The 52,860-nt window shown below is 29.4% G+C and overlaps 4 protein-coding genes across 8 annotated transcripts; all 4 read right to left on the bottom strand.

Annotated features, from left to right (window-relative positions):
* Positions 1–963: 963 nt before the first annotated feature.
* Positions 964–7,710, bottom strand: LOC114167387 (nucleolin-like). 4 transcript variants are annotated; one of them, XM_028052473.1, is made up of 12 exons: positions 7,371–7,710; positions 5,711–6,270; positions 5,537–5,626; positions 5,178–5,417; positions 4,368–4,589; positions 4,010–4,289; positions 3,584–3,921; positions 3,364–3,473; positions 3,169–3,272; positions 3,004–3,080; positions 2,813–2,909; positions 964–2,608 (listed from the first exon to the last, which is right to left on the bottom strand). In XM_028052473.1, exons 1-11 carry the CDS (start codon positions 7,708–7,710, stop codon positions 2,814–2,816), a joined length of 2,457 nt encoding a protein of 818 aa, XP_027908274.1. In that variant the 3' UTR covers positions 964–2,608; position 2,813. The 4 variants fall into 4 exon arrangements, with proteins under 4 accessions (XP_027908274.1, XP_027908277.1, XP_027908276.1 ...); XM_028052476.1 differs by having other exon boundaries at positions 964–2,636; XM_028052475.1 differs by having other exon boundaries at positions 964–2,687.
* An 8,718-nt stretch (positions 7,711–16,428) lies between these two features.
* On the bottom strand, positions 16,429–20,206 carry LOC114165736 (uncharacterized protein At1g28695-like). Its single transcript, XM_028050310.1, has 3 exons — positions 20,039–20,206; positions 19,006–19,401; positions 16,429–17,017 (listed from the first exon to the last, which is right to left on the bottom strand). Exons 1-3 carry the CDS (start codon positions 20,186–20,188, stop codon positions 16,493–16,495), a joined length of 1,071 nt encoding a protein of 356 aa, XP_027906111.1. The 5' UTR covers positions 20,189–20,206; the 3' UTR covers positions 16,429–16,492.
* A 2,441-nt stretch (positions 20,207–22,647) lies between these two features.
* On the bottom strand, positions 22,648–27,912 carry LOC114167341 (uncharacterized protein At1g28695-like). 2 transcript variants are annotated; one of them, XM_028052403.1, is made up of 3 exons: positions 27,737–27,912; positions 27,020–27,415; positions 22,648–23,235 (listed from the first exon to the last, which is right to left on the bottom strand). In XM_028052403.1, exons 1-3 carry the CDS (start codon positions 27,884–27,886, stop codon positions 22,729–22,731), a joined length of 1,053 nt encoding a protein of 350 aa, XP_027908204.1. In that variant the 5' UTR covers positions 27,887–27,912; the 3' UTR covers positions 22,648–22,728. The 2 variants fall into 2 exon arrangements, with proteins under 2 accessions (XP_027908204.1, XP_027908205.1); XM_028052404.1 differs by having other exon boundaries at positions 27,020–27,440; positions 27,737–27,877.
* A 3,782-nt stretch (positions 27,913–31,694) lies between these two features.
* On the bottom strand, positions 31,695–48,982 carry LOC114167266 (actin-related protein 4-like). The gene is made up of 20 exons (XM_028052301.1): positions 48,713–48,982; positions 48,530–48,621; positions 48,063–48,242; positions 47,894–47,967; positions 46,573–46,653; positions 46,427–46,487; positions 46,281–46,330; positions 40,438–40,492; positions 39,752–39,829; positions 39,603–39,656; positions 37,162–37,215; positions 37,028–37,088; positions 36,626–36,677; positions 36,378–36,444; positions 34,828–34,890; positions 34,690–34,752; positions 34,176–34,238; positions 33,267–33,331; positions 32,157–32,225; positions 31,695–32,039 (listed from the first exon to the last, which is right to left on the bottom strand). Exons 1-20 carry the CDS (start codon positions 48,723–48,725, stop codon positions 31,994–31,996), a joined length of 1,341 nt encoding a protein of 446 aa, XP_027908102.1. The 5' UTR covers positions 48,726–48,982; the 3' UTR covers positions 31,695–31,993.
* Between the last annotated feature and the right edge of the window lie 3,878 nt (positions 48,983–52,860).

Below are 52,860 nucleotides of genomic sequence, written 5' to 3' on the forward strand. Positions count from 1 at the left end.
TGAATTTAATTACATATATAAAGTTTTAGAATTTTAATTTCTCTAAAGCTTTTTACCAGAATAACATAATTTATCATAAAACATCCCAAATTATACATAAAAATAAAGTATCTTTTTAAATTTCAGAAAAAATAATCGTCCATGATATATTTGTTAAAATGATCAAATTAAAAGGTCATTTGAATTAAGGACTTCGTTTTATGGGAAATGGTGCAAAGTAAAGAACTTAGATTTTGTGTTTGAATCAGAATATATTCATAATATTCACAAATTTTTAATGTTAGTAAAGACACCTTTGATTGTGTAGAAGATGAACCGTAATACAATAGAAGCCAGAAGTTTAAGATTGATGCAATAGAATAGAATATTTAATGCAATCACAAAGTTTTATTTATATGGATATCTTATTTTTTCTAACAAAAATTCACAAAAGTCAATTACAATACATCAACGTGTAATTTCTTATTCATCAACGTGACAAAGGTTTGGTACTAAATAAACATTTTTTTGAAGAAAAAGTAGACACAAAATTTGAGGAAAGTCAATTATAACAATTTTGCCGGTTTTGAATTCATCAAAGAATCGCAATATATTAAAACTAATAATCAAACAATCAATGATGTAATAATATTGTAATTAAAAATTAAAAAAAAAAAGTTATGGCTTCCTATGAAAAGGGGGCCGAAAAATGTGAGAATACCACAAGAAAACAACCATTTCATTCCCTTTTTACTTTCAAATTGTACCTATGTCACGTATATTTTTGCTATTAAAATAAAATTCTACTCAGCAACATGAACTTCTAGAACTAATTATTACTCTAACATTTTCTTTTCCACAAGCAAAAAACATGGCACAGGGTCATCTGGAACCTAGCTCAACCATGTCAAAAACTAACAGCTAGAACTATTTTAAATTCTAAAAACCTTGTTTTCTTTAGTTAAAATTATACAATAAGCGGAATAAGCAGGAATCTGCTTAGCTTGTTAGTTTAACCAGAGTTTACAATGAAACAATGCATGAGCAATCGACAAAACACTGATGATATACAAAAACCTGTGACAGCGTCCAACTAAATATAAGAAGATTTACCAAATCAAAAATCAAAAAGGGTACCATATATGCAGAGTGTGAGCAAACGGGCTTGAAGAGATCTCAGACCCTGCACTGAGAGAAAGAGAACAAACTGGAAACTAAAACTTAGGTTAGCAGATAACCATCCTCACTCATCCAATTGAAGAATAATTAAATTTAAGAAGACACTATGTGAGAGCAATGGAAACTGAAGACACCTAACATGACAAACTAAAGCTTAACGATTCTGAAGTTGACACACTTCAGAATATTCACATGATAATAGTCTGAAATCCATGTTATATGCATGATAAATCATCTGATTTGGCAAATCCTAACAAAATTATACGTAAAATCATCTAAATTACCAAAACGCAAATCCTAACAAACTTTGAAGTCTAAAACGAACAAGCTCACACAGAAAACATACTTAGGCAATACCCCATTCCGTAGGCAATGGCTCCAGTTCCTTCAGAACTTAACAAAAGTAGTTTTTGAAACTCCATACTAACAGGGTATAAAGTTGGAAACACCCACTTAAAGTCTTAAGCATTGAACAATATCAAAACCAAATCATAAACTTTGCCAACTTTTGCCTTTGGGATAGGGTTTAGCTACAATTAAGCAGGAAGGATGGAACAACCAGAGCTGCGTAAAGAACCAGCCTTAATAATTAATTCCATTTCAGAAACTCAGTAACAGGTGATTCTCAACCCTCTTCTGCTACTCTCTATTAATCTCTTGAATGTAGCATTTCCCCAAGATATTGCAAAGGCAATTGATCTTCTGAGGTCCATGTCAGTGTACAAATGATTTATGGAAATCAATTGAAGTTAACTAAGGAAAGATATCAATGCATCTTTAGCATTGTCCCGAAGTCCCCCTCAGCACAAAAACCTCAAAAGTATCAAATCATAGCAGCAATAAATATTACCAGTGCAATATGCTTTTACTATCTTAGGATGACACCAAGTCAAATAAAATCCAATAAACTAATTATTTGACTTCATTAATTGCTGAAGTAGCGCTCTTATTACTACTAGCTCAACAAAGTACTAATTAGTTCATCACTTCTGTTCTGATCAAATCACGGCAAAAACAAGTAACCCATCCAAAGTAACTAAACATCTCTTTAGAGATTCAAAATAAAGAACCAACTTATTGATAAATTCAGCAGGTAAAAATCCATGAAGCCTTAATCTAACAAGTAGAATCTCTATCCTGGTCTCAAGTCCAAATGAAAAGGGAGATGGAGCTGTGGGTAAATCTTTCATAGTATCCATCCAAGTATGATTTCATAAATCAGGGTTTAATTACACATCACTGCTCAATACTTTTTCCATCTCTAATTAACTTGAGTCCATACAGCACAAATTCAATTACTGATAATACATCCATCCAGAGAAGACCCAAGAAGCTTGGATTGACAAGAGCTAGATTTTGCGATAAATTCCAAAAAAAGGCTATAAATAGCAATGTTCCTTTGTCTCCAAATTTGTAGGCATCACAATGCGCATAAGCTTCAACGGTCATCCTACAGCAGCCACTTTATTATATCAGATCTGGTCATAGATAAATTCACTAGTAACCACAGCGTGCAACCTTCACCAGCCCTTGGGAAAAAAATAGAGATGCTATTTCGAGGATAGAGAAATCTCAGAAAAAATATTCACTAATGTTGGATGCATCCTGATTTAGTCTGCAAAATGCAATCCCGATAATTCATCATATGACTTACCTCAATAATAAGATCCCGATCCACCACCACCCATATAACTGCTACCACCACCCACGCCCCTGCTCGAATACACTGATGAATATGAGCTGCCACCAACCTGCAGAATGGGAAAAACAATAAATAAGAATAAAATAAAACCATATATTCATAGCACAATGTCTTACAGACTGAGAAAGGTCAGGATCATTTACATCACTTCCACGGGAAATGTAATCACTGCCATAACTTGATGAGTACAAGCCACCAACATCTCCACCAGTAAAAGAACCTGACAAGCAACACGTGTAAAATGGTAAGAAAAGAAGCAAAATACTGATGCAGACAATAACAAATCAGGCTAATTGCAAATAAATCACCTCCATAACTCATGCCCTGTCGACTGCTATACATCCCATGTGAATCTTGACTAGACATAGAGCTTCTGCTGCTACCACCATATCCCATACTGGATCTTCCAAGTCTGACAATCAAAAGTATTGAATGGGTTACATGACAATAATTAGTTTAGGGAGGAATAAAAGCATAAAACCTTACTATCAAACAAAACTAACCTATCACCATAAGCATCTCCATACTGTGAAGCACTACCACCATAGTCATAGTCCAATCGTGCTCTTGATTGGCGAGCACCAGTATCAGCATACCGAGGAGGAACATCATCCTTATTGAAACACGAAAGTGATAAGTGAATGATTTCATTTAACAATTAGAGAACAAAATCCAATAACAGAAAATGAGCAATTATAATAACTATGCAGAAATAATACTCACTATAGCAGCATAAGAACGTTTTGAGCCGGACAGAGTATCATAATCTCGGGGACGTCCTTCACGGTAGCTTAGATGGGGAGGAGGTGGAGGTGGAGGCCTCTCAAATCTTTGGCTATATCCATCATCCACATAGCCCCTCCTAGGTGCAGCCCGAGATGTGCTTCTAGGGAGCTCAGAGTAGCCAGGACCAGGACCACGGGCAGGATAATCCCTGTAAGATGGTCTTCTTTCAGAAGCCACCCTTGAGCCATAATCTACAGGAACTCTACTTCTTGGAGGTGGTATATCCTCTCGCCGACTATAATCTCTCTTCATGCTACTTTTTGGATATGCAGGTGCTAAGATAAATACAATAATTTACTTTTTAATGAGAAATAAACATCATTAAAACTAAGTCAACTACTAAAAAACAAACGGAATACATACCAACTGGTCTCCTATCATAAGATCTAGATGGAGGAGGTATTGGCCTACTTCTTGCAGGTATGGACATGATAGGGCGTCTATCCCTCACACTAACTGGTCTAGCAGGTGGAGCACGACTTCCAACTCCTCTTGCACCACGAGTAAAAGTACGAGGAGCAGGTCGGCTCCATGAAGGCCTCGTCATCATTCCAGATCCTCGACCAGAACGATAGTCACCACGACTAATGTGTTTTCCACGACCTCTCTGGAGTGGTCTTGACAACCTGGCTCTAACTTTTGCCTGAAAGAAGAAAAACCATTATAAAATGCCCCATTTAACTTAAGAATATAAGCACTTTGTTTAATATCCAAGACAGACCTTCTTGTCTCCTTCACCCAACTCTGTGCCAGTAATACTATCAGCACATTTTACCGCAGCATCATGTGTGCCAAATGTAACAAACCCATAATCCTTCCTACGAGCAGCTGGCATGTTTCTGGCAAGCTCAACCTTTTCAATCTCTCCATATTTCTTGAGAAGATCTCGGACATAATCTTCATCCCATGAAGGAGGCAATGCATCAATAAACACAGTTTTAACCTACAACACAAACGCTTTATCAGTAAATTGGAGGTTTACTAGCATCAAAACACCAGAGACCACAATATGGATAGTTTATCCACTCACAATAAAGTATCACAGTGTCTAGCCTTAAAAAGTAAACAAAATTTGCAGAGCTATTAGCAATTAAATTATCAACCATAAAAGCACTCCAAGTAGCTTCTTCTATAGCTTTTCTCATTTGTAAAAGGGTTGCAGTACCCCTTTGTTCTCCTCTTTTATTAATATTTTTTATTGCTGATGAAAAAAATGTAGCTTCTTTCATATAAAAAACTGTTTAGTTTTAAACTGATGTTGCTAAAGCAAACACATTGTAACCACCAAACCTGCAGAAAACTGTGAAAATGCTCACAGCTAATGTGAATAGAATTTGAAACTAAGTAACAAGAATAATACAATATCCAAAATCCACAATATAGCAGCCAAAAGAGAAACCACTACTGGTGTTGGAACCCAGAAGCGTTTTTTACAGCACCCTAAATATGCTTGAACAAAGCCAGAAAACCACAGTACACAGGATCGGTTGAAAAACCCTTGTTAAACCAAGGAATTGGATTTAGAACATACCTGTGCCATAATTTCATCACCCGGGTCAATAAAAGAATCTGCAAAAGAAACTTTTGCAGGCTTATCAACTCCAAACACAACATCCCTCTTCTGCAGTCGCTTAAAGGCATCCATAGCATCAGCACGAGAGGAAAATTCTAAAAATGCAAACCCACGGTTCTTTCCTTCATCATTAGTATCTTCTACTAAGGTCAAATCCTCAACATTTGTAACTCCATAATGTTTCAGCTTCTCTTTTAACTGGCACCGGAAGTTTCATTTGTGATCAGAAAAAAAAAGCAGACTTGAATTAAGAAAATAACTATCAAACACAACTTGGAATTTGAGTTCGGAAACTCAGAAAATAAAAATTAACTTACAGCTTCCTTTGTCCATGTCTTGCATATATTCCCCAAATAGAGTGTATCACTGTCCTGACTAGGAGTAACACCACATTGTTTGCCATTAATCTGAAATTGGGGAGATAAAAATGTGATTTATCACAGCATCCTTTTTAGTCTACCCAACCACGGAGAAAAAAAAAAAAAAATTACCACAGGATTTCTGAGCTCTGCTACAGCTCGTTTAGCTTGTTCCACAGTTTCAAAACGCAAGAATGCAAATCCCTTGTTCTTTTTAGTTTGAGGATTCATCATCAACCTGACCTCTGTAACAACCCCAACTTCACCAAAAACCTTCCTCAGATCGCTCTCAGTAGCATCCTTGTCCAAGCCACCAACAAAAACTTCAAACTCTTTCCGCTTCCGCCTTTCCTTCACAACTTCTCGATGTTCCTCTTCATCCACGTCAGCAAAGTCAGGGTGCTCATGCTCCTCACCAGTATGCTCATGCTCCTCCTCACCCTCAAGTTCGTCATGAACATCTTCAACCTCTTCCTCACCTGTATCACCCTCTTCTTCACCTAAATTATCCTCAGCCTCTTCTTCCTCTACTTCATTGCCCACCTCATGACCCTCATCTTGTTCAATTTCTTTCTCATCATAATCAACTGCACCATACTCCTCAGCTTCATACTCAGGATCATTATCCTCCAAATCTAAGCGTTCATCTTTCTCATATTCATCAATCGATTCCTTAACCTCCTCTTCATTGTCTGTCAAGAATACATTTCAATCAGAACTGAAAAAACTTTTCCAACACCACAGTACTCATTAAATCAACATAGTCCATAATCCATAATCATGTCATTGTGTTCAGAACTACCCCCACCACAGCAGACTAGCACACAAATGAACTCAAAAATCTTGAACCAAAACAGATTGAAAAATAAACTATCACCATCAAAGCACATGCATCTCATCGAATAGCCCCCCAAGTCAATTTCCAACAACTACTACATTTAAAGACACATTAAACAAATAATTCCTCCAATAGCTCTCTTACTATGAGGTTACATTTCCTCCGTACCTCGTGAACCTCATCTGTCAAATATCACACATTCAGCACCAAAATAAATTCAGATTAACACACACAAACAACAACTAAAACAATACAAAGTTTCAGAAGAATCCCAAAGTTTTAGGAGCAATGTTTCAAAAACCAATTTGTTATAAACAAGATTTTATACAGGGTTTATTGTGAGGTATGTGCAGCCATATCAGCCCCATATATCCCAATTTTACCCGATATCAAGGATTAGAACAGAACTGCAACTGCATGCGGCATTGATTTGTTCCAATTGTTGGTGTATTGTTCCAATTTCAAAGATTGGAGCAAAACTGCAGCAAATTCTTCCCAGCAGTTTTTCAGCGACCAAATCTGTCCCAATTTCACCCAGTACAAGAGATTGGGGTGAAACTGTCACCACATGGGAAGGTGCAATTTGGCAATTTTCCATCAGCCACAATTGCCCCAACTTCCCGTAATATTAAGGGTTTTGGCCAAACAGCAACCACGAATGACCCCATTGATCCCATTTATTCCAATTTCAAACAATATCAAGGGTCACAATGAAACTAAAATCACAATTGCAACTAAAAGTATTGATTATCATCATCACGCGATATCAAGAACCATAATCAAACCAAAATCATAATTATAATTACAAAATTTGATTACCATAGCAATTAAACTCAACTCAGCATCACAACCAAGATCCTAAACTACAACACAACACCATCCTCAGCCAAAAAAAAAACATTAGACATCCAAAGGCTTGATCATTACAGCGTAAAGAAAAGAAAATTTTCTTACTTTTCACAGCGGTCAACCCATTAGCAAGATGGGACGCTTCTTCCACAGCCTCCGGAGCCATCTGGTTCATATCAATAGCCTTATCCTCAACCACCACAACAGATTCTTTCTCTTCAACCACAAGCTGTTTCTCTTCAACCACAGGGTGCTCTTCTTCCATCGCCTTGGGTTGTTCCTCCTCAGCAACAACAATGGGTTGTTTTTCCTCTACCTTCAGTACCTCTTCCGCAGCATCATGCTGCTGCTGGCTCTGCACAACCTTGGAGATTCCCCTGCCCCCTCTGCCACCCCTCTTTGAGGCGCTTGACACGGACCCACGCTTTGCCGATTTCGGAGGCATTCTTCAAACTAAAGCTTGAATAGAAAGAACGCCCTAAATTGAACCGCGCTTTGTGTGAGATTGAGAGATCTGAGAAAAAATCAAAAGGAGGACGCTGAAATCAAAAGTGAAAGAGATGCACTAGAGAGCCCAGGAGATGAGAAACCCTAGAGATCGAGAATTGGGGATTGAAAGAGACGAGAAAACCCTAAATAACAAGAATCGATACAAAACCCTATAAGTGAGAGACAAAGAGATTTTGATAGAAAACATAGAATGAGACAACAAGGTCAATTTATTTATTTATGAAATGGATTATTCCAACCAAATTTTAGAAAACAATATCTTTTCATATTTTACTTATTAAAAAGTTGTAATACCTTAAACAATAATTTAGATATAAGGTGAACTTATTTTTATAATTTATAATTAATAAAAACCAACTAAATTAATAAATTTTTAAAATATAAAAAATAAAAAATAAAACAAGACAAATAAATTTTTAAAATATAAAAAATAAAAAATAAAACAAGACAAATCAATAATTACATAAATTAAATATGTAATTTTTGTATAATTTTATTTTATTTTATTATGGGTTAAATTTTTTTCAGGTAATTATATGTTTTTATCTTATTCTCTTTAAAAACATCATTTTGTCTATACATATCTATAATAATAATATCCGAAGAGATAATTTCTTTTTATCTATATCTTCTTTTTTTATTTTAGCCTTAATTATTATTTTAATAATTAATTATTTTATAAATAATTTATTTTTTAATCGTTATTCTAAAATATTTTTCTATCTTTAACCATTATTTTAAAAATTTATTTTGTTTATATGTTTTATTTTTCTAATTTTATATTCAACAACAAATTTAAAAATTAAGTATACATTAATCTAACTCAATTTTTTATAAAAATTAAGAAAATGCAAACGCACGCATATGTGTTTTCGCTCATATATAAAAGAAGAAATATATATTTTTGTGTTTTTAATATTCTTTTTAATTTTTTTGTCTTCATTACTATTATTTAAATTTAAATGATTATTCATAATAAAAATATTATTTTTCAATTTTATGATTTTAGTAACATCTTTCTTGAATTTAAATAATTACATAATAATTTAAAATGTTTATAAAAGAACTATTTACTCTTTTATTATTTTATTAATTACTTTCTAAAATTTAAATAATTATTCATAGTATTAGTTACATAATATTACTTAGAATATTTTTTATTTCAGTAACTGAAATTTATTTTTATTATAGCTAGATCTATAATTATATACATCTTTTGTTTTTTATTTTATAACTGTATATAAAGAAGATATAATTTGTTTGTATCCTCTTTTTGTTTTTTCAAATTTATCCTCTTAATTATTCATTTTTAAATTTACATATTTATTCATAATAACAAAAATATTTCTCAATTGTATCATTTTAGAAAATAATTTTTTGATTCATGAAATCAAATGATTGCATAATAATTTAAAATATTTATAAAATAATTATTTACTCTTTTATCATTTTAGTAACTACTTTTCCAAAATTTAAATAATTTTATAATAATATAAATAGATAATTTCATTCACATTTTATAATTTCAGTATTATTTTTTACAATATTTTTTATTTCAATAAGTAAAATTTGTTATATCTATAACTATAATTATAATAATATATCTATAACTACGATCATTTCTTGTTTTTAGATATTTAAAAAACGTATACACACATACCCTATAATATTTGTGTTACATTATTAATAATAATATTGAATGACACAAAAAATATATATATATATATATAAAAATTATAAAATTTTTGTTTCATCTCATCCTTAATGGATAACGTTTATACTTATATATATATATATATATATATATATATATATATATATATATATATATATATATATATATATATATATTTTGACGGATTTTGATCAAGAATTTTGGAAGAGGCAAAGTAATATGATTATTTGATTTTGATTGAGTCATTAGTATAATGTTTTCAAAAAATAACTTCTCTAAATGAACAATTGAATCATTAGATTGGATCATTAGTACAGTGTTTCAAAATATGTGAAGAAGTAGAATCTATTTTGTTTTTCATCTTCACGTAATTTTTCTTTTATCACTTAAAAAAACATTTATTATTTTATTCTTCATCAATATATTTTTTTAAATATATTAAAAAATAATTTATTATAATCTAATAAAAAATTGAGACACGTAATTATTAAAAGATAAATATATTGTAGTCAAGTCACAATTAAAAATCGATTATGAAAAAACACATAATACATTATATTTTACTTCTATAATAATAAAAAATGAATATACAAGATACTCATAAGATAAAAAAAATAATTTTAAAACTATTAAACTAATATTTCATTATCAAGTAACACAAGAATATTACATCTTGTTATTCGAGAAAGGAAGAAAACAAATAAGAAATAATAAGAGCAAAAATAATAAGTATATGTCTAACTTTAATTTTTCTTCAAAAACATAAAATAAAATACGAGAGTGAAAAACTAAAAAGGTAATGAGAATAAAAAATATCTTAATAAATATTTTGTTTAATTACTCTTTTGGTTATTATTTTAAAAAATATCAAGGTCCTGCAGTTTTTTTTAGTCTCAATTTGATCTCAATTGTTTAGTCACAATTTGATATTTTTAGATGAATACATAGATAAAAAAAAGTAATTAAACATAAATATTTGTATTATTTGTTATATTTGATTTTATGTTTTATTATTTATTAGCATTAAATATTGTATTTTATAAAAAAAATAAAAAAAACCAATTTAATTTTCATCAATTTCTAAAATATGCTACCTAAAATTTAAAAATTTAAAAATTCTTAAAAATTTCAAAAATATATGTAATTTTAAAAAAATCAAAAATATTTGGGGGCATAGCCCCTCCCAACTCCATAGAAGCTCCACCACAGTATATATATACTCTTGTAAAATAATAAAAGATTACAACCAAGAAAACGTAACATTATTCAATATTTAATATAAAAAATATGTATTTCTTTTTCAATATCAAATATTCGTAAAGAAATTATATTAATAAAGTGGAAATCCAAATTTTACTATAGTTTTTAAATTACGCCTGAAACTTAAAAAGAATATCTAAAATCTCTACTATATTATTTTTTACTAGAGGTTATTTTAACTTCAATTAATAAACCATCACTAAATTTATTTATTTTTTTGTAGTGTTCACATGTAAAATATATACACTTAATGTATACAATTTTTTAAAAGTCTATTAGAAAAAACCATAAAACCAATTGTTAAATGAAACATCAAAGAAAACATTCAATTTATAAACAAAGAGTATAGAGAACGATATGACTTAATGTGATAGACAATCCAAAATGAATAAAACACGAAATTAGTATTTGAATCAATTGATTTTTTTTTTACATAATCAATTAGGAGGTTTATTTATGATCTCATTTATGATAATTAATCATGTATATCAATTTTTTTTTTGTTAAAAAATATGCAAATACAAAATAACATAATCGATTAATATCTTGTAAAATAACTTTTAAAAGATTTTGAAAAAAAAATAAGTTTTTTTTTCAAATATAAATTATTTATGAATTGCGTAGTGATGCAAACTAAAACTAATGCATGAATCATGCATAATAGCTGAAAGTAAACCATAACACATGCAATAGTTTTAAGATATATCATTGAAACCAAATTTCATTATAAAAGTTTATTTTTTCATCTTCTTTAGAAAAAGAGGATGTGGGTTCATTTCCATTAATAATATATTAACAACTAGCATTTAATAGACAAAAATTGAGAGACAAACTAAAATTATATGATATAAAATTTAAAAACAACAATTATACCTATCTGACCCAATAGATGATTCAGTTCAGTAGGGTTCAATCAGTCTCATCTCTAAAGCAAATTATAAGATATTCTAAGATACATATGTTGGGAGAAATAATTGTATAACAAATTTCGTTAGTATGATTGTGCCCTGATATCTTTAATACAAAATATTCACAAAATATTTTGTATATTTGGTAAGGTGTCACGCTATAGCTATTATTATTATTATTATTATTATTATTATTATTATTATTTAATCACAGTAACTTATTATTTCACTAACATTGCTTAATATCTTGTTACTTGTTTTATCACACGGGTCTAAGGCCCAGATGGTATTATGAATATACCTAATATCCTTCATGGAATATTAAACATGTTTTGTATCTCTTCTTCAAAAACAAGTAGGTTATTTCGTTGCAAAATTGTGCTCAATTTCATAAATAGCAACTCTGTCAAGATCTCTTTGTTAGTTGGGGGAAGAGTCCACACGAATCGAATTTTTTGAGAAACATGTCACGATAGAATTGGACTTGGTTAGACAATATGTATAGTTGGGATTCCTCTGAAATACACTCTCACATCTAATACAACTGATCCATAAAATTATATAAAGTACACAAGAGTGTAAAGTTACAAAAATAAAATCAATATTTAAACATATCCCAAAATCAAATTTTATGTAAGCCCTTTTCAAATCCTTAGGACCAATATGCCAACCCAAGTTCATATGGATACAAGAGGGAAATATAAAATAGTTGTCTTTTGTAATATTAAGTACGTCTAAACTTAGGTATCACAAGTAGATCTCAGTTTTATAACTCAAAAGTTTAATTACAATTTATATATACACGTGTTAAAATAATTTTTTAAAATTTATACATCAAATCACTATACTTAAATATTAAAATATTTTATTTTTTATAAGTGTAAACGCTTTCAAGTATAAAAAATTACAAGTTTAAAAACGTCAAAAATAAAATAATTTGAGTATTTATGTGAGATGATTTAATGTATAAATTCTAAAAAAAATATTTTAACTTGTATAGATAAGTTACAATTAAGCTTATTTACTAATTTATTCTCAAATAGGGAAGGACATAATTGAATCGTTTGAAAGTATAAAAGGACTAAATTGAATCAAAAATGTAACTAGAGGACTAAATTGAAAACAACCAGTACCATTACCACTACCACGTGACCAGTGACGGAACTTGGACAAAATCTTTAGGGGTGCCAAATTAGATTTGTTATATATAATTTTTTTTAGTTTGAAAAAAAAAAGTTTTTCATTTTTTTTTCATTTTCCCTGTTTAAAACAAACACATAAAATAGTAGAATTCAACAAAATTCGCTATTATATCATGCTATTAAATCATGATACCAAACCATGAATATCATTTTAGATAAGTCATTCATACCTCATCAATTTAATTTGGTGGGTATTGTCAAATTTGATGACGCTTTTCCCGGATCGCGTTCTAAATAATTTTTAAATTCAGTATATATAACTCTAAAAACTTTAGAGATTTATTTTTCATTATCTTAAATTCTTGGTTCTCGTGAAATTTCTCATGAAAAGTTTAGTTAAGGTATATGTATTTTTTTCATCTTTATCACAAACCTTCTTCTTAAAAAAACAAATAAATTTTTTTACTCTTTATCATAATCTTTTTAATATAAATTTATCATATCTCACCTATTTAGAAAAAGATAAAATTTATATTCACAAATCACAATTATCATAATGCAAAACATAACAAAACTCATACCACTTTAATTAAATAAGCAACACGGTATAAATTCAAAACTTAAAAAAAAAATTACCATAGGCAACAAAAAACACAAAATCCATAAATTTCATAATTAAGGGTTATAATAATTTTGAAAAAAGTATAATTACAGTTTATACCAATTTCACAAAAGAATCCCTAAAATCATAATTAGGTTTATACTAATTTTGAATAAACTTAATTTGGATAAACATTCTAAAATGAATCATAAATTTAACATACATAAATCATAATAAGATACTAACATTTATCTGTGAGAGATCATGCGAGAAGTATACTTCAATTTCAATCTATATGTTCCCCAATCTTTGTTTCTCAATCTATCTCTTTGTATCTATTTTATTTCTCTTCACACACTTTCACGATAATTTACATGGTGAAAAAAATCCTATAGCCAAAAAAAATCCTAATCTCTTTTATAAATGAATGTCTCTATTAAATTTTTTATTTTATTTTTTATTATAATTTCCATAATATAAAATTAATATAAATAATTTTAAAAATCTTAATTTTTTATTATAATTAAATATATATATAAATTTCAAAAAAAAAAATTGGGGGAGCCGTGGCTCCCCTCTGTCATGGCATAGGTCCGCCACTGCACGTGACACCACGAATGTAACGTTTCATGTGACATAATTGTAAATTGACACGTGACAATTTTTATACATTTTAAAAAATATATAAAAATTTAAAAATGAAATTAAAAAAATAAAATAAAATTGAAAATTATGTGACTTGACATGTGGCATCTACGAATACGATGTTGATGTCAACTTAACGAAAAAGACTAAATTAAACCTTTTAAAAGAATTCGAAAGCTAAATTGAACCAAGAAATAATAAGGAACTAGAATGAACCAAACCAAAAAATTAAATGACTAAATCATTAATTATACTATAATTTTATTTACATCAATACTCGTTTACCAATTAATACGTAAGAAATTTCCTTTGTTCTCATAATCTGGTTATTAATCTATCTCTATACTAACTTATATAGGTGTTATCGTTCCTGTGTGTACGCATTTATATATATATATATATATATATATATATATATATAATATATATATATATATATATATATATATATATATATATATATATATATGATGATTATAATAAGTCTCAATTCAATTTTCAGAGGAAAAACTCGATATTAAAATACCTATTGAGAATCATTTTAAAATATTAAATCAAAAGTGTTAATCAGTATTAAAAAATAGGTTTAATATTACTGTTCATCCCAATATTTATTGAAATCATTCAATATAGTTATTTAAAAAAAATTAAATTTATGTAGTGCTTATATTTGTCAAAAAATAGTTAATTTGGTCCTGTACCTTAAATTAATGTTGACGCATTCAATATGTACCAACTTGCCACATGACATTTATATTTCCACATCTTTTAGAAGGTGATAACATGAGAGCATAAATGACATAATTGTTTAACATGATTTACTTATCCAAAGTGATACCAATCTTCATTACCATGTGTCATTTACATTGTTATGTTGTCACTCTCTATAAAAGTGTCAATATTAATTTATTTTAATGGATCACATTGATTTTTATTTTTAACAAAGGACTACATTACATTGAAAAAAAAAATTGTAAGGATCACATTAAATAATTCTAACAAATATAGAAATCAAAATGTAGTATTAAACTTTACAAAAATATTGATTTAATTGTAATTAATGTCATTTCCTTTGAACTTTAATCAATAAACACTTCAAATAAATGTACAAATTTTTTAAAATTTTGTTTAGGAAATATATTCCACATTTAAATATAAAAAATAATATTCAATAGCTAAAAAAACAACAAAATTAGAGTCCTGTGACATAATCCTTAAAATTAGTAAACTAATTACTTATATGGTGAATTGATGGCATGAAAATTTAGGTATTTTTACTTTCTTAAATATTATAAAGTAATTTTATTTATGTGTCTTTTTTATATATATATCACTACTAAAAAAATTTATATTTTCTGCCAATTTTGTTTTGATTTTTTTTTGTATGAAATACTTATAAATTTTGTTATAAAAAAATACAGAAAATTGCTGCCAATTTTTTTGCAAAATATTTAGAATAAACCACTTTTCGCAATAAATTTTGTAGGAAACACTTACGAATTTTAAAATTTTGTAAGAAATAATTATCTACGAAGGAATTACTTACCAATTAAAATTATTAGAAAAAATAACAGAAAAAAATCTTTTCTTGCAATTTTTTTTGACAAATTTGTAAAAGAATTCTCATATAATATGAGAATTTTTAGTAGTGTATACGAAATGTTTCAACTCTTTTCAAAAACAAAAACAATAATTATTCAATCTCAGCAAAACAAGAATGCTAGTATTTAGCCACCATGTTACAACATCCGTTTTGAAAAGGAAACTAGTTGCATCAGTTAGAATTTTGGAAATCAATATGCTTTTTTTTTTTTTTTCTTTTCGATTGATATATTTGGGTATTGTATTGCGGTCATCATTGGTGAGCTTGAAAACCCTAGACAATAATATTGCTTTTGTACAATGGAGATACGTATCCGAATAAAGATTTACAAACAAAACCAAATGAGATTTATTATGATGCACCAATACGATACGTGTATCGGATACGATACGTATTTGACACGATAATACATTAATTTTAAAAATAATAGAATATGATACGTTATATAAGCATATTGAAAAGTGTATAATATTTTCAAAAACATGATAAATAAATTAATGTTATCACCTGCATCCAAATTAAAATCATAATTAAGTATTAAAGTTGTCAACACAAAAGATTATACATTATTGTCATTATAAAAATTTATTACTTTATATATTAAATATTTCATTGACAAGTATCAGTAAAATATCCTAGAATATCATATACGAATATGTCTCGAACACGTGATCTAAATTGAAGTATCGCTACTTTCGAGTAAATTTATAATAAAAATGTAATAATGTACTTAAATGTATTTGTATTTGCACGGGCAAGATTATTACAACACATGAAGACAAAGATTTTGTCTCTTAAAATTTATTGAATTTTTTCATAATCATAGTACAAAATACAACAACTTGTATAAATTAAAAAAAACATTCAACTATATATATGATACCTAATTACCCTTTACTTTTAGAGAATTTCCCCAAGATTGGGTACACCAAGTGTGAGTACTCCACTTAGTAGTTTGAGAAGAGTTATTATGTTGAAACTTCTTAAACCTCTTCCAATCACTGAGCAAAACCTTCAGGTCTCGTTCCTTTGCAGTGATGCTTCTGCAACATGCTGCATGGAAAGTGATGACTGCCCTAATATCTTTGCTATCTTGGCAAAAGGAACTAAAATAAAGGGTATCCAAAAACCTAACCCTAAGTCCTAACTGGTTAATAATACCACCCTTAATTAGGTCACTCAGAACATCTTGTTCCTTCTTCCCTGTGGAATTGTCCTTTTGTGCATACCATTTTTTGTACAGGGAAATCGTCTTCTTGTTTGATCTCACAAAGTAAAACCCTGTGTTGATTGGACTGCTCTGTAACCATGGATCTCCGAGGTATCCATCTAAACTTATCTGAAGATCTTCTGTCTCGTTCTTCCCCAACATTGTAAATGGGTCTCTTAACCACACTACATCTGTGTCCTGTACAAAACATGTTGCATGGGAATTAGAAGATAAAAAAAAAAAATTAAGTTTGATATGTCTTAAGAAATTAATTTTAATTTTAATTTGTTCTTACAAAACTGAGTTATAAAATGAGATTTATACTCATATTACATGAAAATTAGGAAAAAAAAAGAAACTGAAAGTTAATTGACATATTTTTTTTATATTTAAGTATGGAAGAAAAATAAAATGGTTGAAGTTCAATTATATACTTTTGTACTTAACATAAGATCATACTAAAAAAAATTATGATGTATTTTAAAATATAATGTTAAATTGAATCATCAAACGTTTTAACTTAATTCGTAAGGTGCACTTTTACAACCCTAGTCACGTGAGCATATTTTGAAAAAGCAATTAAAATTGCTTTATCTTCGTTGACGTTCAAAATGACCTAATTTGAGTGTGGACCACAAATTTTCTTATATATATATATATATATGTATATATATATATATATATATGTATATATATATTTGTCTTTTCTAAATGCGAAAAAACGTTTGTAATAGCTATATGCACTTTGCACGTAAGTGAATAGTGGAATGGTTATTAATTATGAATATGATATCAATCTACACCTAATAACGTGGTTATTAATTATTGATACCAATTTTTACACTCAGATTTTAATATAAATAAAAGTTAGTTTGCCACCAACATATAATAAAAATTTAGGTATGTTATTTTATTTCTTATACATATATGGATATATATTCGTTATATGATATGATGTTTCGTTAAACATTTACTTAATCTATAACCAATCTAGTGTATTAAATATAAAAATTTTAAACTATATATGAATATATATCATCCTTGTCTTTTTAACTCTTAATTAACCAAATTAGATACATTGGTATATTGTTATTACTACAACTATAATTATTAACTCTAGTAATATTAGTGTTCAAACTTGAAAGTACATAACAAAGTCAAAGGTTTAATGAGAACAATAAAATCGTTTTCGGCACCATTAATGAGAATGTTATTAATTGCTCCAAATTTCAAACAAAGAAAAAAACAAAGGAAATAATTGGGAGATATTAGTATACTTTAATTAGGCGCACAATTAAACCTTACATTACTTTATTAAAATGGTAATAATTTATTTAATGAAAAAATTAATATTAAACTTTCCTTTTGACATTTCACTTGTATACATTAACTACTTACATCCAACTTCACAATAAATATTCCTTTACATCAAGGTAAGGTTAGGTCATTTTAGTATATTCCAAAAAGACTAAATTAAACACATTTTGACTTCACCTTTGTAATGTAAAATGGAAAGAAAATGAAGAAGGGGGAATGTTTCAAATTTTAATTAAAGAAAAATAGAAAATAACGAAAAAAATGATTTTTAAAATGCACCCTTATATATATATATATATATATATATATATATATATATATATATATATATATATAATTACACCAATATAATATTTTCTAAAGATCAATCACACTAATATATAATATATTTACGTTAATTATTAATAGTAAATTTTTCGATCTAATTAATAGACGAGTTATAATTTTATATGCATGCAATTATTTATGTTAATTTTTTTTTCTAAATTGAATAAATAATAATAAATTAATTTAATAATTATGTTTTGATATATTTCGAAAAGTATATATATGCTATAGTTTAATTTTAATGCATATAATTGATTGAGGCATAACATAATTTCACATTAATATAAATATTTTAACATATAATATGTATCACATGAAATTTTAATTTAATAGTAAGTATTGGAAAAACATGATCCAATAGAAATTTTTTAAATGTTATTATATTTGGTAAAAGCTATTTCCTTGTTCATTTGTTGAATATAAAAAAGTACACATTTGTTTGTTGGTTATTATATCAGTTGTTTGCACTGAAATATGAGAAAGAACAATTGATGATAATAATATAAAAAAGATGAAAGAAGAAGAAGAAGAGAATAACTTACTGTGAAAATGAAATTGTAGCCATGTTTGAGAACTTCCAAGAGGAACTGTGTTCTCTTCCACATCATCTTGACGAAATCTTGAGACATGTAAACTTTCTCACCTTTGAAATCAACACCATCTGTTTCCAATCTGAAGCAGTTGAGTTTCAGAAACTGGCATCGATCATAGGCAATTTGATCAACAGCAACTATGAGAATGTGATGAATGAGAGATCTTGTTCCTTCTCCCAGCCAAAAACTGTTGAGAAATATATCAAGCATGGTGGTGTCACTCTCCACATCTTGCTCTGCATAAGCCCTATTCACTACTGCTATTATCACTGTTTTGTTTCCCATTGAAGCTTTCGCCAAAGCACACTCAAGGGTATCTCCACATGCTTCAGTGTTTGACTTGTTCTACAATGTTTGCACAAAGTTCAATTATGATGTCTGTTTTTGATGTTCAGATTGATGCAAACCAGATTAACAACTATCTGGGCAAGTGAAGATATCTGTTTTTGATGTTTGCAAAAAATTCAAACACTTAACTTTATAATGTGAGATGATGACCGATATTCAGATGAATTTTTTATGTTCATATTCATATTAAGAACTAATTGAGGCAATCGATGTTGGAGATAGAGATAATTGAGTGTAAATCTCACTTTACAAATCAGTTTTGTAAGGTTAAGTTAGACTTAAAGTCCACTTCTTAAAATGATCTATATCAAAATTATCTGTAGTCTATCCTGACAAGATTTGTTGTTTGTTGAATCTATCATGTCATCCATTATCTAAGTGTCAAAACTTTCATTAATCTCAAGTTTCACGCTCGATATGTATATGCCTCAGTGTGGTATTGAAAATCTTACATCGACTAGAGATAAGATACATTTTTAATATATAAGTGAATAGAAAACTTATCTTACAAATCGGTTTTTAGGGTTAAATTTAAAGTTTTCACTTCAAAGAAAATATTTTTGATGCATGTATGCATGATTTATTTTGAGGCAAAAGCAGAAAAAAAGAAGAAGGTAAATTTGAATGAACTTACAAGATTCGATTGGTCGAAGAGTGGTTCCTTTTGCCGTAGGATGGCTTGGTTGGAAAAATAGGAGAAGCATTGGTAGATCAACATAAAACCAATGAAGAGAAGTGATACTGTTGCCAAACTCACAAGAGGATTTTCCATCGTTTTTCTCATTTTGTGTCTTTATCTTTGTTCACAAAAACCAGTAATGAGAGTTATACATATATTAACTATTTTTACTATTTATAAGTACATTTTAAAGAAACATAATAATTTACAAGAGGACAAAATTTACCACATCAATAAATTGAAAAAAAAAAAAACTTTAAAAAGTAATTAATGAAACTACAACTATCAGAAAACTCACCATTGAGGCCTAAGAACCTTTATTCTTATTATAAATGGCATTGCCAAACCTATATTGAAGGATACTTTAAGCCTTTAAGCTATTATTAAATTTAAATAGTTTATCTAAATATTCGTTTTACAGTATCCTTTACGTTATCCTTTGAATGCAACTAAATTTACCATATTTGGTTATGTTTGATGAAGAATTAAATCACTCACATTTGTTTTATTAGATCATTTTGGTAAGTAAACATTAATTTTGATATTAAGGAGTAACGTTAAACACCGTATTACTGTTTATGTTTATTTCAAATTCTTTAAATTATCTCCTACACAGTATCAATTAAAAGCAATGAATTTAATTTTTTTTTCAGATTTAATCATTAATTTTGTCAATTTATTAAAATATATTTATTTTTAATTTTTTTTTTAGTTTTCACCCAGGTGAAAATCTAGTTCATTATAATTTTGTACATTCTTTTTTCAATTTATTAAAATCTATTTTTTATGCCTAAATTTGGGTGAAATTTTGTTTATTATAATCCAGCCATTAATTTTGTCAATTTATTAAAATCTAATTTATTGATACAAATAAATTTCAAAATAATATTTTTAAATTTCACAAAAATTTTACAGCATTTTATCTTGTTCTTGAAGTTTAAAAAAAAATAATAATAAATCACAATCAAAGCACTCAAAAAATAATATAAAGTACAGTTAATAAAATTTTCATAAAATATATGAAATGTTATTAAAATATACATGTACTAATAAATTATTATAAAGTAATTAATTTTCTTAAATTGCTCAACCAAACAATTATAAAATTCAATATATTTATTATTAGGATCGTGTCCTCTTAATTTTATTTAAAATAAATTATACAAAAATGTAATCTTAATATTAAACAAAAACTAGATGTGTATATTCAACAAATCAACTAAAAACAAATTATACTAAATTTTTTCTTAAAAACAAAACAATTTGCCAACTGCATACCAATGCATTCAACGAATTCAACATTATAACAATCCAAATAATAAAAAATAATTCAAACAATTTACACATATAACACAATTTTAAAAATAAAAAAACAAAAATTGGATGGAGAAGGAAAAAACCAACCTGAGGAACACTTAGCAGATCAATATTGAATGACGCCGGCGAAGTGGGTTGAAAACAACCACCACAAAGAGAGAATTCACACTCTTCCCTCTATGGCACAACAACCGTTTACGGTGTCAATGAAATCGAATCAAAGACAACAACAACGAATAAAATCAAATATGGGAGGAATAACGAAAATTATCGTCTATCTCATATTAGACGACAATTCTACTAAAACACCGTCATCTAATATGTGATAGACGATTGTTCTAGGACACATCTTGGTTGGTGTTTAGTGAGACTTTCCAACTCTTCTCTCCTATGTTCCCGTCCAATCATTTTATATATTTGACATTTAAGAAAGATTTTATAGTTTTATATAAAAGTTTTGATATCCTAAAATATTTGTTGAAGATCCGCTAATGATTGATTCTTGTTCAACGATACCTATATTTACGCTAAATATTTTAAAAAACACATTACTTTAACATAAACCATAATTTTAGGAAGATCATAGCCATTTTTTGTCATTATTTTAGATTTTGGACAATAAATCATTTTATTAGTTTAGAATATATATATATATATATATATATATATATATATATATATATATATATATATATATATATATATATACTTTAAAAAATTTCAAGAATTTTGAAAAAGTAATAAATTTTGTAATTGTGTTGAAATATTGTATTTCCAAATTCTAATCATGAAGGAAAAGTTATATGTTTTCATTTAAACTTTTTATAAAGAAATCAACTTTTCTAATCATTATTTTAAAAATATTAAATTAAAAACAGAGCTAGTTTTGATGAAAAATGTGGAAAAATATGTTAATTAAAAAAGTTATTTTTGATGAAAAGTATGGTAACATGCTCAAAATGATATATGATACTATTTTTAGGATTAATTATTGTACATGAGGTATAGAGTTTTGGGTTATCAAAATGAATCATGAGTAAATTTATATAAAAAAACGATAAAATATCATTTTCAATTAAAAACTTTAAAATATTGGGTTTATGCATTTTTTTTTATTATAAGAAAGATTTTAAATGATGAAGAGGTCTCTTTTTTCATCCTTAACCCTATATAGGTATTCCAATGCATAATCTATACAACATAATCATTTTCCTATTCATTTATAATTCTCTTACCAATAGTGGAAAAAAGAAAAACTCATATAAATATATATTAACCTTTTAAATTAAGAGAAATATGCTCCATACAAAAATTGGGTTTTTTTTTTTCTAGGTCTTCCCCCAAGATTTTTGACACCAATCATGCTTAGTCCATTGAGGAATATTCAGTGTAGAATTAGGTTGCAACCTCTTAAACCTCTTCCAATCACTTAGGGCAACCTTCATATCTGCCACCTTTGCATTGATGCTCCTACAACAGTTGGCATGGACAGTGGTGACTGCCCTAAAATCCTTGCTATCTTGGCAAAATCCACTGAAATAAAGGGTATCCAAAAACCTAACCCTAATTCCCAATTTTTCAATAATACCATTTCTAATTAGGTCAAGAAGCACATCTTGCTCCTTTTTTCCTGTGGAATTATCCTTTTCATCATACCATGTTTCAAACAAGGAGATGGTCTTGTTGCTTGACCTCACAAAGTAAAATCCAGTGTTGATTAGGTTTTCCTTTGACCTAGGATCACCATTGTACATGTCTGTGCTTATTTGAAGGTCTTCTCTTTCATTCTTGCTCAACCTTGTAAATGGGTTTCTTAACCACATTACATCAGTGTCCTGTCAAAAACATGTTACATTATTTGTGTTGTTTGAAGTCTGGTTCTCCCTCCGATATAAACATATATGTTATTTAACGAAGAACATTTTGATTACTAAATTTTGACAACTTTCTCTTACAACATTAGGTGATATCTTCTAAGTGATTTTAGAATATTGAGAATAAGAAAATATAAAGATAGAAAACCACTTATAAAATGACACCTAAGATTGTAAGAGAAAATTGTCAAAATCTAGTAGTCAAAAATCATTTTTCTTTAATGAAACAGTTCAAGAAAAATTCTAAATAATGACCAATTTTAGTAACAAAACATAATTAACATTGTAGTAATCAATTTAGATACAATTTATAAACTAAAAATTATTAGTAACTAAAATAGTTTTTATTATGAATAATTGATCTTTAAATTGATAATTAAAGTTTTTTTTTTTATGAATTAGTTTCTAAATTGGTCACTAATATTAGTTATCAAGATTTTGACTACTAAAGAAATTGATATTTATTTATAATATAAACTATTTTAGTTACTTATTTAGTCACCAATTATAATTTTTTATTTATAATAAAAATTATTTTAATTACTAATAATATTAATTTATAAATTAATATTTAAATCGGTTTAAGTCATTTAATCGCTGGAATTGTAGTGAAGGTAGAAAGTAAGAATTCGAATACCTAATATTATGCGCAAGATGAAAATATGAATTTGAAAGTTAAATTCTATATAAAGTAAACTTTGGAAAACAAGTGCATGCACATGTAAATGCAAAATGGTTTGTTACTCAATTAATTTTTGGTTATTTAATTTTATCCTTTTATTGGGTTTTGTCTTTATGTCAAATTCATTTTTCTGGTTTTCCTGTATGTTAATTAAATATTTATTGTTGGTTGTAACATACTTTAAATTTAAATTAATAAATAGAATTGTAAAAAATATTTAAGTCGAATTTTTAGCAACCTATAGAAATTTTTAAAATGAAATAAAAGTTTTTTATTTAAATTTAGTTTGCACTCCATTTAATTATGCAATTTTCAATGAAAGAATTATGTATGTATTTGTATTTATCTGTGCTCTAATAATTTAGACTACTTTTTTGAGCATGAATTTTGTTTATTTAATATGAAAATGAAATAAACAAGAAAAAGAAGTTTTAGAGAAAAGTTAAGAGCACATTAGAGGGTTGCATTCTATAGAGAAAAGAAAAGAAAAGGAAGGTGAAAAATTGTTTCTAATAAACATTTTTGTCTGTAACTTAATATTTTTCTTAAAAAGGATACATTAATGTTTAAATCATTTGTTTAATTTTATCAAAATTATAAAAGAAAATCGTGGTCCATTTTTAAACAACACCCAAACATGTTTTAATATTATTTATTGATATCATAAACATATTCTTTTAAAAGAAAAAAAAAAGTCATAAACTTCACTATTTTTAACTACAAATATTTTTAATCTGTGTTATTTTCTACCATCAACATCATGTTTCTGTATTTACTTTATTATATTGATGAGGTTCATTTATATGTTCTCAGAATAGAAATTCTAAAAACAAGTTTTTAATGATAGATAGATATTTTGGATGTGTTTCAATAATTAATGGAATTATTATAATTAATTTAAAGGTCAACTTTCAACAAAAACTAACAGTAAAACCTAACAATGTGCACACGTTTACGTAACTAAGTATGACATGTGCAAGAAGGAAACAGCATAAAATTATTAAAAGACATGATTGAATTAGTGGTATAAAAAAATATTTTAAAATTAAGTAATTAAAAAAAAATCCGGTTCATATTATACATCATTTAAAAAAAAACAAATACTATCTTTTTTTCAATAACTTCTTCAGGTTTATTATAATATAACTGAAGACATAATTTAAAAAAAAAAAAACTGCAATTCATAACTTTTTTTCTCTCATATAGCTTTTTTTCAGTATATCGATTAGATACTAACTTTTTTTTTGAAAGATATAATATGAGATGGATGAAATACTAAATAGTATTATTTTACACTACAAAATTTTTCGTATTACATTATAGTTTTCTTGCAAATTTGTTAAAAAAATTTGCAGGAATTTTTTTCTGCTATTTTTTCTAAGAATCTTAATTGACAGATAATTTCTTCGTGTGTAATTATTTCCTACAAAATTATAAAATTTATAAGTATTTCTTACAAAATTTATTGCGAAAAAGTATTTTATATAAAATATTTTACAGAAAAATTGACAGTAATTTCCTACTATTTCTTTTTTCATAACAAAATTTATAAATATTTTCTAAAAAAAATTCAAAACAAAATTGACAGGAAATATAAATTATTTTAGTAGTTTTAGATATCATCTTCAAAAGGAAAATTTAAACGTAGAAATCAGAAATACATTACCTTTTAATTTGAATATGGCAATTATTCCATTAATTAACCATATATGATTCACTTCTCCTAGTTTGTGATTAAGTTTTTCTACCACTGTATAATAGATAATATGAAATAAATGAATATTTAATATTTTAAAAAAGTTGATGCAATCAATATTTAACAAAGAAAAAGAAAGGATGAGTAAAAAAAAAAACTTTGTCAAAATTAAACATTAACTATTAAAGTTAATTATAAATCATTTTCTTAATTGATTGAATTAATCTTCAAATCTCATTCTAATTGATATATTGTTCAAATTTCAACTCACGTAACTAAGACATGTTACGTGTACCACACAATAAGAAAAGGTGTGACGTTATGAAAAAATAAACAAATCTTGACATTTGAAAAATCAAAAGAACATTATTCAACTTTCTAACTATAACATATGTCTTCCTTTATATTTATATGTTTTGAACTTTTGTTTTGGCATTTCAGTGTCTCTCTCTTCTTCTTCTTTTTTTAAATATGTAAATTATATTTAATTTATAAAGTATTTTTAAATATGTAAATTATATTTTAAATCTTCAAAAGAAAAGCTTTAATTATGATACAAAATTGTTCAAAATTGGATTTATTTTCTCAGAAGGACAAATTTCATTTTATTGGTTGAAAATTTATATAAATAAAGTTTAATTATGTTTTTTTTTTTCCTAAACTTAAATGCAAAACTATAATACATTTGTGTTCCAAATTTTAATACATTTTGATTCTCAAACTCTAAAAATAAACAAATATAATTTCTTTTAACACAATAATATCTACACAATTTATCATATTCCACTCAAATATCATCTGAAACACTATTTAACACACAAAAAAGTTGTTGAATTAAAAGGATTATAATTATCTATTTTTAATTAAGGTCATTGGATTAAGATCACTATATTAATTCATTTATTTCAAAGTTCAGAACTAAAATATATCAAAATTTTAGAAAAAAACAAATTTAAAAACGAGAAAGTAAACACAAATTTAATCCAATAAATAAAAAACATTAAAAGAGAATTTGATCTCATTTTTTACTATCGATTCAATCCTATACACTTAAACAAAACTAGTAAGATTTAATCTTATAAAACTGATCTATAAAATGAATATTAGTGTGGAAACTATGCAATTTGTAAAACTGAGTATAAATTGATCTTATACGTAATTTATTACAAAAAAATTGTCAATTATCTACTGATTATTACATACAGATTATAATCCGTAAGTAATTTGAGATCTATCTACTGATTCACCTACTGATGTTTTTTAAATATTTTACTTACCTACGTTTTTTTTCGTATGTATCTTTTGGGGTTCAGGATATCATTCTCAAATCAGAACAAAAAAGCAAGAAAATGGAATGGATTACATACCGTGAAGACGAAGTTGTAGCCACGTTTGAGAACATCCAAGAGGAACTGTGTTCTTCTCCACATCATCTTGATGAAATCTTGAGACATGTAAACTTTCTCACCTTCAAAATCAACACCATCTGTTTCCAATCTGAAGCAGTTGAGCTTCAGAAACTGGCATCGATCATAGGCAATTTGATCAACAGCAACTAAAAGAATGTGATGAATGAGAGATCTTGTTCCTTCTCCCAGCCAAAAACTGTTGAGAAATATATCAAGCATGGTGGTGTCACTCTCCACATCTTGCTCCACATAAGCCCTATTCACCATAGCTATTATCACTGTTTTGTTTCCCATTGAAGCTTTCGCTAATGCACAGTCTAGGGTATCCCCACATTCTTCAATGTCTGAATTGTTCTGCAGTGCATATGTTTCCACAGAACTAAAGGTAAATCAAAATGAGAATCAAACTCTTTACATATATACATATACACATGTATATATTTAACATGTGAGGATATACATGAAAAAAGACTCAATAAACTCGTTGTCTTAAAATTTTGGATCGAAGATAATATCAGGTTTCTTATATTCAAAGTCTCATGATTCTGGATTTATAACTCGTAATTTGTAATGTGTAGGGACTCACACTTGAAAAGAAGATACTAAAATCTGAAATGAAGCAGTTTTCATAAAATGGAGTAACTTGTATGTAACTTGTATGTAATTTTAACTTACAAAGTTTGATTTCTTGCATAGTGGTTCTTTGTGGATTAGGAATAACTCATTGGAGATGGAGGAGGACCAATGGAACAACAAAATAACCCCAGCAAGAAGCAAACATAGAACAATTGTTAAACTACCAAAAGTTTGTTTAGGGTTATCCATTGTTCTCTCAATCTAATTTTATGTGCCTTTTGTGTAGAGTTCTTAGTATATATATATATATATATATATATATATATATATATATATATATATATATATATATATATATATAATATAATATATTGGTGGTTTTTCTTAGAGAGGGTGGCTTTGGTGGGAGAATAGTCATAGGATATTGTTTTTGTTGAACGTTGAATGTTGGAGAAGGATAAGATAAAAAAAGAAAAAGAGTATGCATTGGTTAGGTTGATTACACAGTTTAAGAATGCTATTTCTGTGATCATAATAAGAATATTCTTTTTTGGTCTTAATTGCCTACGGTTTTCATTATCATCTTATGGTAAAAGATTCAATCTTTCAGTTATTTTGGGAATTTGATGGTTTTTGTTTGTAATATTTGTAATTTCAATAAATGAATTTCAGATTTTTTTTTATAAAAAAAGATAAGAAAGCATGAATTTAAAATAAGGTTATAATAAATATTTTTACAATAAAATTGAAAGGTAAATTTAAAAGTAAAAAAACAATAACAAATTAATAATGGAACCTATATGGTCATGCCACTCATATTTATAATGGATACCACTTTTTTCTAACCTAAAAAATATTTGGTGGGTTTTCTTAAAAAGTTCTATATATATAACATGACAAAAATACTGATAGAGGGGCTATTACCCTCAAAATCCTAATTAAAATTATTAATTTCACATATTTTCTAGATTTAAAAGTTTAATTTAGCTACAATTATATATAGAAATAATTACAACTAGAGAGCAAATATTTCAATGCTAATTATAACACATATGTGAAAAGAAAATGTGCAATAATACTTGAGAACACTTTAGAAACTCTTGTATGAGTTATTGAAGTTCTTATAGTCTTATTCTAGTTTTTAGAAATCAAGTAAAATAAAGTAATAATTCATCAATCTTTAGTTTTTATATTCTAGATCTGACAATGGAAATTTCATAAATAATACACATTTCTTCTTCATTCATCTTAGTTTTCATCTTTAATTCATGCTCTGATATTTTCTATCCAATAGCTCATACATATTATCTTATTATTTCTTTCATGTTCTTGAATTGCCCTTAGGTCATTCTACAATTTTAATTCATATATGATGTTATTTTGTGATTTAAATTATCTATTCATGCTTTTTTTTTTTAAATTTAATTTCTTGTAAGAAGATTCGACTCTTGATCTATCTATGATTTTAATTAATTAAATGCTTGTGTCTGTTATATTTTCAATGCTTAAGCCAACTCTATATAAATATAACATGAGTAAATTTATAGTACAAATTTGTGTATAATATTATTTTATAGTTGTTTTTGTTCATTTTCATTTTCTGCTGAAAAACAAAAGTAGACAATTTACTGTGATGGCAACATCAATCAACAGATGTATGAAAATCAAATGGGAACTTGAGAAATGAAAAAGAAAAGTCAAATGTTTGACAATAGTCTTTAAACTTGTTTTTTGGGGTATAAGAAGAAAAAATAAAAAAGGATACGATTTCACCGTAAAAGACTGATGAATTGACACAGAAAAAGAAATTAAGTTTGACTTGGAAATATATAACTGTGTTAAATGTTGAAACTCAACTAATTTAAAAAAAGGGTTAAATATGTTTTTTTTTTTCGAATTTTAATGAAATGTAGAATTAGTTTCTCATCGAAACTTTAAACTTTAAATTAATTTAATCTTTAATTTTTAGAAATGCGTGGATTTAGTTCTTAATTAAATTTTGTTAAATTTATTTGAAGTTTCAAATGCATTTTATGATAATATTTGAGTTAGCATTAAAGCGAAAATGGATCAAACGTTGTAAATAATTCAAATACTATCATGAAATGCGCTTGAAACGTTAGATAAACTTAACAATGACTAAATCCATACATTTCTAGAGATGAAGAACTAAATTGGTTAAAAATTTCGAACAAAGACCAATTTCAACTTTCACTTAAACTTGAGAGAAAAAAACATATTTAATCCTTTAATAAAAATATATTATATGTGTATCTTATAGTTTATAAAAAAAGCATTTTGATTCCAACTTAATTATATCTAACAAAAAAGTACATGTGATGATGTATAAAAAAGTAAATTACATTAAACTAATTTTTTTTAAAATTCTTTGAAATTTCATAAATACTTTTTAACAATTAAAACAATCTATTTTATAAATATTAACGATATAATATTTCCAAGGGAATTAACGGAATCTAAAATAATGCCCCCCTCTTTTTTTAATTATTTTACTAATGCAATTTTGTCGTGTGTAAATACAGAAAAATTAAGTAATTGTATAAAATCACTTGAGGAATAATTAATTTAATTTATTAAAAAAATAAATGTATATAGCATTCAAATACATGTCATTTACCTCCGTCACCTAATTTTGTTTGTTTGTTTGAGCATACATCGTATGTGCAACTGATCCTCAGTGTTGTGATAAAATTAATTTTCTTTTTATAATTTGTCGTATGTGATAAAATTCATCCTTATTAGTGAGTGATAAATTTTTAATTTAATACTATAATACATAGTTTATGTTTTCAGCTAATTAAAAAGTACTTTAAAAATGAAAAACGTTAATAAAAATCTGTAATATGTTTGTAAAGAAATAATATTTCTCTCTCTATCAATCGAGTTTAATGGCTTTTCTTTGAATTTATATATGTTGGCATTTTTGAAAAAAAAATATATAAAAATAAGTATGTCTATTATAAGGATTAAATATGTTTTTTGTCCCTCAAGTTTAAGTAAATTTTGAAATTAGTCTCTCTTTAAAACTTTATACCAATTTAGTCATTCATCTTTAGAAATGTGTGAATTTCGTTCTTCTTACCAAATTTTGTTAAGTTTATTTGACATTTTAAATGTATTTTATGATAATATTTGAGTTAACATTGAAACGAAATTGTGTCAAACAGTAACAATTCAAATATTATCATAAAATATGTTTGAAACGTCAAATAAACTTAACAAAATATGATTAAAAAATGATTAAATTTTGAAAAGGGACTAATTCCAAATTTCACTGAAACTTGGAAGATCAAAAACATATTTAATCCTAATAATAACATTTTTCTTTAATGACTTCATCTTTTTATGTTGTATAAACAATAATTACACTTTTAGAAAAGTTACTTATTTTTACAATGACTTCATGTAATGTATAGAATATGTATGATATATATGGGTGTGGTTTTTTGTATTGGTAAGACCATTTATTATTCAAATATCAAAGAAATAATAAAGCATGTAATAAAGGAATTAAAAATCTTTGTGTTAGTGGAAGAAACGTTATGTTTACATCAACCTCTTTAATAGTAAAATCTTCCATGGAGATAGAAATGCATGTAATGTGTTCACAAGAAATTTCAAAGCTCGTCATTAATAACTTTTCTTTCAACTAACATTTATTTGGTATCCAACTAGCTTTTCTTTCACTGTCTTCCATCACAACTTCAAGTTCAAATCTAAAATTAGACTTTGGTACATCTATTAAAAAAAATTAAATGTCAAACAACTCATGAAAATAACATTCACTAAGACTTGAGATTTGAAAAAAAAAAGCATCAAAATCAAATAATGATCCTAAATTGATTTATAGAAGAAATTAAATAACACCATGGTCATAGTAGAAAATTAAGATGGTGGTGTATTATAAAAGAAAAAAGGAGAAAAGGTAGAGAAGGCTCAAAACAAATTATTGATAAATGATTTTGTACCATACATTGGTGAAAGTAATAAAGAGTATATATATTCGCATTTACCAAAGATGGTTTTAGAATCATAATTTCAGAAGTTCAAAGACCAGATAAAATATTCGCATTTACCAAAGAAAAATAGAAAAGAGGTACACAGAAGATAAATCTAATTTGATAAATAAGGCATTGTTACAGACTCTAGGCACACTTTACATCATTACAGATTAGTGATTCAATTGAAGCCAATAATTTAGTTAGAATGGGATCTAATGGGAATGGCCATCAAATAGAAAACAAAATCCATTAGTCAAACACTACTTCAGCGTTCATAGCACTTCCTCAAGTCACCAACATAAAAGGCAGTGAAATAAACTTGTAAAACACCAACTCATGGACACTTCCTTTGGATATATGAAGCTCCATGCTCCTCATACCTGCCACAAATGCATTAAAACGATTCAGCATAATGCATTAAAAAGAGCGAAAATAATAAAGGTAATGTAAATAATGCACTAGTACAATCACAATTTGGTGAAAAGGGGGATAATTACTCGGATTTGGAGAACCACATTTGCTGGAAGGAACCAAGAGATGCCAGTATACTACCCCCTATCCAAACACTGCATATAAAAGCCATTCATTCATTGAGTTAGAAGACAATTATATGTATAATGCACCAACAATTACTACCGCATGAAATGTTAATCTGAGTCCCCCCACCCCCTATTTTGGAGAGGTATGGAAACATAACAATAGAAAGGAGGGGCAAAAATTAAGATGGTTTTCCAAAACTAACAATAAAAGAAAACCACACGAAGGATAAAACAAAGATCCCACTGATCAAACAATTTAAGATCTGCCAATCAAGAAATTGTGCATCTGTGATGTCAACAGGATCTCCAAAACAGGATCTCCAATCCGTTTGACATATGTGATGCATTCTCTTGCTTCTGCCCCGATGATGGTTTCAGAATGAAAAAGTTAAAGCTGTAGCTTACAATAATTCCGAGTTCAATAAACCATACCAAAGACACCAGAAAACAGACATGGATAGCCAAATTAAAGTTTTAATAGTCATAAATTCATACAACAGAGAGAAACTAATCAATTAGACAAGCTTCTTGAGTTTTTTATTTCACTTAGAAAGGCCTAAATCATATGAAGGATTTTATTAAACTAGTTGGAAATTGAATTGTGAACCAGTTTTAAAATTTTAAAAGTGAATGAGACCTACTGACAAATAAGTGTCCCTGTGAATTGTTTATTCTAAGTGTTAAAAAATATTAAATTATAAAATAGGTTAGAAAATTTAATCACTGAAATAGTTTATATTCAGTGTTAAAGAATAAAAAAATTATAAAATAGGCTGCTTATGAAAAAATTGAACTCCACCACCAAAGTATTGAAATAAAGCCTTCAAATCTGTCACAATGGAATGATGAAAACATTGCTTCCCGGATTAATAAAAACCTAGCCACTTCATATACTGATGCGTGGAATTTTGAGGGACTAGAATTAACCATGTAAAGAGAAAAAAAAAATGGAGAACTTGCAACAAACCCGATTAGTCCTTTGCAGGAAATAACTGGGAAAGAATAGTAAAACGGTAAAATGATAATGACGTAATTAATAAGTGCATCGTCACAAGATAGATAACACACCTAAACCTTCTTTCAGTAGCATTCCCACTGGCCAATACTTTTACTCTGGCAGCTTGAGGAGACTCCTGCAATGGAAATGAAATTGTAGTCAATTCTTACTACAATTAATCGTTCCAGCTTCTCGAAAAATAATTAAATGCTTTCAATTAAATTTTCCCTTGTTAGAACTGCCAGCCTGCAGAGGCTTTAGCTAAAGGTTTATAATCCAATATGAGCACAATCTTACAGACTACCATTGTACTTTACAATGATGTGAACTTTTTTTGTTGTTACCGTCATTCTGTTAAAATATAATAAGGGTTAGTTTGAATATTAATGAGTTTGTTAGTCGTTAGTTGATGAGGTGTTAGTCATATATAAACAGAGGGAGAAGGATAGGAGAGGTATACATATGTTCATTTGTAGATTGAGCATTAGCTTTTCATGAAAGAAGAAATCATTTGCGAAGGGAAAAAGGAAACCCTAGGAAGAACAGGGTACTCTCCTATTTCTTGTTCTTTCTTCCTATTCAATAAAATTTTTTCATTTCTCTTTTCAACTCTTGGTTTTTAACAGATCCCAAAAGCAAGTAAAGGAAAAGATTTATGCATTAGCACAAAGAATCTTTCCAATGCCTTGCAAATGAAAGTTCCGTTGAAGAAAGACCTCAATAGAAACAAAAAGTACAGATTTTCTTTCAAAAATATATTTGGAAGCAACAAGAAGTTGATTTTTTTTTAAAATAGAAGTAAAAACACTACACAATCCTTACAGAGAAACCAAATATATTTAATTCTAATCTACAAAAAAGGCAAAGACAAAAAGTTTCATTTCAGCCAATAAATTATAGAATTTATACAGACAAGTCCCTCCTATAAAGCCTTGCACTCCGAAAAAAATAGACAATGGCTCATTTGTTAAATTATGTACCTCTAGCAAGTCTTTCTCAAGTCGTTCCTTCAGTTGTTGCATTGAAGCTGTACCACCAGCAAGCTGCATATGATAAAAGAAATCAATTTTAATAAACCAGGTAAAGAAATAAAATGATATACTCATATGAAATGCTTCAAAAACCAACAAGTGATCATAGACTATACATAATAAGTATGCACATCATGGTTTCAGCAAATAATTCAGCCAAGTTCTTCATAAAAGGTCATTTGTCTAAAAATACAACTCAAATAAAATTCCAATCCCAATAAAAGCATTAAGTTATGATGCGTGAAATATCCTGAAACTCCAACTTTGGCAACACTTCCACCCCAACAACTGCAACCCAATCTCAAAATAACTCCCCGATTTTCCAAAAAAAAGGATGCCCCGGTATCTTTTTTCACACCAAAAGAAAACTTGGCGAGCTAAATAAGAACTACTTGAGTTGAGTGTGTGTGTGTGTGTGTACACACGGTAAAAGAAAAAGAAATAAAATGTAAATCAACTTTACCAGTATACTACTAAACAACTCTCTTCGAATGTCTACATCACACTTGTTAATGCTTTCAATGACCTACAAAATGGTAAAACAGTCAGCAAAAGCAAGTCAGGCACTTCAAACAAACACACGTTAAGATTAATAAATTACCATTTGAGGAAGGCCACGAACTGAAGGAGCAATTTCAGCAAAGCTCTCCATGCCAGGAATTGACTGTACACACCATTGACACTAAGAAAATTAGTAAACAGAAGGGATGAACAGAAATATGTTAAAGAACTGCAGAACATAATAGAAGCACAACATAACACCAAACAGAACATGCAAGTTATGAAATTGAAAACTAAGGCTATATACTGAGTTATTCAATTTTTTTATCATACACATAAAATTTATGACATTGCAAGTTATTGATCAAGAATCCTATTACTCATCAATCTCACCATACATTTAGATTAAAAATTTGATAAAGATGTCTTTCATACAATTCAAATAGTGATTTGACAACCAAGATACTTATTTTAAACCAAACCCGACCTCATAACAGCACACGTCAGCTATATAACCCCGTTAATCTGGATTGCCCAGTGTAGTTAAAGCCTAAAAGGGAACTATGAACAAGAGTCCAAAGCTTTTTTTTCTTTGTGGTGCAAACTTTTTCACTCCTTCACTACTTACTTAAGACAGAGGTGTTCCATACAGGAAACTGACTTGGGCAGTGGACTTGACCCAGTCCATAAAATTGTCAGCCTTCAGAAAAAATGCAATTGAAAAGACTCCCATTAAGTGAGTGTATCTACTCTTAATTTTAGACCACATACCTTATCCACTAAAATGTAGAGGTGAATACATTATGCTTAAAAGACAAATTTGCTTTAGAGGAGCTTTTCCAAATACAACATGTAAGTCATGTAACACAGTAGAGAAAAGAATTAGCCTGCCAAATAAAAAAAAAATGCCTTCATTTTCGTTAGCTGCTTTATACTTAGAAGATTTGGCACTTTCAATTATAATTTAATATTACCAAATTTATTATGTTTACACCACCGAGTGTCGTTTTAATCATTCCTGTTGTATACAACATCCAACACCACCATCCCATCTGTCAGGTTTATTATCTTTGCTCCTGTACTTATTTTCAAATTTTTAATTCCAAGCCACGTTTTACAGTTATATTTGTCTGCTTTATTTTTATTCTCTAACTAATAGTGTTTTCCATATACTTTCTGCATTGTCTGTTGAGGTGTCATTGCAACCTTTCAATAGATTTCTTTAGTTTTTATTCTATATACTTATATCCTATATGTTTTTTGTTCATGTCATAACCTTCAATGTATTTTAACAGGGTTTTTTTAATATAACATAACTAAATTGTATTATTTTTTAACAAAAACATTTAATGATAAAATTTGAATTACTTTTTCCTCTTAATTTCACTGTACATAAGGGTGGAACACAGATTTGGTACACCGAGACATTTTGTTTAATTGAATTTCAATTATTCACAACAAGCTTCAGTGGGACGTGTCTTTTGGCATCTCACCTCTAGACGCTTCAAGTCCTTGGTACATTAAGGGTTTTTTCCTTTAACTACCTTGCAAGAAAGCCTTGGCATATTTCTAAGAACATGAAGTATCATAAATGCTTTATATTAAATGAACAAGACAGACTAATCACATCTATGCATGCAAGCCACACACCTGAACCAGTGACGGATTGAAAAGAACATCTGGAATCTTAAATCTGTCAGCTCCAATTTCAATTGTCCTGCAGGATATATAAACACATCATAAACAACAATAGACAAAAAGATACACTAAAAACCAGAAGCAGCAATTAGGCTATGAAGTACAAAAAGTAGCATATTAAATGAAAGAAGATATTTTGAAGATAAAACAACATTCATTCTATCCTCATGTTTCAACGAACAAGAATAACACCGACTTACTGGCCATCAGGAAGCTCATACGAGGTCATTGGGATGTTTGAATATGCACTCTCTGTCAAATAAAGGAAAAATATAGTTTTAATGTACAGGACTACTGAACTGGTACAGAAAATTTATTACTAAACCAGATGATGGAAAGAACGTCATATGTGGCCTAATTGAAATGTCATAGATCAAGTTGCACAATACATCACAAGAGGCGTCACATACCAAGTTATCTAAGAGGTGTACACAGAGAAAGGAGGACGAAGCAATAAAAGAATGCCACAATAAAGACTAAGAACCTTTTCCACATACCATCAAAGAACAAAATAAAACACAGGAACAACATTATTCAAACAAGAGCATGGTTCCAGTAATGTTCAAAACATTATACAAGGTGCCAACATGAGGTAAACAAACCATCGTAAGGAGTATCTGGAGCACGGCACACACATTCCTTGACATCACTAGCAATCACCCTCTGCCATGAGGGAACAGACATCAGATAAAGGAAATGCAGAAAGTTATGAGATATTACATTGTCATTCACAGACCTGTGAATAGAGTTTGTAGCTTTCAGTTGTATTTGGAAAATCAAGATCTACCGTCTGCAAGGTTCAGAACAAAAAAATAATGAGAAATAATAATCATTTATGCATACAATAGCAGTTGAGATCATATACAAAGGTACATGCAAAAAACTAATTTTGGTGCTAATAAAGTAAAACAACAGGCAATTTTGCTCACCATCATTTGTCCCAAAAATTCTACAAGTTCTTTTAAATATTAAATGAAATAACATCAGATGCAAGGTTATAATGTAATTGAAATTCTCAAATTTAGGAAAAAGAATATTTTATTTCTCATACTGAATAATTAGGTCATTGGACCTATATGTACACAAGCCTGAGGCTATTATGGAAATATCAATAAGCTAATTCTAAGGAGACAAATCCCAATAATTATGGGATTTATTCTAGAAACACAATCCTAGCATTAATAACAAATAATCAGCAGTAATACAGAATAAAATTTAACATTTCCTAAAATAAATTAATCAACAATTCTGATAGAAATAAAAAAGTAAAGTAAGAAAACTACAACTCACTCTTTCTTCTTTGTTCTGATCCTTAATTATATACCTAAAAAACTAACAACATTCCCTCCTTTATACACTTGAGAAAAATAGATAAAAGAATAGAAAATGAATTTGAGAGGATGTTTCCCTCTCTTATGTTGTTGTATTCATAATTCAATGATTTAGTTAATTGAATTAAAGAAATGAGACTAAAGGGACAGACAAAAACAAAAAGAATAGATTTGAAGTTTAGAGAAGGAGAAAGGGAAACTCGACCAATTCATAGAGAAGCTACTTTAGATCCATTGGCTAGGGTTATAAAATGAGGTGTTTTAGGAAAGGAGATAGAAGAGAACAAAGAGATATTACCAGAAATATAATCAAATGAACCTGAATCAAATATCAATGGATTTTGACTCTCCACAAATTGTGAAATGCAAGTTGTTAACAAAGTAGGAGTTGTAGATTATTGTGCCAGGATATTGGATTTCAACCTCAAATATTCTCGATACTCTTCATTAGAGAACTTTGGCTCATAAACTTCAGATTACAAAATAGAGGCTATCTTGTCAAAAAAGTCATGCAAAGAGTAACAATTCTCTTGGGTGATACTCTTCATTAGAGAACTTTGGCTCATAAACTTCAGATTACAAAATAGAGGCTATCTTGTCAAAAAAGTCATGCAAAGAGTAACAATTTTCTTGTGTGTGGCCCATTCTTTTACAATACGTACATTGAGGACGCCCTCTACCACTCCGTCCTCCTCCCGTGCCATGACCTCTATTTCCACAAGTAGAAATCAAGGAAAAAGACTCAACAGATCCTTCAATATTTCTACTCTTAAGAGTTGGAACATGAAGAAGTCATGTTGTCAAGTTTTCCACAAAAGGAACTTCTTGACCAATTAAAATTTGATCTCTAACATGATCAAAATTTGGATTCATTTCACGGTGAATTATTACACCATGTAAACCTTCTCGGACTTCTTTTTTATCTCTTCCCATTAGTCAACTTCCAAGAACATCTTCAATTCCTCAACTGTTATTTGAGTTCAGCAATAAAAGACACTATGTCATTATCATATTGCTTTAGAGAAGCCAATGATTTTGAGTATTGTTTGAAAAAACATTTTGGGCCCTTTTACAGAAGGTGTTACAAGTTTTGAAAGACCTAAGGGAGCTCAAAATATTTGGAAGCACAACCACCACGGTTGGATCACGCTCCTTGAGGTGCACCGGACCCAAGAGTTGGTGAACAAAAGTCCAGCTGCAGACGATGACCAGATGGCAATTTCTTTGTTGAACATAGACAGGCAGGGTGGGATTGACTCACTCTAAGACCAACTTGAGAAAAATAGAAAATGAATATGATTTTCTCTCTCTTAGGTTCTCATATTTATAATAACTTTGAAATACCATTTACAATGTGTGAAAGGAAAGAGAAGAGAATAGGAAAAGAAATATCTAGGAACCAGGTACAGAAACTTTTCAATAAATTCTATTTAAGACAAATTAGTTTAACATATACCTTAAGTTTAAAACTAATTGGCTGACTTGAGCAAACATTTGGTACAATGTCAAAATTCTAGTAGATTAAACAAGAGGATAATTATTTGGTTCAGGTCACTGCCAGCAGTTTACTGGCACTTATAAATTTTAAGATTATATCCATAACTGAAAACAGTTCAAGAATACTCAATTGAAAGAGACAATAAAAACCATATTGCAACCATCCAGAAGTCCTTGAGGAACAAACAGTACCGAAAATACCCAAGGAATGGAACTAGTCCTGCTTAAGTTCAAATTTTAAAGAGAACAAAAGGAAAAAAAATCTGGATGCCTCACACTTTAATGATTGCAAGCAAGTTTAATAAAGAAAATGTTACTCTTAAGTCATTACGATGAAAATGCATTATACCTGAAACTCTCCGGGGCGTATTTCCTTTCTCCTAAAGGAATAGCGCGGTTTCATCTGTGACAAAAAAAAAGGGAAATCTCAGGCATATGAAGTCAGAGCATCTTTATTTTATATGATCACTGACAAATATAATAAGTAATGTCACCCACCGTAATACCCTTGCTTTCCAAGCTTTTCATCAAGCAATCTGTAAGAAATTCTCCTCCAATTGGAGAAGTTGCCACAGCCTTATGTTGTAAACAAAATAGAGATATGAGCAGACAAAAAGACCCACAGTATTAGCCAAATCTCAAATATCAATGCTGAGTATAATGAAACCTAATTTGACATGTGTGTATGTCGCAGAAACATAACATAATGGCAGATATCATGCAAAAGATACATGAAAAAATATTAGTTTGTAAAATGCCTATGCAAGCAATAGCACCTCACCTATCCATAGTCCTTCTCTCTTACAATTTTGATAGTAGTTGTAGTTCCATTAAACACAATCTAATGACTGAGTAACAATATAGAGACTATGGCCAATATATAAGAGCACCAGTTTATTCTTCAAGATTTCCTTTCATACATTTGATGTATATATTTCGCATTGTTAATCAAATAATCACATCATTCCAAAATTATCTATAACCCATGTAGTGTTAGGAGATCCTTTTCAAGTACCCACTTCATCCTTCAAGCCTTAAAACCTTTCTACAGAGTGGTGCATACGGTAAATTGGATCAATGCAGGTTCTTATAACAATATCAAAGTCAAATTTAATAAATTGGATAAGAAAACTAAATATTGAAATTCCAATGTCAATTTTATTGGATTCAGTAATAAGGAATACCTTCTGAAGAACATAACCATCGTGTACTGGTGCAATTGTAGTTGACCCTCCACCACTGAAAGCAATGGAATAATGAAGAAAATGTTATGTTTCTAGCAGTCTAACATATTAAAGTAATAGTAAATATAGAATAAATATTGAACTTTAAAAGTTGCACTCTTTTTCCCTCCCCTTTTCAATTTTCTCAATTGAATACGCTTCAAAGTTTTTTAATTTAGTCCACCCATTCCAATATTTTGAATGAAATATTGGCAAAGTTTTATTGCTTGTTACCAAACCCAAATGATTACTTTAAAATGGTTGAGCAGGAAAACAAAAATCTTTAGGCATGTTAACACATACATAACAGAGAAGCTTTTGAATTGTTATTTCTCAACTTCATGTAGCAGATTATTTATTTAACAATGATTTAGAATAAGTAAAACCCTGTTGGTATTTATTTCACACAGTTAACTGCAATAATTGAAAACTCTTGAAGAGATTTCAGATAAATGAAACAGTGAAAAAACATCTCACTGTTACTGTTTTACTACTGTTTATATAAGAAGATAGTAAGTAGAATACAAAGGGTCAAGGCCCAGTCCTAACCCCTAACCCTAAAGAAAGGATCCCATACATGATAAATAAAAATACTACATCTCAACACTCCCCCTCAAGCTGGAGCATATAGATCATATGCTCCAAGCTTGGAACATATAAATTGAATTCTAGGCCCTCTTAAAGATTTAGTCAGAATGTCTGCAAGTTGTTCATTAGAGCCGACAAACTCTGTAACAAGATCCTTGGATAGTAATTTCTCTCTAACAAAATGACAATCAATTTCTATATGCTTTGTTCTCTCATGAAACACCGGATTGGAGGCAATGTGAAGGGCTGCTTGGTTGTCACAATATAACTTCATCTGCTCATTTTCACAAAATTTCAACTCTTGAAGGAGTTGTTTAATCCATACTAGTTCACATGTAGCTAGAGCCATAGATCGATATTCCGCCTCTGCACTAGATCGAGCAACAACACTTTGTTTCTTACTTTTCCAAGATACAAGGTTCCCTCCAAGGAATACACAATACCCTGTGGTAGATCTTCTATCAATTGGACAACCAGCCCAATCTGCATCACAATACGCTTCAACTTGAGTACTTCCCTTGTTCTCATACAACAATCCTTGTCCTGGGTTCCCTTTTACATATCTGAGAATGCGAATCACAGCATTCCAATGATCAATGTGGGGATTTTGCATAAATTGACTAACAACTCCCACTGGATAAGAAAGATCAGGTCTTGTTATAGTAAGGTAGATGAGTTTTCCAACCAACCTTCTATACCTCTCTGGATCTGAGAAAAGTTCACTTTGATCTCTTGTTAATTTTTGATTTGAGTCCATAGGGCTATCAATGGGCTTGCAATTTGTCAGACCTGTTTCTTCCAAAATATCAAGAGCATATTTTCTCTGTGCAATGATGACACCTTCTTTTGATTGCGCCACTTCAATACCAAGAAAATATTTAAGACGACCCAAATCTTTGGTCTGAAAGTGGCTAAACAAATGGTTCTTCAATTGAGCAATTCTAGTGATATCATTTCCTGTGATAACAATATCATCAACATAAACCATAAGATAAACACATTTGTCAGGAGAAGTATGACCATAAAATACTGAATGATCCGCTTCACAACGTTTCAATCCAAAATTTTGCACAACACGACTAAATTTACCAAACCAAGCTCGAGGAGATTGCTTCAAGCCATAGAGAGAACGATGCAACTTACAAACTAACCCAGACTCCCCCTGAGCAACAAACCCAGGAGGTTGCTCCATGTATATCTCCTCTTCCAGATCACCATGAAGAAAGGCATTTTTAATGTCCAACTGATACAGAGGCCATTGGCGAATGGCAGCCATAGCAAGGAAAAGACGAACAGAACTTATTTTAGCCACAGGAGAAAAAGTATCACAATAGTCAAGACCGTAAACCTGAGTATACCCCTTAGCGACGAGACGGGCTTTGAGTCGGTCTACAGCGCCAGTCGGACCAACCTTAATAGCGTAGACCCATCTACAGCCCACAGACTTCTTACCAGGAGGAAGAGAGACAAGTTCCCAAGTCCCACTGTGTTCAAGTGCCTGCATTTCATCAATCATGGCTTGTCTCCATCCAGGATGACCAAGTGCCTCATCAACATTCTTAGGAACCTTAATGGTAGACAAGGAGGAAACAAAAGAGAAATATGGAGGAGACAAACGATGATAACTCAAAAAGTTATAAATAGGATGTGGATTACGAGTAGAGCGAGTACCTTTCCGAAGGGCAATAGGCCAAGTGTGATCGGAGTCAAGAGAAGATGAAGAGGATGAAGGATCCATGATTCGAGAATCTGGTGGAGAAGGATTTGAGTCACAGGGGTCTTCAGGCAAGGAAGGAGTCACTGGAGTGCGACGCTGATATGTGAGAAGAGGTGGTTGAACAATGTCATTGGCATTTTGAGGTTGAGTTTCAGGAAGAACCAAGGGATCACAGGATGGTAAAGGAAGGACTTGTTGAATAGATGAACTCTCCTCCATGGAGGACAAGAAAAAAGGTGTGTCCTCAAAGAATGTAACATCAGCAGACATATAATACCTTTTGGTTGAGGGAGAATAACATTTATACCCTTTCTGAAGGCGAGAATATCCCAAAAAGACACACTTAATAGCCTTTGCAGAAAGTTTATCAAGACCTGGAGAGACATTATGAACAAAACAAGTACATCCAAACACACGTGGAGAAACACGATACAAAGGATCATTTGGAAAAATTATCGAGTGAGGAATTTTATTTTCAATAGAAGAAGAAGGCATCCTATTGATTAGAAAACAAGCAGTGAGGACTGCATCTCCCCAATGATGAATAGGAACATTGGTATTCAACATGAGAGAGCGTGCAGTTTCGATAAGGTGTCTATTCTTTCTTTCGGCTATGCCATTTTGTTGTGGAGTATGAGGACATGTTGACTGATGTAAAATTCCTTGGGAAGATAAAAATGAGGAAAACGCAGCAGAAAAATATTCCTTAGCATTATCACTTCTGAGAATTTTAATTGTCTTCCCAAATTGGTTCTTAATTTCATTAAAGAAGGACACAAATATGGATAAAAGTTCCGATCTTTCTTTCATTAGATAAACCCAAGTACATCGAGAGAATTCATCAATGAACGTTACAAAATAGTTAAAACCAAAAGAAGTGACACGACTTGGTCCCCAAACATCAGAATGAACAGTAGAAAAAGCAAAATTACATCGTGTCTCAGACTTTTTAGGGAAGGAAGATCTAACATGCTTTCCTAACTGACACGATTCACAATCTAAGGCTTGAATGTGTTGGAGACTCGGAACCATCATCTTCAACTTAGACAAATTTGGGTGACCTAAACGATCATGCAAAAGTTTTGGGGATGAAGTTGCAAAACAAGATACTGAGGAGCTTGGTTTTAGGAAATAAAGTCCCCGTGACTCATGTCCTTCTCCAATCAGACGACCCGTACCATGTTCCTGTATAGCAAAGGAATTAGCAGTAAAGGTTACAGAACAATTTAAGGAACGAGTCAATTGACTCAAAGAGATTAAATTGTAAGGACAATGAGGAATGTACAAAACAGAGTTTAAATTTAGTGAAGGTGATAAAGAAACTTTGCCAATTCCTTGAGATGCCACTTTGGATCCACTTGCAACAGTAATAAAATGAGGACTTTTGGGAGAGGAAATGGAGGAAAATGAGGAAATGTTACCAGAGACATGATCTGAGGCACCTGAGTCAAGAATCCATGGACTAAGACCTTCCACAGATTGAGAGATGCATGCAGTTGACATTGAAGAGGATGGGCCAGGATTGTTGGATTTCTCAGATTTGTACCTCAAGAATTCTTGGTACTCTTCATCAGAAATTCTAGATTCTGAATGATCAGACTTGGACACATGAGCAGCTTTATCGGGAAAACCATGTAAGGAATAACACTTGTCTTGGGTATGGCCCATTCTATTACAATATGAGCATTGAGGACGCCCACTTCGACCACCACGTCCTCCACGGTTGCTCCGACCTCCTCCTCTTCCTCGTGGTGCTACCATTGCTGATGTTTCAAAAACATCAGTTGAACTTTCATCTTTGACCAATGTAGGTACACGAAGAAGTCTAGTAACTAAGTTGTCCATCGAAGGGATTTGATCACCGGCTAAAACTTGATCACGCACATGATCAAAAGTTGAGTGTAGGCTCCTCAGAATTAAGACCATGTAAAACTTATCAAGTTTTTTGTTGATATCTTCTAATGAATCAGCCACAAAAAAACTCTTCAATTCTTCTACTGCAGCCCTAGCCTTTCCGATATGAGAAACCATATCATGATTGATTTGTTTGAGTGAGGCTACTCTTTGAGTTGCATCAAAGAGGCGTTGAATGTCGTTAGCAAAAATATCTTGTGCCCTTTTCCAAAAAGAGAAGCATGTCTTGTAAGGTCTCAAAATGTCTAAGACCTCTTGCTCAACTGATTGCCATAAAACAGCACACAACTGAAAATCCAATTTCTGCCACTTAGGTTTCTCTTCCTCTGAAATATTAGAGACCTCTTTTTCAAGATGATCATGATAACCTTGACCAAGAAACCACAACTCCACCGAAGCTGACCAAGAGGAGTAATTTTTCCAGTTCAGTTTCGCAGAGGTAATAATAGGAGTAGCTGATAGAGAGGGAGACATTCCACCCGTAGAAGCCATTAAAAAAAAACTTAACTTTTGAGAAGAAACCCTAGGGTCAAGATATGGTCACCGAAACAGAGAACCAAGAGCAGATATAAGACCAGGAGGCTCCGGCGAGACGAACGACGGTGGCGCGGCGCGATTCCGGCGCCGGGAAGGCGGCGCGTGGTGTACACGCGCGTGAAGGTCGCCGGAGAGAAGCGGAGCGTGGCGGCGCGTGCGGAGGTTTCCGGGGACGTGACTTGCGGGGATGGGTTGCGCTCCTCGAGGCGCACCTAACCCTGACTTCGCCGGAGTATACTCGCCGGCGGCGACGGCGGCGACGGCGGACGGCGCGGCGGACGGCCGCGGCGGACAGTTGCGGAAGACGGCGGACGATGACAGTCACTGTGACAAACAGTGAAGACGAACCAGACTCATGTTCTGGCTCTTGATACCATCTTGAAGAGATTTCAGATAAATGAAACAGTGAAAAAACATCTCACTGTTACTGTTTTACTACTGTTTATATAAGAAGATAGTAAGTAGAATACAAAGGGTCAAGGCCCAGTCCTAACCCCTAACCCTAAAGAAAGGATCCCATACATGATAAATAAAAATACTACATCTCAACAAAAACTTTCTATTCCAGAACTGAAATAAAAAAGTATAATTTCTTATGTGTCATTGTCAATTCTTGTTTGATTCAATGATTTCATGCACGTGAAAATATCATTATCTTGCTACGAAAGCAAAATATCATGCTCTCTGAAGCTTTGTATGACTACTGCTTCCAGCAAGTATAAGGGAACACAGGCTGAAGAGGAATTTTAACAGTAAACGGTTGTAACAAACCAGACTAAGACTGATTGCATGGCATTGAGTGTCTAAAGTCCATTATTTGTTCTCTAATTCCAAATTCCTACTTTATTTCTTACTATACATGGTAAAAGCAAGCCATATAAGGTCTAGTTAAACAAGACAAGGACAAATATAACTTCGGCCTTCTAAATATAATATTTTGAAATGCAAGCAATTATTAAACGGAAATGAAGGAAAACACCATTGTTCACAATGATACTACCGCAAAATAAGAACAAAACTACCATTGAGTAACCTCATAATCTCTTACCCATCAACAACCAATGATGTAGCACGCCCTGAAGCAAAGGAAGTCAGAACCTGTATGTGAACACCAGGAATAAACTTTCAGTACCTTTTCATTCTCACTCCATAACAAATATTATTTTATGAAGTATAGGTCAGCAAAGCACTAACAGCATTCTTCGCCAAAAACAATGCAGGCGCTTTGTACTTCTCAAACATAAGCTCTGCCGTCCTGCGACAATAAAAAACATAATTACTAGTACTGACAAATTAAGATGAGCTCATAATTTCTAGACAATAAATTATAATCAGAATACCTTTCTCTCTGCTGTTGAGAGTTTGAAGAAGGTTCTGCCAGGAGCATAGGATGCTCTTTAGGATCAATCAATAGGCACTCCCTACAAAAAACAGAAAGCATGCCTGATCAATAGGCAATGTCTACCAAAAAGAAAGAATGTGCAGCCAGAGACAAATAAAATAATTCCTAAGGTATATGAAATATGTAATAATTGTCAAAACCAGACTATAAAAAGAACTAACAAAAAGAATATAATATCTTAATGTTGCATGGTGCATGAATTGTCACGTATTAGAATGCATATGAACTAAATTATAATCAAATTGTAGAACTTAGCCTATTATGCTCTTAGGTAGAAAGAATTGCACCCTAACTATTAGCTATATTGGCATAGTGATAAGCACTTGATCCAACAAGTGGTATTAAAGTTAAGGTCAGGAGTTAAATTCCTAGAGGGACAATTTCCGAGAGAGAGATTATTGCACCAATTATAGTAGTGACTATGTAAGCTAAGTCACAATAAAAGAGTTTGATTCGTACTGAGGCAATTATTGGAGAGAATTGTTGCAAGGTGCATCAATTGTGTCATGACAAAGGTCAAAAGGGTCAAGTCACTATCAAATGGCACTTAAACTACTACGCTCTTAAGTAGAAAGGATTGTGTCCTAATATTAGATATAGTTTTTATGTATAATGGTATGTGCTTGATCGAAAACTTGGTAATAAAAGCACTTTTTCTATATCTATCATTCACTATATAGCTATTTGATAGAATTTTCTCTTTTAGTTTGAATGTGACCTTTAAATTATATATATGTTAACTTCACTCAGTTTGATTCATATGCACTTCTCACCTTCAATTTCCCCCATTATTTTCTAAGACAGATCCAAAATACCTAAGGTGCCACTTGTGGTATGATTTGATCCCCATGTTTAACCTCCCAACTTCACTCTTGCTAACTATCCCTGTGTTCATGCAGTGTTGCCAATCCTTACATGAAAGAGAAGGGCTGAGTGAGGCCTTGTACACCTAATAAAAAGTAAAAATATGATAAATATTTATGGTACGGACCATCAATGTTTGGAAAAGAATCTTCATTGCTATCAAACATTTATTAGCCACCATTAACACCGGACCCTCTCATGTATTTATGTGCTTTAGATATAGGTAACAGATCAACTATTCTTTGGACCAATGCTTTTAAGAGGAATCATCAAATAATCAAAAACAGGAATCACATGAACTTTATCAAATTCCAACTATATCTGCCATAAAATAATCAACCGAAGAAAGGAAAACAACAGTCCTACAATAGATAGTTCAGAAAACCAGTATTGACCTGAAGGCATGATCCCATATGCTATCAACAATATCCCAATCAGCTACAATTCCATCCTTAAATGGAGACAGCACCTGCCAACATAAAAATATAAAATAACTACAACTATTCATTATTCAAAATAAATTACTAATCCTAATCCAATCAAGAAGAAAGCCAAAAGGGTTACCTCCATATGATCTCTACGGTACCCCAACGACTGTGATCCTACAAACAATTTCCTCTTTCCCTTAGCCTTGTCAGAATCAGCATTTCTAAGATTATTCTTTGATTCCCCAACTGAGGCAGAGTTCTTCTCAGCATCATCATCTGCTTCATCAACATCCATTTGATCAATTGCTCCAACAACCTAAGTTCACACACACCAAAGACAACCACCAATTCATTATCAACAAGCAAACTACCCATAAATTTTTCAGATACCTCCCTATCAACTATAATTTATAAATACACCCAACTACACTATCAAGCAGTACTAGCCGACCACCACACAAAAATGTCAGTGTCCACATTATTATAAACTCAAAGCATAACAAAAATACTCTATCAACAAAACAAAATGGAAGCAACCTCGTCCTACCAACAGAAACAAATCTCAAATTTCAGAGAAGTATAAAGAGGAGAAAAAACACTTACAGACGGAAACACGGCCTTGGGAGCATCTTCACCGGCATAACCAGCTTTACACGTGTGTGAACCCAAGTCAATTACAATAGCTGATACTTCATCTGTAGAATCAACCAAACAAAAAAAAATGGAGTTCACGAACTCGGAAGAAGAAGGAAGACGATAATAAGGAGAATATGTTTGGATACTCACCACCGCCATACATGGCTGTGACTGTGCTACGAACTCGACAGGTGAATTAGGGTTTTAGAATTTAAGGTTTAGGAATTTTCTCTCTCTCAGATTCCAGTCAGATTCCAGTAGAGAGAGGGAAGCTGCGGCGAAATGGGACGCCGCCACGAGAATGTCCGGCGAGGTCGTCGGAGGAGGAGGAAAGTAGAAGTGAGAAGCGCGCGCGATTTGAAGAAATAAAAATTAGGGTATGGTAAGGGCTACGATAATTGGATAAACCCACACAAACAATTCACAGTGGTTTTCACCCTTGTGTCCACTTTCAGCCTTCTGGCATTTTTTTTTTTTTTAGTAAAAAATGTAATGTGACAAAATAATCCTATTTTATAATAGGCAAGAACAACAATTTATCATTTATCTATGGATTTTATATTTGACTTAAATTTATGTATTTAAAATATTATCTTATAATAATTTTGATTTAATTTTTTTTCATTTATAACATAATGCACAAAAATAAAATTCTCAATAAATAAATATATATATATAATTAAAAATACACTTAATGAAATTCATAAATATGATTTTTTTTTATTAATATTTATTGTATGATTAAAATTATTACTTTTTAATAAAATTCTATATGAATAAACTTACTAATAAAATTGTATACAAATAAAATATAAAGATAAAAAATATGGAATGCTTTTAAACAAGTTTCGGATTCACGATACTAAATTTATGAACAAAGTCACCAATTTTTTTTTCTCAATCATTTAATTATGTTTAATATTCTAAATTTACTGTTTTTCTTTTCAATAATAATGTAAAGTTGTTTATTTTATATTATTGGTACTTAATATTTGAACTTTAATATTTTGTACCAAATTTTAATAATCAAACATCTATATTTTATTCAAATTATTGTATAATTAAAATTATGAGACAAATAAAGCAAAAAATATTACGTTATAAAAAAGTATATTTCATCAAAAAATTATTCAATAACTATATCTTATTTGAAACAAAGTTACTATTTTTAATAAAATTATATATGAAAACAACACAGATAAAATATATAAAAAAAAAATCTTTATTTAATTAATTAGTAAAATGAACAATTGTCTTAAAATGACATTAATAAATTTTCAATGTATACGGTAGTATTTTAATTTTAATGAACTAATTTATACAATTTATACAATACTATTTTAAAATAGATATTTTATGACATTAGAAAGTAAAATTTAAATATAATTTATCAAACAATATATACTACATACACCACAAAAGTTTCAAATTTTTTAAAATTTAATTTAGCATAAACTTTACCAAAAAATTATTCTGTGAAAAATTCAAAATAACTTTTATGTGATTAATATATTTTAATTACTAATAAAATATTCAAATCAGCTCTAATTTATTTAGAGTTAGTGTTTAAAAATAATTTTAAACATATTATATATATATATATATATATATTAATAAAATTATATAATAAATATATTACAATTTTCTCAAAAGGAAAATTACACTGGGTGAATATTTTACTTTTATTTACATTAAGGTTTTAATTTATATAATAAAATTAAGTAAATACTCTTAAAGAAAACATAAAAAAGACTTACATTAATTGAAAGAAATATATTTTAAACAACATGTTTTTATTAAAAAATAAAAAAAAAATACATTAAATATGTAGATGAACTTTTTACATGATATAGTTTAATATTTAGTAAAAAGAAAAACTTGTGTACCATAAGTTATAATTTTAATTATAAATTTAAGAAAAATTTATGAAAAAAGATTTAGATAGTTTAACATTTAATTATAAATGCATATTTTTATATAAATTAAAATTTAAGATTTAATTAAGATTTGTATCATTAAAACTATTTTTTAATTAAAAACATTATTATCAATATTCCATTTATAATATGCATTAATAATTTGAATATCAAAATTCATTCCTTTTATATAAATTAAAACTTAAAAGGTTTTACAATATTCCATTTATAGTTTTTTCATTCCTTTTATAGAAATTTTTCATTTAATATATGAATCGTTATATTTTCAATTTTATCTGCAAACAATACATGTAGGTGTGACACAAATTCTATAGGAAAATATTTTTAATTAAACAACATCAAAGTATTAAATACGATTAAATTATACTTCCACAATATTATCTTTCAACAAATAAATATATTTATATCAAACTTCGTTATTATGAATAAGTATTTATAATCAATTAAACAGTATGATGGACAAACTTTTAAATAGATGCTTTAATTCGGTAATACTTCATTATAATAAATGGACTATGTTGTTTTAAAATTGATATCTACTTTATTATGTCTATAATTCATTTAATTATAATCTAAGTTTTTCTTCCTTTTCTTTTCATAAAGAATTAGAAAGATAATCATTAAAGTTATTCAATTATTATAATTATTTATATACCTAAACCTAAACCTAAACATTTCACATAATGTATACACAATTCATAATTAGATATTAATATGTTTTATTATTATATGTTTATTAATGATACTAATATGCAATTTAATCTTTAGCTAAACACAATTGAATTGATTTATTTTATTAATCAACAGATTAAAAGTTAAGTAATCATGTAAAAACCTAATACAATTAATAAGTCGTATGTGACGAATATGATTTTATTAAGAATGAATAAGTTATACATAACAAAGACCAACTCAGCAAAATATTAATATAAATTAAGTGGTGTATTTTTTTATAAAAAAATGAAGTCGTATATGACTTGGACAACTTGGGAAAGAAATTAGTATTCTTTGTTAACGACTTCTTGAGTATAAAATTTTTGGTTGGTATATATACGACTCTCATTGGAAAGAAATGTAATTGAATTCATATCCATGGCGTACAATATTTTCAAATACTTGTTTCACCTATTTCTCATACAAGTTGTTTGTATTTTTTTAGTTTACCTCAATTAAAAATGACAATTTTAGTTTTATTAAAACTCATGTCTAATTATTTTTATACCTAATAGGTTGTATTAAAACAATATAACATAAATAATTGAAGACATATTATTAAAAATCTAAAGAGACTACAAACAAAATTGATATTATCGATAGTCAAAATTTGTCAGTAAATCAAAATTATCGACGACCAAAATTTATCGATAAATCATCATCAGTAAATTTTTACCGATAGAACAAGAAATTTGTCGCTAATACTGACAAAAAATTTCATAAGTAAATTCGTCGGTAATTATAGATTAAAAAAATTGTCGATAAATACTTTGATGTGGTTCATTTTCTTCCTCCTCCCTCCATCTTCTTTTTCCTTTTATTTTTTTCATCTTTTCTTATTCCAATACTTCATCCTTTCCACCTTTTTCGTCGCCATTAGTTGCTGCCTCTGCCACCACTATTTTCGTTCGTCATCGTCGACTCCTCCTTCACTTCCTTTTCCTTCTTCTCCACTTCTTTCTCTCACTTTTTATTTTTTCTTCTTTCTTTTATTTATGCTCCTTCACTGCCACTACACCACCATCGCGTTGTCGTCGCGCCACCAATACGCCTTCACCACATTGTTATCGTGCCTCTGACATCTCTTCCTTTCTCCGCCTCCCTTTCTTTCTCTTGCTTCTCTTCTTTCTTCTTTTTTTTCTCCTTCTTCTCTTATTTTTTCCACCTCCAGCTTAACTTATTATATCTATCTCGTCATATTTGGACAATAATTTTGCCGCTCTTTTTACCGATGGATTTACTCATGAAAAAATTTGTCGATGATATTAATTGTAAATTACCGAAGAATTTATCAATGATAAAATATGTAATTATCACAAATTTTTTCAGTCGATAAATTATAATAAATCCATATTTGGGTGGGAATTTGACCACATTTTTTACCAACAAATTTTACTGACAAAAATAAATTCGTCGATAATTAAAATTTTAAAATTAATCAATAAAATTTGTTAGTAAATTTGATTTACCAATAAATTTATTTCAATCAATAAAATTTCATCGATAATACCAAACATTTTTGTAGTCAAATAAGGAAAAAAAACATTATTAGAGAAAAAGAACAAAATATTATTAGGGAAAATGATAAAATATATTATAAATTGTGATATTAATTTTAAAGTTCTACAATAAGTTGAGAAGTGGTGA

Source organism: Vigna unguiculata, chromosome 10, assembly GCF_004118075.2.
Source record: "Vigna unguiculata cultivar IT97K-499-35 chromosome 10, ASM411807v1, whole genome shotgun sequence".
NCBI lineage: Eukaryota > Viridiplantae > Streptophyta > Magnoliopsida > Fabales > Fabaceae > Vigna > Vigna unguiculata.

Bases quoted from the DNA above. Each gene is read 5' to 3' on its own strand.
- LOC114167266 (XM_028052301.1), bottom strand. The intron at 37,216-39,602 runs GTATAATGCATT...TGAACCTTGCAG, and splicing joins TACGCCCCGGAGAGTTTCAG to ACGGTAGATCTTGATTTTCC. The intron at 36,445-36,625 runs GTAAGTCGGTGT...TATATCCTGCAG, and splicing joins TATGAGCTTCCTGATGGCCA to GACAATTGAAATTGGAGCTG.
- LOC114167387 (XM_028052473.1), bottom strand. From the start codon at position 7,710: ATGCCTCCGAAATCGGCAAAGCGTGGGTCCGTGTCAAGCGCCTCAAAG. The intron at 5,627-5,710 runs GTAATTTTTTTT...CCCCAATTTCAG, and splicing joins CAGAGCTCAGAAATCCTGTG to ATTAATGGCAAACAATGTGG. The intron at 3,081-3,168 runs GTGATTTATTTG...GTTGCTTGTCAG, and splicing joins ACAGGGCATGAGTTATGGAG to GTTCTTTTACTGGTGGAGAT.
- LOC114165736 (XM_028050310.1), bottom strand. From the start codon at position 20,188: ATGAGAAAAACGATGGAAAATCCTCTTGTGAGTTTGGCAACAGTATCA. The intron at 19,402-20,038 runs GTAAGTTCATTC...CAAACATTGTAG, and splicing joins TCTTCGACCAATCGAATCTT to AACAAGTCAAACACTGAAGC. The intron at 17,018-19,005 runs GTAAGTTATTCT...TGTTTTGTACAG, and splicing joins GCTACAATTTCATTTTCACA to GACACAGATGTAGTGTGGTT.
- LOC114167341 (XM_028052403.1), bottom strand. From the start codon at position 27,886: ATGGATAACCCTAAACAAACTTTTGGTAGTTTAACAATTGTTCTATGT. The intron at 27,416-27,736 runs GTAAGTTAAAAT...TATGCACTGCAG, and splicing joins TATGCAAGAAATCAAACTTT to AACAATTCAGACATTGAAGA. The intron at 23,236-27,019 runs GTATGTAATCCA...TGTTTTTGACAG, and splicing joins GCTACAACTTCGTCTTCACG to GACACTGATGTAATGTGGTT.